Raw genomic sequence first — 72,089 nt, forward strand, 5'->3', positions numbered from 1 at the left:
GATTACAGTGAGACATTGATAGGATACAAAACTGGGACTGAGAAGTGGTAGATGGGCAGAGGTGGCAGGTGTTCAACTCAGATGTGTGAAGTTGTTCATGTTGGTAGGTCAAATCTGAAGACAGAATATAATATTGATGGTAAGACTCTCAGCAGTGTGGAGGATCAGCGAGATTTTGGGGTCCATGTCCATAGGACACTCAAAGCTGCTGCGCAGGTTGACAAAGTCGTTAAGGAGGCATATGGTGTGTTGGCCTTCATCAGCTGCGGGATTGAGTTCAAGAGCCATGAGGTAATGTTACAGCTATATAGACCTTGGTCAGACCCCACTTGGAGAACTGTGTTCAGTTCTGGTCACCTCACCACAGGAAGGACGTGGTTGCTGTAGAGAGAGTGCAGAGGAGAATTACAAGCATGTTGCCTGGATTGGAGAACATGCCTTCTGAGAATAGGTTGAGTAAACTTGGCCTTTTCTCCTTGGAGCAACGGAGGATGAGAGGTGACCAGATTGAGGAGTATAAGATGATGAGAGGCATTGATTGTGTGGATAGTCAGAGGTTTTTTTCCAGGGCTGAAATAGCTAACATGACAGGCCATAGTTTTAAGGTGCTTGGAAGTCAGTACAGAGGAGATGTCAGGGGTAAGTTTTTCACACAGAGTGGTGGGTGCCTGGAATGCACTGCCGGCGACGGTGGTAGATGTGGATACAATAGGGTTTTTTGAAGAGACTCTTAGATAGGTACATGGAGCTTAGAAAAATAGAGGTTATGTGGTAGGGTAATTCTAGACAGTTCTAGAGTAGGTTATATGGTCGGCACAATATTGTGGGCCAAGGGGCCTGTAATGTGCTGTAGATTTCTATGTTCTATGTTCCTGAGGCAGTGTTACACAGTTTGTGACCAGTGGGCAACTAGGGAGAGCACTGAATTTATGGAATGAGGTGAGACCTCCCAAATGCTGCGCACAAGCATTTAATAAATATGTTTTTGTTTAGTATTTAACATGTCTCACTTATAATAAAATATTTATTTATTTATTTATGGAGATACAGCTTGGAATAGGCCCCTCTGGCCTTTCCAGCCCTTCAAGCTGTGACGCCCAGCAATCCCTGCATTTAATCCTAATGATGGGACAATTTACCTACCAACCAATATGTCTTTGGACTCTGGGAGAAAACTGAAGCATCTGGAGAAACACACATCAAAGTTGCTGGTGAACGCAGCAGGCCAGGCAGCATCTCTAGGAAGAGGTGCAGTCGACGTTTCAGGCCGAGACCCTTCGTCAGGACTAACTGAAGGAAGAGTGAGTAAGGGATTTGAAAGTTGGAGGTGGAGGGGGAGATCCAAAATGATAGGAGAAGACAGGAGGGGGAAGGATAGAGCCAAGAGCTGGACAGGTGATAGACAAAAGAGGATACGAGAGGATCATGGGACAGGAGGTCCGGGAAGAAAGACAAGGAGGGGGGGGACCCAGAGGATGGGCAAGAGGTATATTCAAAGGGACAGAGGGAGAAAAAGGAGAGTGAGAGAAAGAATGTGTGCATAAAAATAAGTAACAGATGGGGTACGAGGGGGAGGTGGGGCCTTACCGGAAGTTAGAGAAATCGATGTTCATGCCATCAGGTTGGAGGCTACCCAGACGGAATATAAGGTGTTGTTCCTCCAACCTGAGTGTGGCTTCATCTTTACAGTAGAGGAGGCCGTGGATAGACATGTCAGAATGGGAATGGGATGTGGAATTAAAATGTGTGGCCACTGGGAGATCCTGCTTTCTCTGGCGGACAGAGCGTAGATGTTCAGCAAAGCGGTCTCCCAGTCTGCCAATATATAAAAGGCCACATCGGGAGCACTGGACGCAGTATATCACCCCGGTCGACTCACAGGTGAAGTGTTGCCTCACCTGGAAGGACTGTTTGGGGCCCTGAATGGTGGTAAGGGAGGAAGTGTAAGGGCATGTGTAGCACTTGTTCTGCTTACACGGATAAGTGCCAGGAGGGAGATCAGTGGGGAGGGATGGGGGGGACGAATGGACAAGGGAGTAGTGTAGGGAGCGATCCCTGCGGAATGCAGAGAGGGGGGGGGAGGGAAAGATGTGCTTAGTGGTGGGATCCCGTTGGAGGTGGCGGAAGTTACGGAGAATAATATGTTGGACCCGGAGGCTGGTGGGGTGGTAGGTGAGGACCAGGGGAACCCTATTCCTAGTGGGGTGGTGGGAGGATGGAGTGAGAGCAGATGTACGTGAAATGGGGGAGATGCGTTTAAGAGCAGAGTTTACAGTGGAGGAAGGGAAGCCCCTTTCTTTAAAAAAGGAAGACATCTCCCTCGTCCTAGAATGAAAAGCCTCATCCTGAGAGCAGATGCGGCGGAGATGAAGGAATTGCGAGAAGGGGATGGCGTTTTTGCAAGAGACAGGGTGAGAAGAGGAATAGTCCAGATAGCTGTGAGAGTCAGTAGGCTTATAGTAGACATCAGTGGATAAGCTGTCTCCAGAGACAGAGACAGAAAGATCTAGAAAGGGGAGGGAGGTGTCGGAAATGGACCAGGTAAACTTGAGGGCAGGGTGAAAGTTGGAGGCAAAGTTAATAAAGTCAACGAGTTCTGCATGTGTGCAGGAAGCAGCGCCAATGCAGTCGTCGATGTAGCGAAGGAAAAGTGGGGGCCAGATACCAGAATAGGCACGGAACATAGATTGTTCCACAAAGCCAACAAAAAGGCAGGCATAGCTAGGACCCATACGGGTGCCCATAGCTACACCTTTAGTTTGGAGGAAGTGGGAAGAGCCAAAGGAGAAATTATTAAGAGTAAGGACTAATTCCGCTAGACGGAGCAGAGTGGTGGTAGAGGGGAACTGATTAGGTCTGGAATCCAAAAAGAAGCGTAGAGCTTTGAGACCTTCCTGATGGGGGATGGAAGTATAAGGACTGGACATCCATGGTGAAAATAAAGCGGTGTGGGCCAGGGAACTTAAAATCATCAAAAAGTTTAAGAGCGTGAGAAGTGTCACGAACATAGGTCGGAAGAGATTGGCATGAGAAGTGTCACGAACATAGGTCGGAAGGGATTGGCGTGAGAAGTGTCACGAACATAGGTATTCCTCTTCTCACCCTGTCCACAGCTATCTGGACTACTCCTCTTCTCACCCTGTCTCTTGCAAAAACGCCATCCCCTCCTCGCAATTCCTCCGTCTCCGCCGCATCTGCTCTCAGGATGAGGCTTTTCATTCTAGGACGAGGGAGATGTCTTCCCTTTTAAAGAAAGGGGCTTCCCTTCCTCCACTATCAACTCTGCTCTTAAACGCATCTCCCCCATTTCACGTACATCTGCTCTCACTCCATCCTCTCGCCACCCCACTAGGAATAGGGTTCCCCTGGTCTCACCTACCACCCCACCAGCCTCCAGGTCCAACATATTATTCTCCGTAACTTCCGCCACCTCCAATGGGATCCCACCACTAAGCACATCTTTCCCTCCCCCCCCCCTCTGCATTCCACAGGGATCACTCCCTACGCAACTCCCTTGTCCATTCGTCCCCCCCATCCCTCCCCACTGATCTCCCTCCTGGCACTTATCCGTGTAAGCAGAACAAGTGCTACACATGCCCTTACACTTCCTCCCTTACCACCATTCAGGGCCCCAAACAGTCCTTCCAGGTGAGGCAACACTTCACCTGTGAGTCGGCTGGGGTGATATACTGCGTCCAGTGCTCCCGATGTGGCCTTTTATATATTGGCGAGACCCGACGCAGACTGGGGACCGCTTTGCTGAACACCTACGCTCTGTCCGCCAGAGAAAGCAGGATCTCCCAGTGGCCACACATTTTAATTCCACATCCCATTCCCATTCTGACATGTCTATCCATGGCCTCCTCTACTGTAAAGATGAAGCCACACTCAGGTTGGAGGAACAATACCTTATATTCCGTCTGAGTAGCCTCCAACCTGATGGCATGAACATCGACTTCTCTAACTTCCGGTAAGGCCCCACCTCCCCCTCGTACCCCATCCGTTACTTATTTTTATGCACACATTCTTTCTCTCACTCTCCTTTTTCTCCCTCTGTCCCTCTGAATATACCTCTTGCCCATCCTCTGGGTCTCCCCCCCCCTTGTCTTTCTTCCCGGACCTCCTGTCCCATGATCCTCTCGTATCCCCTTTTGCCAATCACCTGTCCAGCTCTTGGCTCCATCCCTCCCCCTCCTGTCTTCTCCTATCATTTTGGATCTCCCCCTCCCCCTCCAACTTTCAAATCCTTTACTCACTCTTCCTTCAGTTAGTCCTGACGAAGGGTCTCGGCCTGAAACGTCGACTGCACCTCTTCCTAGAGATGCTGCCTGGCCTGCTGCGTTCACCAGCAACTTTGACGTGTGTTGCTTGAATTTCCAGCATCTGCAGAATTCCTGTTGTTAGCATCTGGAGAAAACCCACATGATCACAGTGAGAATGTACAAACGGCAGCAACCGGAATTGAACCCTGGTCACTGGTACTGTAAAGCATTATGTTTACCACTACAGTATTGTGCTACCCAAATACGTTTTCTTAAGCTATAATTATAACAAAATTTTACAATTGGATTATGCCATATTTTGTCAAAGGCAAGCCTAATGTTTAAGGAATACTAATAAATTGAAGATATACTGATCAATAGAATCAAACATGTGAAAGCACGAATAACTGGCAGACGATATTCACACACATGGTCAGCATTTGTAGATAAATTATTCCCTCTTTTTTCATGGTTGTAATGTTTCTTAAGTATAGTAGACTTCATACTGAGGGGATGCCAGTCAAGCCAGTGTTATGGTGAAATCACCTGATGATCACAGACTACATGGGTCTTGATTGCTACATAGCCGTCTGGCAGACAGATCTCTACCTTGCATAGACCAGATGTTAGCGCTTGAACAAATCCTCGTACCTACTCCTGCACCTGGACACCACCAACAGTTATCAGACCACTACCTTCAGAACCATCACAGAGCTCATCACTTCTGGAGATCTCCCCTCCACAACCTCCAACCCAATTGTTCCCTGATCCCATACTGCCTGTTTCTATCTTCTAACAAAGATTCAAAAACAAGACTGGTTCAAAAGGCCCATTGTTTCTACCATCTACTGCCCAGTGAACTCAGTTCCTCATATCTCAAGACCATTGTGTTGCTTCAGCCCAGTCTCTTCCCAACCTGCTACATCCAGAAAACCTTGAATGTTCTCCACCACTTCAACAGCATTCAATTCCCTTTCCCCTCCATCTCATTTCCACCATGGAATCCTGTCCCAGTACACTTCTATCACCTCAGGATTCTCCATGCCTTTCTAGAACACAGACCAAGGCAATTCCCCTTTACCGACACCCCTCTCTGCCTGGTAAAACTTGTACTTTCCCTCTGCATCTTCTGTTTTGACTCACCCCACTTTCTCGGAACCAATGGTACTCATATGGGCCCGAGTTACACCTGTCTTTTTGCTGGCCACATAGAGCAATGCATGTTCCAAGTCAACCCAGACACCATTCCCAACTCTTCCTCTGCTACATTGATAACTGCATTGGTGCTGCTTCCTGCACCCATGCTGAGCTCATCAAATTCATCAGCTTTGCTATCAACTTCCACCTGGCCCTCAGATTCACTTGGACCAACTCTGACACCTCTCTCTCCTTTCTTGGTCTCTCTGTCTCATTGATATTTACTACAAACCCACTGACACCCACACCAACCTAAACAAAACCTCCTCCCACCCTGCCACTTGCAAGGATATCATTCTTTATTTTTTCAGTTTCTCCATCTCCACCTCACCTGTTACTGAGATGAGGCCTTCCACTCCAGGATATCGGAGACTTACTCCTTCTTCAGAAAATTGAGTTCTCCCACTGTTATTGATGGAATCCTCATCTGCATCTCATCTACATATTTCCTGCACCTCTGCTCTTACCCCAACCTCCACATATTGAATAGTGATACAGTTCCCCTTGTCTTCAGCTATTACTTCTCCAGCCTCTGGATCCACACTTTGGAGCTTCCCCCAACTACAGTATGATCCCACTATCAGCCACACCTTCCCTTCCTTACCCCTTTCTGCTTTCCACAGAGATCATTCTATCCATGACTGTGTGGTCCACTTATCCCTCACCCTCCCTTGTCACTCTCTCCTGTTACTGAAATAGGTGTAACACCTACCCATATATCTCTTCTTCCACCACCATCCAGGGCCCTAAACAGCCCTTTCAGTTGAGGCAGGCCTCCACACGTAAATCCTCCAGCCTTAGTTATTGTATCTGGTGCTCCCAATGTAGCTTCCTCAACATCTAGTCCCTTTGCGTAACACCTACATTATATCTACCATGAAGTTTTTGGGTGCTAGCTGTTTTAATTCTTGCCATTCCTACACCAGCATGTTTGAACTTGGCTTCCTTTACTGCCAGGGTGAGCTAAGTGCAACCTCAAGGAATGGCACCTCATATTACACATGGGTAGTTTTTAACCCAAACAGCATGAATATTGAGTTTCAGGTAAATTGCTCTCCCTTTGTCCCTTTTCTTTCTTCTCCTGATCTACCCAGTTCAACCTACAACCAGCAGCAATGTTGGAGAAAAGGCAGGAATAAGTTATGTTTGACCCAGAAGTAGAAAACATCATGATACTACTACTACGTCGACTCAGGCCTAAGGGGCCGGCATCGGGCACGATGACGGATTCTCCACTTCTCCCTCTCCCTCATCAGTGTGTTCAGTTCATCTACATTAGCCACACCGCTGTCTTCTAGGAGTGTGTTGACCGTAGTCTTGGGAGGGCGCCCAGGGTTCATCCTCCTGTGCTTGGGCTCCCATATGATGACTTGGCTGGCAGGTAGTTTGGGGTGGCATAGACAGTGCCCCGCTAGTTGCAGTCTTCTCACCTGAATTTTAGTGGAGAGCATCGGTAGGTTGTTATAGAGTTCAACGTTTGTCATGTGCTGTTGCCAATTCACATCAAGAGCTATCCGGAGCATTCATGTATAGCAACCATCTAGAGACTTTCGCATTGCCTTGGTGAGTGTCCACATCTCGCATCTGTACGTGAGCATGGTCTCTATGACTGCTATGAAAATCCTCTTTTTAAGCCCTTTGGTCAGATTCAACTTCCAGATTTCCTTCATGTTGTTTGTAGCCCTCCACGCCAGCGCCTTCCATATCTTTATGTCCTTCTCCGAACTCATCATTCTTGATCCGAGGTACTTGTAGTCAAAGCCTTTCTTAATGGTATCATTCTCTACTGTCTTGAGAGTACCTTTGTCGCAGTTAAACGCCATAATACAGAGAATTTTAGACTGAGGTCCGGGTCATATAGGGACCAACAAAATGACCCCATGCATTTATGCCATCATATTAACCACCTGACAAAGGCAAAAGTACAATTTGTGAATTCAGGTCAATAATGGGACAATTTTCTGGAAAATTCTTCTCTGAGATAAGATCACAGAAATACTGATGTTTTTCAGGGCTGATGTGAGTTTCTGGATTCCATGTCAACAGGAAACAGGTCATGCTGTCACTTTGCAGCTACTGTCTGTAAAAATCTGCCGCACACCTAATGTCCAGCAGATGTGACCATTGAATATATCATGCAATTCAATTGCCTGTAACCAGAAGACTTTCATTCTGTGGCACACTGCTGGGCCAACTGCATTGCATTTAAGGAATAACAGCAAATCACCAAGATGGCTTTGAAGGCATCAAGAGCTCTCTGCTGCCTAATGAGTTCAGTTTGCAAACCTCATGAAGAGCACTTAGTATCCAACAGGATTGCATATAATGTCTTATGGAGCAGAACACTGGTGTGAAGAAAAGAAATATTTCTGCTGCCCAGGCTGTGTTGGGGGAATCCTCCAGTACTCAGAACAGCATGTATCAAGATTGTTGTTCATCATGGAAACGTTACAGCAGGGTGGCCGTTAGCTGTTGAGTCCATACTCCCTCCTAAAACAATCCACTCAGTTCCATTCCCCGATTGCGCCCCCTTTGTCTTGCAAGTTTATTTCCCTTGTGTGCCTATCCAACATCCTTTTAAAATCATTGATTAACTCTGCTTTCACTTATTAAGGGCAGCTGGTTTCAGATAGTTGTGTTTGTTTGTTGTTCCAGATTCAATTATCTGTGCAACACACACAAAATGCTGGTGGAACGCAGCAAGCGAGGCAGCATCTATAGGAAGAGGTACAGTCGACGTTTCGAGCTGAGACCCTTCGTCAGGACTAACTGAAAGATGAGATAGTAAGAGATTTGAAAGTGGGAGGGGAAGGGGGAGATCCCAAATAATAGGAGAAGACAGGAGGGGGAAGGGATGGAGCTAAGGGCTGGGAAGTTGATTGGCAAAAGGGATACAGAGCTGGAGAAGGGGGAGGATCATGGGACGGGAGGCCTAGGGAGAAAGAAAAGGGGAGGGGAGCACCAGAGGAAGTTGGAGAGCAGGCAAGGAGTTATTGTGAGAGGGACAGAGAGAGGTGGGGGGGAGAGAGAGAGAGAAAAAAGGGAAAAATAAATAAATACATACAGGATGGGGTAAGAAGGGGAGGAGGGGAATTAACAGAAGTTAGAGAAGTCAGTGTTCAATCCAACAGGTTGGGGGCTCCCAGACGGAATATAAGGTGTTTTTCCTCCAACCTAAGTGTGGCTTCATCTTGACAGCAGAGGAGGCCACACTCAATTTTCAATTATCTGTAGTCTCTTCTGTCTCCAGAATATTAAAACCTGCTTTGTTAAAAAAATCTCTCCCTCACATCCAATTCGTATGTCATGCCCAAAAGCATAAATACTATTGTAAATACCATTAGCTAATGAGAATAGCTTTTTATTATTGCTTTTCTCAACCTTGTACATTGCTGTCACATTTCCCTTCAATGTTGCAAGAAGAACAGGTCCAGTGTCTTCTACCTAACCTTGGAGTCAGTCATCTCTGAAGCAACTCAACGGCTCTTCTCTGCAGCCTCCAAAGACTTTTACACATTTCCTTCAACACTTCCACCATGCCTATGACCCATACTATCCATTGAATTGATTCCAACATTATACCTTCTGACTTGCTTGAATTGAGGGGGAGCTTTGAAGGTGATACTGTCTCACAGTGACAGTGTCTCACAACATTTCTGTCCTAATTTTCAGTTGTTGGTGTTGCAGAGCCAAATAAAAACCTTATTGAACTCCTGCTGGTTAAGGATACCAGTCAGAGTTCTGTTATCAACTACAGAGTGTTGAGTTCCCAAATTCTCCTTCAGCTGTATCCTCCCAGATTCAGCAGTAGCCTCCCAGATCCTATGGTACATAACCTTGGGAAATTTTGTTTAAAGGCAAAGAAGCTGAAGGGACCATATATAAAGAAATAGTCAAGAAGTTAAGTACCTTGCTGTGTATTTCCAGCTTCTGCTGGTTATTTTCTGTATTTTCTTATGATACTATGAATGTCACCACCAAGATTGGTGCAAAAGCATAACTGAAGCTGATGAAAACTATTTTGAGATCAAGCTGTCAAGTGGAAATGAATTATTAAGTTTATAACTTGACACATCTGACTATTACAGAGATGAACTATTACTGAATAAAATAAAGAGATACAAAGAGGGGGTAGAAGGACCACATTTTTTGCACCAGTTTGGCTCAGTTTGTGATATTGTTATGTCCAAGGCAACACTACAATATGGATACATCATGTAATATCAAGAGAAGCCCACATAGTTGAAACATTTTAATGTCAATTTGACATTAAAGGTATAGGACTACTCAATGAATTGCAAGTTCGCCCTGCAATATTTATTTAAGTTGACGTTTCAGGTACTTACCTGTCAGCAGTTTATTGCTTTTCATAGGAAATGTAAGGTTGATAAGGGTGGAAGCCAAGTCATTGGGTATATTTAAGGCAGAGTTTGATAGATTCTTGATTAGTCAGGGCATGAACGGATACGGGGAGAAGGCAGGAGATTGGGGCTGCAAGGGAAAGTGGATCAGCCATGATGAAATGGTGGAGCAGACTCGATGGGCCAAATGGCCTAATTCTGCTCCTGTATCTTATGATCTTATGGATGTAAAATTGTCCCAAAATAGTTTTCTGCTTTTCCTGCATAAAAACAAATGATGCTGGAAATAGTCAACAGGTCAAGCAGTATCTGTGGGGGCAGAAACAAATTTAACATTCCAGGTCAGTGAGCATTCATCAAAAATGGGACTATTCCTTCTCCTGAAATCTGAACAGAAAAAGGGATAGGAAACTGCAACTAAGTTATCTTGGCAATCATCTGATGGTCTTAGCCCATGGTCTGTAAAAACTAAATCTTGAACTTGCCTATAGTAGAGCAATATTCATTTGGTAGTAACATGCTTTGAAAGACTTTGCGAATGCAAGGGTTTCAGAAAAACAAAGCTGATCTCTCCCCTCAGAGACAGTATGTTTTTTATTATGGTCTTACTTAAATTTGATCATTAAGATCTTAAAGGTAGGACCTTTAGATGTTTCAGTCAAGATCTGCAGATAATTACTTGAAGAGCAGCAAAAAGGATTAGCTTCTGTCAGCTGTCAACAGTAACTTATACCCAATTTCCTAATCACTGGTCCTAGCCATTGAGTACATTTGCAAACATACTTTATACTTTCTTGTCACCAAACAATTGGTACTAGATCGTACAATCATCACAGCGATATTTGATTCTGTGCTTCACACTCCCTGGATTACAAATGTTAAATATTAAAAAAAATTAAAAATATTTAAAATTAGTAAATATTAAAAACTTAAATTATAACTCATAAATAGAAAATAGAAAAATGGGAAGTAAGGTAGTTCAAAAAAACCGAGAGGCAGGTCTGGATATTTGGAGGGTACGGCCCAGATCCGGGTCAGGATCCGTTCAGTAGTCTTATCACAGTTGGAAAGAAGCTGTTCCCAAATCTGGCCGTATGAGTCTTCAAGCTCCTGAACCTTCTCCCGGAGGGAAGAGGGACGAAAAGTGTGTTGGCTGGGTGGGTTGTGTCCTTGATTATCCTGGCAGCACTGCTCCGACAACATGCGGTGTAAGGTGAGTCCACGGACGGAAGATTGGTTTGTGTGATGTGCTGCGCCGTGTTCACGATCTTCTTCAGCTTCTTTCGGTCTTGGACAGGACAACTTCCATACCAGGTTGTGATGCACCCTAGAAGAATGCTTTCTACGGTGCATCTATAAAAATTAGTGAGGGTTTTAGGGGACAGGCCAAATTTCTTTAGTTTTCTCAGGAAGTAAAGGCGCTGGTGGGCCTTCTTGGCAGTGAACTCTGCTTGGTTGGACCAAGTCAGGTCACTTGTGATATTGACCCCGAGGAACTTAAAGCTTTTGACCTATTCCACTTGTGCACCACCGATGTAAATGGGGTCCGCAACTCCTTCTGAAGTCAACAACTAACTCCTTCGTCTTGCTGACGTTGAGAGATAGGTTATTATCTTCACACCATGCCACCAGGTTCTTAATTTCCTCTCTGTTCTCAAACTCATCATTACCTGAGATACGGCCTCCAATTGTTGTGTCATCAGCAAACTTATATATTGAGTTTGATGGAAACTTGGCTACACAATCATGGGTGTACAGTGAGTACAGCAGGGGGCTGAGTACACAGCCTTGTACTGGAAGTACACAGCCTTGTACAGTTGCACAACTGGAAGCGCAACTGTGTAGCTAAATTCAGCAAATTTGACTTCTCATCTCCAAACAAAAATCAGCCCTTAGTATTGAGAAGATACAGGCTTCACTTACAGCAGCTTTTAAAAATATATCGTCAGAACTGATTTTGTCTGGTGCTGGTGGGAGCCTGACATCACTATTTCACTGACATTACATTTCTCTTGGTTTAGTTTGATGAAAAGCTATAACTTTTAAAGCTATAATTTCCCTATGAATTGATTTTTTAGTAAAAAATTTGACAGTACTGTAGAACATCATAAATCAAAACCACACAAGGGAGATGCTTTGGTTCAGGTTTAATGGACTTCACATTCTCTGTCCGCTGCAACTTTCTATTAAGAAATATACACTCAGTGGTCTTCGGCTGCTGTAGCCCATCCTCTTTTAGGTTCCATGTGTTGTGCGTTCAGAGATGCTATTCCACACACCACTGTTGTAACCCATGGTTATTTGAGTTACTGTTGCCTTCCTCTCAGCTTGGACCAGTATGGCCATTCTCCTTTGACCGCTCTCATTAACAAGATTAATAAAGTGACCACTGAGTGTATAGAGACAGTTTCTTGAGAGTCAGAATCTGGTTTAATATCACTGGGATATGTCATTTTGTGCAGCAGTACATTATAATACATAATAAAAGCTATAGATTAACAATAATAAAGGGGTGTGTGTGTGTGTGTGTGTGTGTGTGTGTGTATTTAAATAAGGAGTTAAAATTCTTTTAGGAATTTCAATTTATTTAAAAATGATAGTTGACCCATTTGCAAATATCAATATGCTCATTTATTACACCTCATCCCCCAAAAAGGACTTAATATAATGTGTACTTTGTGCCTTATGTACAGTAAATGTTGTGTTTAGTTTTGTGTCAATAAGATCCTATTTTGATTTGCATTTACTGTATTTTACTGGCCATTTTCATACCAAAGATAAATTTTAATTTTATTTATTTAATTGGTCATTGGAGGGAAATTTTCTTCTGGTCATATTATAACAGTGATGTATATAATAGTGCTGAAAACTTTTTTCTTGAATAAAAGTAAAGATAGGGAAAGTTGTAAAGCAAGCCACAGTTACCCATTTTACAAAATCCTCAGGGAGGTGTCTGGAGGGATATGGTCCGTGTGCAGGTCAGTGGGACTAGGCAGAAAATGGTTCGGCACAGCCAAGAAGGGCCAAAAGGCCTGTTTCTGTGCTGTAGTTTCTATGGTTTCTATGGACATTTCCACTCTGGTTTTAATATTATCAGCACAGTGATCTGACAATTACTTCATGGGTTAATTGCATTTGCCTAGAATTCCTTTACTTACTACTTTAGCTGATGATTTAACTGATTTTATTTTTCAAGATTAGCACCTGCATTAAAATAGTGCATGTTTTTTATACAACCTTGTTAATTATTTGTGCAAGAGCATTTTGCATTGTAATTGAAAGATATTTTCTTCAATAAAGAAATTACTGTAAACAATATCTAAAGGTGCTGACTAAACGTTTAAAAGTTTTGAAGGAAGTTTCCTCAAAAAATCCCCTTTTCTAATTATTATAAACAGGCCAGTGGTGTAGTGGCATCCGTACTGGACTTTGAGGTGAGTGATCTAGGGTTCAAATTTGACTGGTTTCAAATCCAGCTGGCTGGTTCCTTGCACACTTTCCGTATGTGCCGGGCTGAGCACCGAGCTAGCATCTTGGCCTCATAAAAATCAGACAAAAATACTAAAGAAACACAAGGTTGTCACCCAATGTGTCACAAGGAGTGGAGGAGAAGAATTATTAATTAATTATTATTATAAATTGCTGTGGTTATTTGTTTATGGCACATTTTGCTGCAAACCATAAATTTGCATGTTCTGTAGCTTATCATAACTGTAAAAAAATCAATGCACCAGTTTAAAAACAAAGTTGATAATATTACTATTTCAGATATGAATAATATGATATAGATTTGTTATTAATTCAGAAGAAACGTTTATTTATTTTTTATTTAGAGATGCAGCAGGGTAATGGCCCAATGAGCTGGAATGGTCACTAGCCTCCATAGTATCCAGAACAACTTCAAGAAGTGATGCCTCAAAATGGCGACGTCCATCATTAAAGACCTCCATCACCCATTCATGCCTTGGTCTCAATGCTACCATCAGGAAAGAGCTATGGAAGTCTGAAGGCAAATACTCAAAGATTCAAGAATAGTCTTCCCCTTTTCCAACCAATTACTGAATAGGCATTGAATCCATCAACATTACCTCACTAGTTTTTATTTCTATTTTTGCATTACTTACAGTATTTAATTTAACTATTTAATATATACGCACAGACTTACTGTAATTCATGTTTTTTCTCTATTATTATGTATTGCATTGTACCGCTACTGCAAAGGCAACAAATTTCATGCCATATGCCGGTGATACTAAACCTGATTCTGATTACACCCACGTGACCAATTAACCTACTAATTGGTACATCTTTGGACTGTGGGAGGAAACCGGAGCACATGGTCACGGGGAAAACGTCCAAACTTCTCACAGACAGTGGCAGGAATTGAACCTGGTTTGTTGGCACTATAATAGTGTAATGCTAAGCACTACATGATCGAGCCACCCCTCTTAATGAATCAGACCAATCATGAATGTAAGTTTAAAGACAGAGTAGATTGGATTGACAAAGTAACTGTCTTAAAAAAGCTCAAAACAGTAGGCTTGGTCACATCTGTGGAAAGAGAGACAATTACATTTTCAGATCGAAGAACTACACCCTGTTCTGCTTTATCACGACATATTATAAAGCAAGGAATGTAACTACTGTATGATGTCCCATGCACATAGCCATGATAATATCCCTAATTGGACCTTGCCTTTCCAAATGCAGATAGATCCACTCTCAGAATCTCCTCTAGCAGCTGTTATGCTCATTGGCCTGTGGTTCCTTGGCTAGTCCTTGCAGTCCTTTCAAAAGGAAAGCACATTGGTCATACTCCAATCTTCCAGCAGCTCAGCGCTGATTAATGATAAGACCATAAGACTACAAGATATAGGAGCAGAATTAGGTCACTCAGCCCATCAAGTCTGCTCTGCTATTCCATCATGGCTGATCCTGGATCCCACTCAATCCCATTCACCTGCCTTCTTGCCATATCATTTGATGCCTGACCAATCAGGAAACTATCAACTTTTGCTTTTCATATACCCATGGTCTTTTCCTCCACAGCTGTCTGTAGTAGAGCATTCCACAGGTTCGCTGCTCTATGGCTAAAATGATTCCTGCTTACCTCTGTTCTAAAAGGTCACCCCTCAATTTTGAGGCTGTGCTCTCTAATTCTGGACACCCCCACCACAGGAAACATACTCTCCATGTCCACTCTATCTAGTCCTTTCAACATTCTGTAGATTTCAATGAGATCCCCATGCATTCTTCTAAATTCCAGTGAGTACAGGCCCAAAGTTACCAAACGCACCTCATATGTTAACCCCTTCATTCCTAGAATATCCTCATGAACTTCCCCTGGACTCTCTCCATCTTTTCTGAGATATGGGGTCCAAAATTGTTGACAATGCTCCGTGCGGTCTGACTAAAGTCTCAGCATTACCTCCTTGTTTTTATATTCTCTTCCCCTTTAAATAAATGGCAACATTGCATTTGCCTCCTTTATCCCAGACTCAACTTGTGAATTAATCTTCTAGGAGTCTTGCATATGACTGAGAAGATGGCGGCGCGACGGCAGTGCGCGCGGCCTCTCCGGTGATGAATATCTGTTATCTGTCAAGTAGGGGACCGTGCACATTTCTGATTTGATGGAGAAAGACCAGAGTGCATAGCGGAACATCTGGAAAACTTCTGAAATGTCTGCTTTGCTACCACTGTTACTGTGTGGTAACCGGAATCTCCGGAGCTGTAGGCCTCAAAATCCTCGGCTTTGCGTGTTTCAGCAGCTGGGGAGGGGTCGAAGGCACTCGGCAGAGGATGGCGCTCGGGAGGCTGTATTGGAGAGGCTGCTTGGAAGCTCGGAGTTTTCGAACGGATGGACTCAGGGTCGGCTGGGGTCGGCTGCTTCCAAGGTATCGGCAAGTTGACGGTGCCTGGAGGTTTAGGCAGGGAGTTTCTCCCTTTTGCCGCCGCTGTCGGGGCTTGGGAGTCGATCGACTTGGGGACTTTGAGACAATTTTTTTTACTGTGCCTATGGACTGTTCTTCATCAAATTATGGTATTGCTTTGCACTGCTGTAACTATATGTTATAAATATGTGGTGTTGTCAGTGTTAGTCTTTGGTCTGTCTTGTTTTCTGTGATATCACGCTGGAGAAACATTGTATCATTTCTTAATGCATGTATGCATTTCTAAATGACAATAAAAGAGGACTGAGTGTTCTCATAATCTATATGTTGCTTTGAGAACTCCTAAGTCCCCTTGCACCTCTGACATTTGTATTTTCTCCCTGTTTAGATAATAGTCTCTGCACTTCTGTTCCTTTTACCAAAATGCATTCTCATACATTTCCCAACACTGTATTCCATATACCACCTTTTTGCCCATCTTCCGATTTATCTAAGTCCTTCTGCAATCACATTGCCTCCTCAGCACTACCTACTCCTCCACCTATCTTCGTATCTTCTGCAAACTTTGCCACAATCCCATTAATTCCATTACCTTAATCATTGACAAACACTGTGAAAAGTAGCAGTCCCAATACTGATTCCTGAGGAACACCATTAGTCACTGACGACCAACCAGAAAAGGCCCCCTTTATTCCCACTTGCTGACTCCTGTTTTTCAGCCATTCCTCTATCTTTCCTGTAATATCACGGAATTTTATCTTGTTAGAAAGCTTCATCTGTGGCACCTTATCAAATGCCTTCTGAAAAACCCAAGGAAATGACAGCCACTGCCTCTCCTTTGTCCACCCTGCTTGTTACTTCCTTGACGAACTCTAACAGATTTGACAGGCAAGCTTTCCCTTTACAGAAACCCTGCTGAATTTGACTTACTTTATCAATACCGTCCAAATACTCTGAAACCTCATCATTAATAATGGACTCCAACACCTTCCCAACCACTGAGGTTAGGCTAAATGGCCTATAATTTCCTTTCTTTCTCCTCCTCCCTTCTTAAAGAATGGAGTGACATTTGCAATTTTCCAGTCCTCCAGAACTATGCTGAGTCAAGTGATTCTTGAAAGATCATAACCAATGCATCTGTTATCACTTCAGCAACCTCCTGCAGAACTCTGGAATGTAGTTCATCTGGTCCGGTGACTTAGCCACCTTAAGACCTTTCAGTTTGCCGAGCACTTTATCCTTGTAATAGCAATGGCACTCACTCCTGCTCCCTGACAACACTCACGAGCCTCTGGCACACTGCTAGTGTCTTCCACAGTGAAGGGTGATGCAAAGTACTTATTTAGTTCAATTATCATTTCTTTGTACCCCATTCCTACCTCACCAGCATCATTTTCCTGTAGTCTACTATCAACTCTCAACTCCCCTTTACTTTTTATATAACTGAAAAAACTTTTAGTATCCAGCTTTATATTATTGGCTAGTTTACCCTCATGTTGCATCTTCTCCCTTCTTATGGTTTTTTAGTTTCCTTCTGTTGGATTTAAAAAACTTCCTAATTATCCAACTTCCCACTCACTCTTGCTACCTTATATGCTCGTTCCTCACCTTTTATGCAGTCCTTAACTTCCCTTGCCAGCCACGGTTGCCTCTCCCTGCCATTTGAGCACTTCTTCTTCTGTGGGTCACATCTATTCCACATCTTGTGGACTATTCCCAGAAACTTCAGCCACCTCAGCTCTGCTGTCATTCCTGCCAGTATCTCTCTCCAATCCACCTGGGAAATTTCCTCTCTTATCCCTCTGTAATTCCCTTTATTCTGTTGTGATAGTGATACATGTGGCTTATGCTTGTCCCTCTCAAATTGCAGTATGAATTCAATCATATTATAGAAACATAGAAACATAGAAAATAGGTGCAGGAGTAGGCCATTCAGCCCTTCGAGCCTGCACCGCCATTTATTATGATCATGGCTGATCATCCAACTCAGAACCCTGCCCCAGCCTTCCCTCCATACCCCCTGATCCCTTTAGCCACAAGGGCCATATCTAACTCCCTCTTAAATATAGCCAATTAACTGGCCTCAAATGTTTCCTGTGACAGAGAATTCCACAGATTCACCACTCTCTGTGTGAAGAAGTTTTTCCTAATCTCAGTCCTAAAAGGCTTCCCCTTTATCCTCAAACTGTGACCCCTCGTTCTGGACTTCCCCAACATCGGGAACAATCTTCCTGCATCTAGCCTGTCCAATCCCTTCAGGATTTTATACGTTTCAATCAGATCCTCCCTCAATCTTCTAAATTCCAACGAGTACAAGCCTAGTTCATCCACTCTTTCTTCATATGAAAGTCCTGCCATCCCAGGAATCAATCTGGTGAACCTTCTTTGTACTCTCTCTATGGCAAGGATGTCTTTCCTCAGATTAGGGGACCAAAACTGCACACAATACTCCAGGTGCGGTCTCACCAAGGCCTTGTACAACTGCAGTAGTACCTCCCTGCTCCTGTACTCAAATCCTCTCGCTATAAATGCCAGCATACCATTCGCCTTTTTCACCGCCTGCTGTACCTGCATGCCCACTTTCAATGACTGGTGTATAATGACTCCCAGGTCTCGTTGCACCTCCCCTTTTCCTAATTGGCCACCATTCAGATAATAATCTGTTTTCCTATTTTTGCTACCAAAGTGGATAACTTCACATTTATCCACATTAAATTGCATCTGCCATGAATTTGTCCACTCACCCAACCTATCCAAGTCACTCTGCATCCTCTTAGCATCCTCCTCACAGCTAACACTGCCACCCAGCTTCGTGTCATCCGCAAACTTAGAGATGCTGCATTTAATTCCCTCATCCAAGTCATTAATATATATTGTAAACAACTGGGGTCCCAGCACTGAGCCTTGCCGTACCCCACTAGTCACCGCCTGCCATTCTGAAAAGGTCCCGTTTATTCCCACTCTTTGCTTCCTGTCTCCTAACCAATTCTCCATCCACATCAATACCTTACCCCCAATACCGTGTGCTTTAAGTTTGCACATTAATCTCCTGTGTGGGACCTTGTCAAAAGCCTTTTGAAAATCCAAATATACCACATCCACTGGTTCTCCCCTATCCACTCTACTAGTTACATCCTCAAAAAATTCTATGAGATTCGTCAGACATGATTTTCCTTTCACAAATCCATGGTGACTTTGTCCGATGATTTCACCGCTTTCCAAATGTGCTATTATCACATCTTTGATAACTGACTCCAGCAGTTTCCCCACCACTGACGTTAGGCTAACCGGTCTATAATTCCCCAGTTTCTCTCTCCCTCCTTTTTTAAAAAGTGGGGTTACATTAGCCACCCTCCAATCCTCAGGCACTAGTCCAGAATCTAACGAGTTTTGAAAAATTATCACTAATGCATCCACTATTTCTTGGGCTACTTCCTTAAGCACTCTAGGATGCAGACCATCTGGCCCTGGGGATTTATCTGCCTTCAATTCCTTCAATTTACCTAACACCACTTCCCTACTAACATGTATTTCGCTCAGTTCCTCCACCTCACTGGACCCTCTGTCTCCTACTATTTCTGGAAGATTATTTATATCCTCCTTAGTGAAGACAGAACCAAAGTAATTATTCAATTGGTCTGTCATGTCGTTGCTCCCCATAATCAATTCACCTGTTTCTGTCTGTAGGGGACCTACATTTGTCTTTACCAGTCTTTTCCTTTTTACATATCTATAAAAGCTTTTACAGTCAGTTTTTATGTTCCCTGCCAGTTTTCTCTCATAATCTTTTTTCCCCTTCCTAATTAAGCTCTTTGTCCTCCTCTGCTGACCTCTGAATTTCTCCCAGTCCTCAGGTGAGCCACTTTCTCTGGCTAATTTGTATGCTTCTTCTTTGGAATTGATACTATCCCTAATTTCTCTTGTCAGCCATGGGTGCACTACCTTCCTTGATTTATTCTTTTGCCAAACTGGGATGAACAATTGTTGTAGTTCATCCATGCAACCTTTAAATGTTTGCCATTGCATATCCACCGTCAATCCTTTAAATGTCATTTGCCAGTCTATCTTAGCTAATTCACGTCTCATACCTTCAAAATTACCCCTCTTTAAGTTCAGAACCTTTGTTTCTGAATTAACTATGTCACTCTCCATCTTAGTGAAGAATTCCACCATATTATGGTCATTCTTACGCAAGGGGCCTCTCACGACAAGATTGCTAATTAACCCTTCCTCATTGCTCAAAACCCAGTCCAGAATAGCCTGCTCTCTAGTTGGTTCCTCGACATGTTGGTTCAAAAAACCATCCCGCATGCATTCCAAGAAATCCTCTTCCTCAGCACCTTTACCAATTTGGTTCACCCAATCTACATGTAGATTGAAGTCACCCATTATAACTGCTGTTCCTTTATTGCACACATTTCTAATTTCCTGTTTAATACCATCTCCGACCTCATTACTACTGTTAGGTGGCCTGTACACAACTCCCACCAGCGTCTTCTGCCCTTTAGTGTTACGCAGCTCTACCCATATCGATTCCACATCTTCCCGGCTTATGTCCTTCCTTTCTATTGCGTTAATCTCTTCTTTAACCAGCAACGCCACCCCACCTCCCCTTCCTTCATGTCTATCCCTCCTGAATATTGAATATCCCTGAACGTTGAGCTCCCATCCTTGGTCACCCTGGAGCCATGTCTCTGTGATCCCAACTATATCATAATCATTAATAACAATCTGCACTTTCAATTCATCCACCTTATTACGAATGCTCCTTGCATTGACACACAAAGCCTTCAGGTGCTCTTTTACAACTCTCTTAGCCCTTATACAATTATGTTGGAAAGTGGCCCTTTTTAATGCTTGCCCTGGATTTGTCGGCCTGCCACTTTTACTTTTCTCCTTAGTACATTTTTTCTTCTACCCTCACTTTACACCCCTCTGTCTCTCTGCACTGGTTCCCATCCCCCTGTTGTGAACTAACCTCCTCTCGCCTAGCCTCTTTAATTTGATTCCCACCCCCCAACCATTCTAGTTTAAAGTCACCTCAGTAGCCCTCGCTAATCTCCCTGCCAGGATATTTGTCCCCCTAGGATTCAAGTGTAACCCGTCCTTTTTGTACAGGTCACGCCTGCGCCAAAAGAGGTCCCAATGATCCAAAAACTTGAATCCCTGCCCCCTGCTCCAATCCCTCAGCCACGCATTTATCCTCCACCTCATCACATTCCTACTCTCACTGTTGCGTGGCACAGGCAGTAATCCCGAGATTACTACCTTTGCGGTCTTTTTTCTCAACTCCCTTCCTAGCTCCCTATATTCTCCTTTCAGGACCTCATCCCTTTTCCTACCTATGTCATTGGTACCTATATGTACCACAACCTCTGGCTCCTCACCCTCCCACTTCAGGATATCTTGGACACTATCAGAAATATCCCGGACCCTGGCACCAGGGAGGCAAACTACCATCCGGGTCTCTGGACTGCGTCCACAGAGTCGCCTATCTGGCCCCCTTACTATCGAGTCCCCTATCACAACTGCCCTCCTCTTCCTTGCCTTACCCTTCTGAGCTACAGGGCCGGACTCTGTGCCGGAGGCACGGCCACTGTCGCTTCCCCCGGGTAAGATATGATCACTGCCTCCTAAGGGTTCCTTTACCTTAAGCTCCCAAATAAAATCTGGATTTTTCACAATACTCAATGTACGATAGTCTTTCCCTGAGTAGGCTTAAGCACAAGCTGCTCTAAAAAGCCATATCATAGGCATTAAATAAATTCCCTCTCTTGCGATCAGACACCAACCTGATTTTCCCAATCCCATTGCATGTTGAAGTCCTCCATTACAATTGTGGCATTACCCTTATAATATAAACTTTCCAGCTTGCATTGCATTCTCAACCCCACATCTTGGCTATTACTTGAAGGTCTATATATGATTCCCATAATTTTCTTTTACCCTTACAGTTTCTTAACTCCACCCACAAAGATTTGACATTCTCTGACCCTATGACACCTTTTTGTAAACATGTAATTCCATCTCTTACCAACAGAACCACTTATGCCTTCTTGTCTGTCCGTTTGATAAAAAGTATATCCTTTGACGTTCAGCTCCCAACTGTGATCTTCTTTCAGCCACGACTCAGTGATGCCCATAACGTCATACCGACCAATCTCTAATTGAGCCATGAGTTCATCCACGTTATTCCGGATACTCCGAATACTCCACCTTCAGTCCTGCATTCTCTGCATTCTGTGGTACAATTTAACTCCTTACACTGTCTGCATTTGTACCCAATCACTGGATTGTCCTTCTTTACATTCATGTTACACCCATTGTTTGCTGCCTCATCCTCAGTTCTATCATCTCAGGTTCCCATCCTCCTACCATATTAGTTTAAAGCACTCCAAACAGCTCTAACAAACCTGCCCAAAGGATACTGACAGTACAAACATCTCTGCCATGGCTCCAGCAATTTCTTCCGTGGCTTCCCACAGTGTCCGAAAGTACACTTGGTCAGCCTCCAGGGATTTATAACTCCCTACCTCCATAGTGAGAGGTACAGAAAGGGGTTTCTGTGGCAACAGTCAAGATGTAAGGATGGCGTGTTGCCTCCCTGGTGCCAGGATCCAGGATGTCATGGACCACTTGCAGGGAATCCTCAAGAGTGAAGGTGAACATCCGGAAGTGGTGGTGTATGTTGGCACAAATGACGTGGGGAAGAAGAGGAAAGACATTCTACAACGTGACTTCAGAGAACCCGGAAGAAGGCTGAAAAGCGGGATTTCGAGGGTGGTTATCTCTGGTTTGCTTCCAGTTCCCCGTGCTGGAGTGGTCAAGAACAGGGAGATAATGGATCTGAATGTGTGGCTGAGGAACTGGTGCAGGAAGCAAGGATTTACATTCTTGGACCACTGGGGTATGTTTCGGGGTAAGGATGAATTGTACAAAAGGGACGGGTTGCACCTTAATAAGCGGGGCACCAGCATTCTGGCAGGCAGGTTTGCCTCTGCAACACGGGTTTGTTTAAACTAAGTAGTGTGGGGGAGGGAACGAACTGGAAACATAAGGATGGAGATAAAGGGAAAATGAGAATAAGAAAAGTTAAGAAAGACAGCAGAATCAACAGAGCAGAAAGTCAAGAAGGGATCGTATGGTATGGCCAAGTGAAATAGGAATTGATATGGGAGGTGAGGGGAGTAATGAATTAAAAGTATTGTATATGAATGCACGGAGTATAAGAAATAAAGTGGATCAGCTTGAGGCACAGTTGGAAATTGGTAAGTATGATGTTGTGGGAATAACAGAGACATGGCTTCAAGCGGACAGGGCCTGGGAAATGAATATTCAAGGGTACACGTCCTGTCGAAAGGACAGACTGATGGGCAGAGGGGGTGGGGTCTCTGTTGGTGGGGAATGATATTCAGTCCCTTGCGAGGGGGGACATAGAATCAGGAGATGTAGAGTCAGTGTGGATAGAACTGAGAAATTCTAAGGGTAGAAAGACCCTAATGGGAGTTATCTACAGGCCCCCAAACAGTAGTCTGGATGTAGGGTGTAAGTTGAATCAAGAGTTAAAATTGGCATGTCGCAAAGGTAATGCTACAGTTGTTATGGGGGACTTCAACATGCAGGTAGACTGGAGGAATCAGGTTGGTACTGGACCCCAAGAAAGGGAGTTTGTGGAGTCCCTCCGAGATGGATTCTTAGAACAGCTTGTACTGGAGCCTACCAGAGAGAACGCAATTCTAGATTTAGTGTTGTGGAGTGAACCGGATTTGATCAGGGACCTCGAGGTAAAGGAGCCATTAGGAAGTAGTGACCATAATATGATAAGTTTTAATCTACAATTTGAGAGGGAGAAGGGAAACTCGGAACTGTCAGTATTACAGTTGAACAAAGGGAACTATGGTGCTATGAGGGAGGAGCTGGTCAAAGTTCAATGGAACAATGCCCTAGTAGGGATGACAGTGGAACAGCAATGGCAAGTGTTTCTGGGAATAATGCGGAAGGTGCAGGATCGGTTCATTCCAAAGAGGAAGAAAGATCCTAAGGGGAGTAAGGGGAGGCCATGGCTGACAAGGGAAGTAATGGACAGTATAAAAATAAAAGAGAAGAAGTATAACATAGCAAAGATGAGTGGGAAGCTGGAGGATTAGGAAACTTTTAAAGAGAAACAGAAGGTAACTAAAAAGGCAATACGCAGAGAAAAAATGAGGTACGAAGGTAAACTAGCCAAGAATATAAAGGAGGATAGTAAAAGCTTCTTTAGGTATGTGAAAAGGAAAAAAATAGTTAACACCAAAATTGGGCCCTTGAAGACAGAAACGGGTGAATTTATTATGGGGAACAAGGAAATGGCAGACGAGTTGAACAAGTACTTTGGTTCTGTCTTCACTAGGGAAGACACAAACAATCTCCCAGATGTAATAGTGTCCAAAGGACCTAGGGTAATGGATGAACTGAAGGAAATTTATATTAGGCAGGAAATGGTGTTGGATAGGCTGTTGGGTCTGAAGGCTGATAAGTCCCCGGGACCTGATGGTCTGCATCCCAGGGTATTTAAGGAGGTGGCTTTAGAAATCGTGGACGCATTGGTTATCATTTTCCAATGTTCTATAGATTCAGGATCAGTTCCTGTGGATTGGAGGGTGGCTAATATTGTCCCTCTCTTCAAGAAGGGAGGAAGAGAGAAAACAGGGAATTATAGACCGGTTAGCCTGACGTCAGTGGTGGGAAAGATGCTGGAGACAATTATAAAAGATGAAATTACAACACATCTGGATAGCAGTAACAAGATCGGTCCGAGTCAGCATGGATTTACGAAGGGGAAATCGTGCTTGGCTAATCTTCTGGAATTTTTTGAGGATGTAACTATGAAAGTGGACAAGGGAGAGCCAATGGATGTAGTGTACCTGGACTTTCAGAAAGCCTTTGATGAAGTCCCACATAGGAGATTAGTGGGCAAAATTCGGACACATGGTATTGGGGGCAGAGCACTGACATGGATTGAAAATTGGCTGGCTGACAGAAAACAAAAAGTAGCGATTAACGGGTCCCTTTCAGAATGGCAGGCGGTGACCAGTGGGGTACCACAGGGTTCAGTGCTGGGACCGCAGCTGTTTACAATATATATTAATGATTTAGATGAGGGAATTAAAAGTAACATTAGCAAATCTGCCGATGACACAAAGCTGGGTGGCAGTGTGAAATATGAGGAGGATGTTATGAGAATGCAGGGTGGCTTGGACAGGCTGGGTGAGTGGGCAGATGCATGACAGGTGCAGTTTAATGTGGATAAATGTGAGGTTATCCACTTTGGTGGTAAGAACAGGAAGGCAGATTATATCTAAATGGAGTCAAGTTAGGAAAAGGGGAAGCAGAATGAGATCTAGGTGTTCTTGTACATCAGTCAGTGAAAGCAAGCATGCAAGTACAGTAGGCAGTGAAGAAAGCTAATGGCATGCTGGACTTCATAACAAGGGGAATTGATTATAAGAGCAAAGAGGTCCTTCTGCAGCTGTACAGGGCCCTGGTGAGACCACACCTAGAGTACTGTGTGCAGTTTTGACCTCCAAATTTGAGGAAGGACATTCTTGCTATTGAGGGAGTGCAGCGTAGGTTCACAAGGTTAATTCCCGGGATGGCAGGACTGTCATATGTCAAAAGATTGGAGTGACTGGACTTGTATACGCTGGAATTTAGAAGGCTGAGAAAAGATATTATTGAAACATATAAGATTATTAAGGGATTGGACACGCTGGAGGCAGGAAGCATGTTCCCGCTGATGGGTGAGTCCAGAACCAGAGGCCACAGTTTAAGAATAAGGGGTAGGCCATTTAGAACGGAGTTGAGGAAAAACTTTTTCACCCAGAGAGTGGTAGATATATGGAACGCTCTGCCCCAGAAGGCTGTGGAGGCCAAGTCTCTGGATGCTTTCAAGAAAGAGATGGATAGAGCTCTTAAAGATAGCAGAATCAAAGGTTCTGGGGATAAGGCAGGAACTGGATACTGATTGTGGATGATCAGCCATGATCACAGTGAATGGCGGTGCTGGCTCGAAGGGCCGAATGGCCTACTCCTGCACCTATTGTCTTTTGTCTATTGAATTCCCACCGAGGATGTTTTTCATGATACTCACAAATGAGAAATATTAATTTAAGATCGCATCCGTCTCCATTGACTCCATACATTAAACATAGAACCCAGAACAGTACAGGTACAGGCCCATTGCTGTGCCAAACTTTGATCTTACTCTAAGATCAATCTAACCCTTTGCTCCCACCTAGTCCTCCATTTTTCTTTCATGTATGTGTCTATTGAAGAGTCTCTCAAATCTCCCTAATGCAGCCTTTTTCAACTTTTTACACAGGAGGAAGCCTTGAAAAGACTTTCAGGTCTCAGGAAACCCCTGTGTAAAAATGATTACATCTATAGCTCATGGAACATTAACGTGATCAGTAAGTTGTAGATATAATAATCCAAAAATAATTGTCAATACTCTTTTGAGTAGAGAATGAATTTTAGCCAACTTTTCTTGAAAAAAAACAAATAGTTAAGCTTAGCTTACCTTTCTTGAAATTAATCTCTTTCTTTCCCTTTCATAAATTTTAAAAACTCATAAGGAAAACATAATAAATGTTGTTAAATAACTGGCTTAAACCAAATGGGATTTAATTCTTCCAGAGGTAGGCTTGGTAGGTTTAATTTAAATAAGGGTTGTAAACTGATTTTAATTAATGCTATTTACAACATGAAAATTTATTGGCAATGTTGAATAGTAAAGTTACTAAAAAACTTAAGCCAAAGCAATATGAGTAAAAATATAGCCTAAGACACAATTTTATACAAGACTTTGAAAAACCATTTTTTTTACTAAGTGGCATGACCAGGCTCAAATATAGGCCTAACATGTGAAACCTGTGCTTGTTTTTTGCTGCACAAATACTCAAGTCTGGATCAAACGAGATAAGCACACATGGATTTTAGCTTCAACTGAAATATGACAATTTCCATCCTTGCTCTTGATTCCTGTTAAACAAGAAAAAGCTTGCTCACACATGTAAGAAGTTGAAAACTGCAGCAAAATGTTTATTGCTTTCCTATGAATGACAGGATACTCTTCTTTCACAGAAATCCAGAACTTGTCCAGGGGGCAGGTCAATAAATTTCACCCTGAGTACACAACCAGACGGCAGCTCACAAAGTTCTTCTTCTTCTCTCAAAGTCAAGTTCTCAGGCTGAGCAGAAGATTCAGAGAAAGGGCCCCTCATCCAGTCATACACATGCTAAAAGGGAGGAAAAATAATGTAACCAAACAACAGGAATTCTGCAGATGCTGGAAATTCAAGCAACACACATCAAATTGCTGGTAAACGCAGCAGGCCAGGCAGCACCTCTAGGAAGAGGTACAGTCGATGTTTCATGCCGAGACCCTTCGTCAGGAATCCTACAGTCTATAGTCTTCCCCTCTGTGCAAAACTGTGCTCATCAATTATCAACAGCCTCCCCTATCTCATGTCAAAAACTGAGAATGGACTCAACCAAATAAATATAGTCCAATTGTGCACTACCATAGCGGGTTGAGAGACCTTCAGTGAGGTTGCTAACAGGCTGCTTGGTCAGTGCCCACCAGTGGAAGCACTAGCATCGTGCATTGAGCAAAGTTCAAAAAAACAATGTTTATTTTTAAAATCGCGATCTCTCGTGGAACCCCAGTTGAGAAACCCTGGCCTAATGTATCTGCCTCTACACCACCCCGGCAGCATGTTCCACACAGCCACCACCCTCAGTGAAACAACTTACTTCTGACATCCCCCTATATTTTCCTTCAATCATTTTAAATTATGTCCTTTCATATTGGCCATTTCTGCCCTGGGAAAAAGTCACTAGCTGTCCACTCCATCTATGCCACTTATCATCATGTACACCTCTATCAATACACTTTTCATCCTCCTTTGCTCCAAAGAGAAAAACCACATTCATTCAGACTTTCCTTGGATATGCTCTCTAAACCAGTCAGCATTCTAGCTGACCTGCACCCTCTCGAAAGCTTTTACATCCTTCCTATAATGAGGCAACAATAACCGAACACAACGCTCTAAGTGTGGCTATAGAGCTGAAACATATCCCATGGTTCTTACACTGAGTCCTCTGATTAGTGAAGCCAAGCACACCATATGCCTTCTTAACTACCTTATCAATGGTGGCAATTTTGAGGGTTCTATGGATGTGGACTCCTCCACGCTACTAAAAGTCCTACCATTAATCCTCTACTCGGTCTTCAGATTCAACCTTCAAGTGAATCACTTCACACTTTTTCAGATTGAACTCTATATGCCACTTCTCAGCCCAGCTCTGCATCCTATTAATGTCTGATTGTAACTTATGGGAATCTACTACACTACTCACAACACCACCAACATTTGTGTCATCTATAAACTTTCCACCTTTCCACCTCTTCATCCAGGTCATTTATAAAAATGACAAAGAGCTGGGCTCCCAGAACAAAATAGATCCCTGGGATCACCAGGCAGAATACGCTCCCTCTACTACCACCCTCCTCCTTCTGAGGGGAAGCCAATTCTGAATCCATAGAGGCATGTTTCCTTTGATCCCATGCCTCCTGACTTTCTCAATGACCCTACAATGGGGAATGCCTTTCTAAAATCCAAATAAACCACTTCCACTACTATATCTGTCTCAATTCGTTTTGTCACTTCTTCAAATAATTCAGTCAGGCTGGTGAGGCATGTCCTGACAAAGCCCTGCTGACTATCCCTAATCCGACTATGGTTCTTCAAACTTTTGTAAATCCTGTCTCTAAGAGTCCTCTCCAGTAGTTTGCCCATCACTGACATAAGACTCTCCTGTCTATAATTCCCAGGATTATTTGTATTGTCTTTCTTGAACAAATGAATAACAATTCTCACCATCTGATCTTCTGGTATTACTCCTGTGGCCAGTGAGGACATAAAAATCATTGCCAAAGGCACAGCAATCTCCTCCCTCACTTTCCATTGTAAGCTACAATATGTCCCATCTGGCTCTGGGGACCGATGTTTCTCATGTTTTTCAAAATTTCCAGCACATCCTCTTTCTTAACGAAGAACATTTCCAGAATATCAACCAGTTTATGCTGTCTCTGCATTTGTCACTGGTGAATACTGAAGCTAAGTATTTATTAAGGACTCACGTACTCCTCCAATCCCAGGTAGATATTTCCTCTTTTATCCCTGATCGGTGCTCACCCACTTTATTCATCCTCCTGTTCTTCACATATGTGTGGTACTCCTTGGGGTTTCCCTTAAAATTACAAGCTTTGACCTTCTTGTGTTCTTTTCTAGCTTTAAAAAATCCCTTCTTAAGCACTTCTTGGCTAACTTATAACTCTCAAGAACCACGTTTGATCTTTGCTTCCTAAAGTATACTTCTTTCTTTTCTTGACTAGATTTTCCACATCCCTTGTCAACTATGGCTCCTTAACCCTACCATCCTTTCCCTGCCTCATCAGGGCAAACCTACCTAAAACCCCATGCAAGTGCTCCCTAAACAACCTCCACATTTCTGTTGTGCATTTTCCTGAGAATATCTGCAATTGGCTTTCCTACCTAATAGTATCATAATTTACCTTCAGTGATTTAAATACTTTCCCAGACCATCTGCTCCTATCCCTGTCTAAGGCTATATTTTTGTGTACATTCAGACTTTTGGACAAAATCAGCTGATAGATGCCTACAAAACCAGAACCCACTCATTACCCTGAGATGGCCTGACTATTTCAGTAATCTGATCTCCTAATCAACATACAACCATGAACTATGCACAGACCTAGAGCAAGAAGACTTGGTCTGGTGTAGAAATAGATATTGATAGCTGTAGGTATCAGATAAAAGCAAAAATATTCTTTGAAATTTCTTTTACAACCCTTATCAGTTCTGGAGACCTGTTGTTATCTCCAGGACAGGTAAGTGTTGTAAAATACCTTCAAAGAAAGTTATGCTGTCAAATGCATAAAATATGTCATAATTGCATGCATTTTAAATATGGAAATCATTTTGACTTGTTGTTCAAAAGAAATCTGGATAGAGAGAAGGCTGTTAATAGACTAATATTCCTATCTTCATATACCTGACTAAAAATATCAGTCTGGTTAATTAAGTGTAGATAATTCAAAACATGTTTCACACAAGTGGTTCTCTGGAATGCTTTGAATTGTCAGATTAGCCCATGCCACAATAACAGTGGGCACAGCTGTATTACATGGTAGTCTTCAAGATATTACATGGTAGTCTTCAAGACTTAGCTGAGGCAAGACCAACAAACATGCCTGTCAAGAAATGGCAATGGTCAGTGGAGTATGGGTCCACATAAAGCATCTGCATATTCTTTAATTGGATGGGATGTATTCATTCTGACACAATGCTCTTATTACCAGATGACTTGATTAGTAACAGTCTGTCATATCTGGGATCACACCCTGGGACAGCTCTGTCTATGGTGCAGCTCAGCAACACGAAAAGATAGATTAGATATCATCCTACCCCTGGAAATCTACTGTATCCAAACAATGGATTTACTGATGCTAAACACAGAAAGGTAGGTCTCAGCAATTCATAATTGAGCCTTTAAAGTTTCATTTATCACTGCTGTGTGCATAGCCAAGGCAGCATCCACAACCACTTCTGAAGCTATAGAAGGGTGCTGTGAGAGTCCATCCCCTTTGCATTTCATTCAGACAGGAAATGCTCCAGATTTATTCATTTATTGAGATACAGCACAGAATAGGCCCTTTCGGCCTTTGGAGACGTGCCAACCAACAATCCCCTGATTTACCCCTGGGACAACTTACAATGACCAATTAACCTACCAACTGGGAGGAAACCAGAGCATCTGGAGGAAAGCCACTTGGGCATGGAGAGAATGTAAAAACTCCTTACAGGCAGCAGTGGGACTTGGACCCAGGTCGCTGGTACTGTGAAGTGTTGTGCTAATCACTATGCCACCATACTGACATTCAGTTTTGTATTGCTAACACTTGCACACAGCCTCCCCCATGATGTTCCTCAAACTCTGAACATTACTGATCATAGTTCATCTTCATTGAAGCTCTAATGAGGATTGTTACCTTCAAAAGCTAAATCGCGTTCTTTCTCTAGAGATGCTGTCTTACCTGCAGAGTATCTCCAGCAATTTATGTTTTTTTACTCCCACCTTTAGTCCATGACTGCATAATCTATGTGAATCTTACCAGTTAATTTTTATTGACTGTCTAGGTCTTAATGAGCTTCTTCAAAGGAGAACTAATATATTTTCTTCAAAAAGGGCCAAGCAAATGAATCATTGCTAGTAACTCCACTGAAAGCATAACACAAAGTCTTCTTGCAATTTGAAAACAACTTCTACCTGCTCACATTATCCCTTCCGTGCTCCACTATGGATGCAGACAAGCATGTGAAAGGCTATTTCCATTTAATAGTTGGGACAGTAGCTGACTGCAATGGAGTCGCGTTGTAAGCAGCATTGGACCTTCAAATGTCTCACTGGCAGCTCTTCAATGAGCTACTGAGCAGTTGCCTGGGTTAACTGGCTGTGGAGGAAGGAACAATGCAGACATCCGAAGGAGGACAGCATTTTCTAGCAGAGGAACATCACCTTTATTATCCTGGCACTTATTTAAAGCAGATGGTAAACTTGTATCACTGTCTGCAGAACCACAGCTGTAGAAAATTTATGCTCCAAAGGTAGTAATTTCAAAGGTTAAAGTACAAAAGTCAAAGATTTAGCCCATCAAAAAAATCCAAGAATTATTCAGTCTCCTTCCACCATCCCTGCAAAGTCTATACTCTGCAGGTCACGCTTCCAAATACAAGTTAAACTAGAGCTGTAGGGGGTTGGGAACCAGCTTGCCAGAACAGTTAAAGGAGAGGATGTGCAAGCAGTTGTTGGTAAGACATCAGACAAAATTAGGAATTGAAAGGTTGAGCATGGTGTAACTAGAGTTCAGAGCTGCATATTTTTCAATGCAAGAAGTATCATTGGAAAGGCGGGTAATAGTGCTAAAGATGAGGTAGCTGGTTTACAAACAGAGGCAATGTGTAGTGAAGAGAGGCTGTTGATAGGGCAAAATTGCAGTCAGTGGGATGAGTTGCAATGTAAAAGGTGGACAAAATGAAAAGAGTAAATATAGGACTAAAGGTGTTATATTTGAATGCACGCAGTACATGGAATAAGGTAGATAGATTTGTAGCTCAGTTTCAGACTGGCAGGAATGACGTTGTAGGCATTGCTGAATCATTGAATCATGGCTGAAAGAAGATTATAGCTGGGAGCTTAATGTCCAAGGATAAACATCGTATCGAAAGGCCAAGCAGGAAGGCAGAGCAGGTGGTGTTGCTCTGTTGGTAAAAAATGAAACCAAATCACTAGAAAGAGGTGACATAGGGTCAGAAGGTGTTGAATCATTGTGAATAGAGCAAGGGTAAAAAGACCCTGATAGGAGTTTTATACAGACCGTCAAACAGTAGGAAGGATCTGGCCCACAAATTACAATGGGAGATAGAAAATGCATGCTAAAAAGGCATTGTTACAATAGTCATTGGAGACTTCAATATACAGGTAGATTGGGAAAATCAGGTTGGTGTTGGATTCCAGGAGGGGGAATTTCTAGAGTGCCTATGAAATGGCTTTTTAGAGCAGATCATGGTTGAGCCCGCTAGAGGGTCAGCTATTCTGGATTGGCTGCTGTGCAATGAACCAGAATTGATTAGAGACCTTAAGGTAAAAGAACCCTTAGGGACAAGTGATCATAATATGATTGAATTCACCCTGAAATCTGAGAAGGAGAAGCTGAAGTCATATGTATCAGTACTACAGTGGAGTAAAGGAGGGTCCTCCTTTGCTGGGTGAGTGAATACCCATGCTGAAATGCTGCCAGGCAGATTTCACATCATACCACTGTTACTATTTGCTGTGGTTTAGCTGGTGTCACAGTGTGCTGTGGTGGTCGTGCTCATGGTGTAGAGCGGCGGTCCCCAACCACCGGGCCGCAAAGCATGTGCTACCGGGCCGCGAGGAAACGATAGGAGTCAGCTGCACCGTTCCTCATTCCCTGTCACGCCCACTGTTGAGCTTGATCGCATGCAAGGTCATTACCCACGCGTCATCCATGGCAGCGCGGGAAGGAGATCAACTCCTCGAGCTTGCAAATGACGGCGGGCTGAAAAGTATGTTTCACATAACATCGCTGCCGGAATTCTGGATCAAAGTCAAGGCTAAATATCCTGAGATAGCCATGAAAGCACTGAAAACGTTGCTTCCATTTCCAACATACCTCTGCAATGAATGCAACGAAAACCAAACTGCGGAACAGACTGACATAAGGAACCCCCTTCGAGTATCGCTGCCTCCCATCACCCCTCGATGGGACCGTCTTGTTGTAGGAAACAAGTATTCAGCCCAGGGCTCCCACTGATTCAGCGATATTGGTGTGTTGCCATGATTTTATATGTTCATACGGGGAAAATATGTGTTGTGTGTTTAATATCCAAACATTACTTAAAATGTTATGATGCTATTGACTTATATAACCATATAACAATTACAGCACGGAAACAGGCCACCTCTGCCCTTCTAGTCCGTGCCGAACGCTACTCTCACCTAGTCCCACTGACCTGCACTCAGCCCATAACCCTTATTCCTTTCCTGTCCATATACCCATCCAATTTTTCTTTAAATTATGACATCGAACCTGCCTCTATCACTTCTACTGGAAGTTCGTTCATTTCAAGCTCCCCTGTCCTCCCCTGATAATTGACTTATCGCTATATTCATGTGAGGAAAATATGCGCTGTGTGTTTAATATTAAATTCATTAGATAAACCCTTTTAGAAATGAAATTGAGTGTATTAGCCACTTATTACCTATATTCCGGTCGTGATTAACAGCCCGCTCCCCCTGTACAGTATCACCAAAAACTATTTGTAGAATAAAATCGGCGCGCACACGCATGCGCACTGGTGCCCGCGCAAGGCTTCATGGTCATTGTAGTCTATCGGGGTAAACAACATATTTGACTGCTACTCTTGTCCATTGGCAACCCTACCCCCGCCCCGCCCCTACCCCCCCCCGCCCCCGCCCCCACCCCCCGGTCGGCCGGTCCGCAAGAATATTGTCAATATGAAACCGGTCCGCAGTGCAAAAAGGGTTGGGGACCCCTGGTGTAGAGAGGCTTTTAAGATGAAATTTCCATGTAGCCAAGTTCCCCGAAGTTCATCACAGACATTTCATGCTGTATTGTGGTTTACTGATCAGGTACTACTTCATGACTAGAGCTCTGACATTAAAAGATGGAAGAACGGGTTAAAAATTATGAGGTAAAGAAGTTCTAGTCAAAACTAACAATATAGCCAAAGAATTACTTGCATAAAACGCACATAAGCACTTTTATGTAAAATATAAATCCAAATCAGGTTTATTATCACTGACTTAAATGATGTGAAATTTCTTGTGCAGTGCAGACATTTAAGAAATAACTACAAATTACAAATACAAGTAGAGCAAAAAAAAAGGGAATAATGAGGTGGTATTCATTGGTTCATGGACCGCTCAGAAATCTGAAGCCGGATGGGAAGAAGCTGTTCCTGAATCTTTGAGTGTGGGTCTTCAAGTTCATATTCTGGTTTATTGCCATTCAACCATCACATGCAAACGGCTAAACGAAACATTGTTCCTCTGGGGCTAAGGTGCAAAACACAGAGCCAACAGTCCCACACAGCACGTATAGGCTCCTGTACCTCCTTTTGATGATTGCAATGAGGAGAAGGTACTCTATGTGATGGCTGAGAACTCCGTGAAGCAGTGACGCCTGAAGATATTCTCGATGGTGGGGAGGGTTGCGCCTGTGAAGGAGCTGGCTGAGCCTACCACCCTCTAGAGTCTCGTTTGGTTCCATGCAGTGGAGCCTCCCTACCAGACCATATACAAAGCCTGACCTATAGAACACAGGAATGGGAAAATATGATATTGAATTAAACTAAATCTCTGCAGCCTGTACGTGATCTATATCCATCCAACCCTTGCAAATTCATATGTCTATCTTACTTACTTACTGCCAACAACGCATCTGGCAATGAAGGTCCTTGATCTCTGTCTGACCTTGGCCATCTTCTCTATTATGCCACAGGTGTGGTTCAGGACCCTCATTTGCACGCAAATATAGAAGGATTCTTCATTGCTGTTTCTGTAGCAATTTATTTTGGACCTGTCAAGATTATTAGTCCTGAGCTGAACCCCTGAACCCAGAGGACCAGTGGACCACTCTTAGTCTGGCCTCTAGCCTTTGATCTGTTTGGCATGGGTGAGCCTACCAAGAACCAAAGCACAAGGCCCTGATTCCAGCCAACATAGCTCTCCAAGTTATTGAGGCACGCAAGCCTCCAAACCCTGTGACAAGGTTGCGGTCCCATTGGAGGATTTGTCTAGCTAATACACCACTATCGTATCTGCTTCTACTACTACCCAACGCAACTATTCCAGGCGCCTACATACCTTTTTAAAAAACAATTGCCCCACATGTATCCTTTAAACTTTCCCCTGCTCACCTTACATGTATGTCTGCTAATACTTGGCATTTCTATACAGGGAAAAGGGATTCTGACTGTCTACCCTATCTATGTTTCTCATAATTCTATAAGTCTCTTGCGGGTCTGAGCCGAAGGCCCCTGAGAAAACAATCCATGAAAGCTGATACTGTCTACATCAGGCAGTATTCAGGAAAACAACCCATGAAAGCTCATACTGTGTAAACCAGGCTGTATTCTGGTAGACCTTGTACGTGCCTTTACCAAAGCCTCCACATCCTTCCCAGAATGGCGCAACCAGAATTATTATTTTTTAATTTATTTAGCGATACACCATGGTCACAGGGCATTCTGGCCCAACGAGCCCATGCCAGCCTATTACACCCATGTGACCAATTAACCTCCTAATCCGTACATCTTTGGAATTAGGCAGGAAACCGAAGCATGCAAAGGAGAACATACAAATTCCTTATAGACAGAGGCAGGAATTGAGCCCAGGTCGCTGGTGCTGTAATAGCATTGCACTAATGGCTACTCCGTGCGCCACCTCGCTCAAGGACCTCCACATCCAGCGTAACTGAAGTTTTATATTGCTGCAACATGATTTCTTTACTCTTATACTCAGCGTCACGTCCAATGAAAACAAACATGCTGTATACCGCCTTTATCACCCAATTGGCTTACATGGACACTTTCCGAGAGCTATGGACTTGGACTCCAAAATTCCCTCTGTACATCAATGCTGTTATGGATCCTGCTATTAACTGCATGCTTTCAAATTTTGTTTGACCTCATTCAATGGGATCACAATTGAATATTACATCCCAAAAGCACCAACATGAATCAATGGTTCCCAACAAATTGATAACTTAGAGCAATTTACATATTGGTGAATATGTAAAGTCCTTTAAAATTTTTACTTATTTATTTAGAATTGGCCCTTCTGGCCCAAGGAGCTGCTCTACTCAGCAAACCACATATTTAACCCTAGCCTAATCACAGGACAATTTACAATGACCAATTATCCCACTGACTGGTGTGTCTTTGGTCTGTGGGAGGAAACCAGAACACCCAGAGGAAAGACATGCTCTCAAGGGAAGGATGTACAAATTTCATACAGGTGGTGTCGGAATTGAACTCTGAACTCTGAAGCCTCGAGATGCAATAGCATTGTGCTAACCACTACGCTACTGTGGCACATACTTTATGGGTCATTTCATACTTAATTCTTCTCCATCCTCAGTGATTCTATGCTTACAAAGCACTGATACAGAAGCTCGGAGTGGCCTGAAACCTGTGCTGTAGATAACTGTTGCTTTTCAGTGGAATTATCATCTCTCTGACAGTGCCAGCATGCCCATAGGTTACTGCCATTGTTCATATTAGCACTTTGCAAAAAATGTATTAGTAAGCATGAAGTGAATATCACATGACCATCTCCAACAAGAGGTAAATATCTTCTGAATAACTTGAATGAAGAACAATACGCTGGAATAAAATTTGATTTATTTTTGTGGTGCCCATAATTGTTATATTGTAGAGAGTTTGTTAACTATGTGCTTTGGAGAAAACTATGAAGATCAGCATCCAACTGGTGAGACAAAGGTTTAAAGGTTCATTTATTATCAAAGCATGTACCCATAAACAATTGGCCACTGAGTGGATGTTCGTGGTCTTCTGCTGCTGTAGCCCATCTACTTCAAGCTTTGACACGTTGTGAAGTCAGAGATTCTCTTCTGCACACCACTGTTGTAATGCATGACTGGCACCTTCTTAACAGTTTAAACAAGACTGGCCATTCTCCTCTAACCTCTAGCATTAATAAGGCATTTTTGCCCTCAGAACTTCTGCTCTTTAGATGGATTTTGTTTTTTGCACTATTCTCTGTAAATTGTAGAGGCTGTTGTGCATGAAAATCCCAGGAGATCAGCTGTTTCAGAGATACTCAAACCAATCCATGTGGCATCAACAGTCATTCCATGATCAAAGTCACTCAGATCACATTTCTTCCTCATTCTGAGCAACACATGAACCTCTTGACCATGTCTGCATGCTTTTATGCACTGAGTTGCTGCCATAGGATTGGCTGATTACACCTGCATTAACAAGCAAGTGTATAGATTCTACCTAATAAAGTGGCCACTGAGTGTATGCACACGCACGCACACACACACACACACACACACACACACACACATATAATGTGTGTGTGTGTAATATATGTGTATTATATATATAGTATAAAATATGAATAAATAAGACAGTTAATAGTTCAGAGGAAGAATTCGATTCCAATGGAATTGATTAGTTGGATGGTATCTTTCTATCTATAAATTTATATGATTGTATGATTGTACAAAAGTATATTTAAATGTGTTCTGGAAACCTCCTGGAAATGCAGAGGGGTGATGGCTTATTTTACAAAGCTAGTTGTCATGATATGGAATGTATTGCCTGTAAATATTGTCGAGTAATGACTTGAATAATGGAAGATGACTTTATGTTTGTGAAAGAAGTGAAATACAGGGCCATGAGGAAAGTTAAAGCAGTTGAAAGAACATTGTTCTTTCAAAGAGGCATATCAGGAAGCATAATCTGAATGACTACCTTTGTGTGATAGAACTTAGTGATCCTGGTCTCTCTAAATGCCCTTTGACAAAGATTGGGTGCTGGGATATTTCTCCATGACATTTACCAATGAATACTATTATCTGCCACATAGGCAGGGTGAACTAACCTTTTAGAAGTCATATTGATATACTGTAGAGGATTTTGTGCTTGGTCTCGCTGATATAGAGGAGACGTGGGCTCCCCTACATCAGTGAAACCAAGTGCAGAGTAGGCAACTGCTTTGCCAAGCACCTACATTCTGTTCACAATGACCATTGGGAACTTCCAGCTAAAAGCCATTTTAATTCCCATTTCCAATTCCATATTGAAATGTCTATCATTAGCCTCTTTCACTGCAGGGTGAGGGTAAACACTATTAGTGTTACAACCACGGACTCTGCTGTGGGGCCTATGCGACTTTGCAGGTGGGCTGTGGAATAAGTTCAGCAATTGGGCTCCTGAGTAAGCATGTTCCAGCTAATTACTGTTTCATTGTGGTGATATTTAACTCCCTTCCTTTCATTCTAGTCTTGTCAAGACTCGATCAAAAGCACAGCAACGTTTACACTCCTGGTTTACTCTCATCCTTGTCTAGGAAAGAGGACTACTGTTTCAACTGATGCTGGAAAGGAGTGGTATTTATTTAGCAAGTAGTTATGGTTTCCAGCTGTAGAGTTGACGTTAACTTTCAGTTTGAGAGTTTTAGTTAATGGCTCTGTTGGCGTAGTGTTTATTGTTTTTCTTTCCCTTTAAATTTTGCAACAGTTCCAGTGAAATTTTGACTTGCTTCAGTTTCTCTCTGTTTCCCCACACTTGGGCCATATCCAAACGTTCTGATAATTGGAAGAACAGCACTTCATATTCCACCTGGATAGTCTACAACCTGAGACACAAACATTGAAATTCTGCAATTTGAGGTAACTAGCTCCATTCCTGTCCATTTCTCTCTCATTCTGATCTACCCAACTCCTCTCCCATTCAGAAACACAAGAGATTCTGCAGATGCTGGAAATCTTGAGCAAGACACAAAATGCTGGAGGATCTCACCAAGACAGTCAGCATCTATGAAGCAAATGCTTCAGGCACATACACCCTGCTTTCCAAACCCAATCCCAACCAGCCTCTTATCTCCTAGTTCCTTTCTCCCACCTCAGACAAACTCTTCTCTTATGGGCTTCCCTCCCACCACTGTTCCCATCTGCCTACTATTCCTCTCCTATTTGGTTCTTCTTCACTTTCCTTTCTTATCAGATTCTATAATATTTTATATCTTTGGCATCTCCTTCTATTATGTCACAGACTCTGTCCCTATCTCTACCCTGTTTCCCTCACCTCAGTCTACCAACCAAACCCTCCTCACTTGGATCCAGGTATCACTGCTAGCACTTGCCCCTCCCCATCACCTCTACTGCTTTGCCCAGAGAAAAGGTCTCATCCCCAAATGTTAACTGTCCCTTTCCCTTCCCAGATGCTGCCTTGCCCAACAAGTTCCTCGAGCAGCTCTTTTTATTTTGCTCAATACTGAATTCCCCAATTTCAGATAACTTGTTCTTCAGACCATGTCTAAATGTCCCTCTTTTTTTCTGTATCAGGACTGGCCATTTGTATGTGTCTTTCTGTTCGATTTTTAATTGAATATTCTGGTTTGCTCAGCACATCCCAGTCGATGTGTCACCCAGCTTTCACAATATTAGTGAAGGTATCACACAGATAGATGTTCATCCAATGTCTGTCCATTACTTCACTCATTTACTGGTGTTCCCTTCATTCTACCCATTACCCTCCCCCACTTCCTCTGTTAGTGAGAATAACTTACTTTCACTTTCTCTCTGATCTGATCTTCATGAAACATTGATTGCTTTCATTTCTCACAGATGCGAATTGATGGACTGAGTGCTTCCAACATTTCTGTTTTTGTTTCATATTCCAGCATCTGCAGTTCTGTTTGGGAAACCTTACATTCTGCCACTTTCTCCAAGTAGTAAATAACAGAGAGCTAGGACTTATCCCTGCACTACAGAATCAGTGACATGCCTCCAGCCTGAAAAGACATATTTATTCCATCCCTTCTATGGCACTGCTGAAGGCAAGCAACAACTCACCAAATAAGAAATACAACTAAATACTTCATTAATAACACTTTTTCTGTGGAAAAAAATTATGGTAAACAATCACTCCAAACAATGAAGAGATGAGCAAAGGTGAGGCTGACTCGAGGGTCAAAGTGAGCAGGTATGAAGCGAAGTTGGGGCATGTTCAGGGAGAACTCGAGGTGAAGTCGAATGAGCAGAGCGGAGGAGTTTCAGACCCCGGCCGTGTAAACCGAGAGTGAAGTTTGATCGATCGAAGCACCAGGCCGATTTGGAAAGGTCAGGTATAGTTTGGCAATGGAGTCAAGGCACATAGCATATCGATGTGATGGGGTCCAGTTCTTAGAGCAAGGAACGACCCTATGTTTTGATGATTTAAACGCTAGGCCAGATGGATTGAAAAGACCGGGTGTTGGGACCAGAGGTGAAGGTCAGGCCAGCTCTGCTCACTGCTCCACAGCGTTTACTCTGCACTGAGGCTGAGGTTGTAGCTTGTCTCGGCTGCTCTAGCTTTGTGTCTGTGGGCTATGTGGTGCTTCGTGTCTGTGGGCTATGTGGTGCTTCATGTCTGAGGGCTATGTGGTACTTTGTGTCTGTGGGCTATGTGGTGCTTTGTATCTATGGGCTACGTGGTGCTTCATGTCTGAGGGCTACGTGGTGCTTACTCCGCTATGTACTGAAATGAGTCTGACGCTATGGCCTGCTCCAGCTGCTCCGGGCTTCGTGTTTGGGGACTCACTTTCATTCTCAGTGCTATTTGCTTACTTCTATTGTTTGCACAATTTGTTTTTTTTTCTCTTTCTCTGCACATTGGGTGTTTGTCGTTCTTTTATTAATGGGTTCTTTGAGGTTTCTTGTTTTGTGGCTGCCTGTAAGGAGACAAAACTCAGGGTTGTATGACGTTTACATACTTTGATAATAAATGTACTTTGAACTTTGATAACAGCCTATAATCTATGTTAGCACCATTCTCCCTGTACCATGAGCTCTTACAAGCAGAAACAGTCTCTTTGTATCCACACTATCTCAATCTTCCATAATATCAAAACTTTCTGTTTGGTCGTCTTCAGAGCCTTCCTTGTTCAAGTTAAAAGATATGCAGTGCATTCATCCTTCGCTGATATATTTGCTCACCAAGTCTCTTGGCATTTGTACTTCAATTTACCATGCTATTGAGTACTTTCTCTTGTCTTTAACCTCCTACACTGTTCCAAAAAGCAGCTCAAATGTACTTATCTTTCGGAGATACAGTGTGGAACAGGCCTTTCTAGTCCAATGAGCCGAGCCGCCCAGCAGCCCACCCACTTAACCCTAGCCTAATCATGAGACAACTTTCAATGACCAATTAACCTGCTAACTGGTATGTCTTTGGACTGTGGGAGGAAATTGGAGAACCCGGAGGAAACCTATGCAGATACCAGTAGGGATGTATAAACTTGCTTACAGAGGCCACTGGAAATTAAGTCCGAATTCTGATCCACTGAGCTGTAACAGCATCATGCTAACCACTATGTTGCTGTGGTGCCCCAGATGTACCTTCCTTTCTCACTGGGCATATTACATATTATTCATTACTTGTACTTTAGCCTCTAAATCTATTTTATTTCATTTTTTTTCTTTATGATTGTTGAATGTTTTTTGTGTAATGTGCAACAAAACCCTGACTAACACAACATAGCAAATTCCTAATGTACGTCAATAGCAAATAAAGTTGATCCTTACAGTCTTCAACTATCAAGAGTCTGCAGATGCCACTGACATCCACTTGCATTTAAAAAAGCTTTGGAAAATTAAACATAAAAGTTTTTATTACAAATGAAAATGATTGCAGAAGTATCAGAAGACACATAAAAAGTATTTGCATAAGTATACAGTACTGTGCAGAAAGTCTTAGGTATATATATATAGCTAGAGAGCATAATTTTATGAATTGCACTCTACTGCCGGTGCAAAAAAATACAATTTTTAAGATGTCTGTGAGAGATGATAAATTTGATTCTGACTTGGGTCTCTATTGTGGACTGAGAGTGGGAAGGGGTCAGGGAGAGGGGAATCATGGTTGAGGAAAGGGGAAAGGAGAAAGCAGGAAGCATCGGAGAGACATTCTGTAATGATCAATTAACCAATTGTTTGGAATCAAATGACTTTGCCTTGTTCCTGAGGGCTGGGTATGTCGGCACCTGGGCCAACCCCCCCGCCCCTGGCACTCCCTGTCTGCTACCTCTTCTGCAACCCTCTCACGGCATTCCATCCTCACTATTCCCAATACTGTATCCTTTACTCTAGCCAGATTTACAAACTCAATCTCTGCTCCACATTGACAAATACAGTACTGTGTTTTCACTAGTCTTAGTCTACATATATAAGCCTAAGATCTTTGCATAGAACTATATGGATAGGAATGGCTTAGAACAAGGGCTCCCATCCTGGGATTCACAGACCCCTTGCTTAATGATATTGGTCCATGGTATAGAAAAGGTTAGGAACCCCTGGTTTAGAAGGCTATGGGCCAAACATGGGCAAATGACTAGCCTAGGTGGGCAGGTTGGTTAAGATGGATGTGATGGGTCAAAGGACCTATTTCCATGGTGTATTACTCCAGGAAATGTGGAAACATCAATCTCAACAGATTCAGATCACCAGCCTTTATAATTTCTGCCACTGGCCTGTTCTGATGGAAACTCTTTACCTGCAACATTATTTGATTGTTTTTCCTCCCATATGTATTGCCTGACCAGTTGGTTATTTCTTTTATTTCAGATTTCCAGCAGCTGTTATGTTTCACTACATGTTATGTGTTGGCGTGTGGCCAAGTGGTTAAGACGTCAGTCGAGTGATCTGAAGGTCACTAGTTCGAGCCTCAGCTGAGGCAGCGTGTTGTGTCCTTGAGCAAGGCACTTAACCACACATTGCTCTGCGATGACACTGGTGCCAAGCTGTATCGGCCCTCGTGCCCTTCCCTTGGACAACATTGGTGGCGTGGAGAGGGGCAACTGCCAGTCTTCCATACAACCTTGCCCAGGCCTGCACCCTGGAAGCCTTCCAAGGTGAAAATCCATGGTCTCATGAGACCAACGGATGCCTATACGTTTCATATCCAACAGACCCAGAATTGTCTTCATTAATTTGATATTTACATCTCCTGCACTGCATTCACCACTCTCTGTGAGCTAACACTATCACCGCCTGTGTCACTGGAATTATTTTTATTTATTTATTTATGGAGATACAGCATGGAATGTGCCCTTCCAGCCCTTTGAGCTGCGCCACCCAGCAATTCCCTGGTTTAACACTAGCATAATTACAGGACAATTCGCAATGATCTGTGGCAGTGAATGATTAACAGTTAAGTATCAAGGTAGCCAGGGGTTATGAGAGAGATAAAAACAGGAAAGTGGTGTTCAGGATAAGATTAAATCACTCCTAATCTACTAAATGCCAAAATAGGCTGAAGAGGATGAATGCTAATCATGGGAAAATTTACAATGACACATTAACCTACCAACTGGTATGTCTTTGGACTGTGGGAGGAAACCGGAGCACCCAGAAGAAACCTATGTAGTCACAGGGAGAGTGTACAAAGTTCTTACAGACAATGTTGGGAAGTGAACCTGGGTTGCTGGTACTGTAAAGCGTTGTGCTAACCACTATGCTACTGTGCCGCACCAAAGTTCAATACCAGCTTATCATAAGTTCCCACTTACAATTCTGAATTAGAGTTAATTTCCATGGTTCTCTTTGCTTTCATTATGTTTTCACTAACCCATGGATAAACCTTCAATAATTATTGTTCTACTCCAAGATCTCTTTGTTCCTCTATTCTACCTTAGATTTGTCTCTTCCATATAAAGTAATCCGCCTGTTTCCCTTGCCCAGACTACTTTGCATTTGTTCCCACTGAACCATTTTGTGTCCTTTCTGTAATTTGTTACAGACCTGCTAAGCCGCTGTTATCTGCTCATTAAAAATAAACTGTGTTTAAGTAGTTGACCCTACAGTGATCCTTTTGCAAATCACCACCATGCATCTTCTTTCACTGTCAATAGAAGTCAGCTAACAATCCATTTTAGGACTTGTCCCCTGACTTTTTATCCTTTGACTTTATTTGAAGGCCTTTTGAAAACTTAGATATTTTTACCATTATCTAGACCCTCTTCTGCATTGTCAAAAACTTGATAAGATTGGTCAAATACAACCTTCCCTTTTGAAACGTACTACCCATTCTACCTTTGCTGCTAAACGTCTTGTCCTGATTCCTTAACACAATTGTTAAGCTGAAGAGTCTGAAATTCCTCCTTTCTTAAATGTAGGTATTATGTACATCCTTTGGCAGTGTATCCTTTCAGATAAATTATTAAATATGAATGGCAATGTCTTTGCTATCATGTCTCTAGATTCCTTAAAAAAATTGGAAGCAATTCATCTAGTCCAGATGTTTAAACCATAAATTAATATTTGAGCAATGAGGTAGGGTTAATTAGCAATCTTGTCGTGAGAGGCCCCTTGGGTAAGAGTGACCATAATATGGTGGAATTCTTCATTAAGATGGAGAGTGACATAGTTAATTCAGAAACAAAGGTTCTGAACTTAAAGAGGGGTAACTTTGAAGGTATGAGACGTGAATTAGCTAAGATAGACTGGCAAATGACACTTAAAGGATTGACGGTGGATATGCAATGGCAAGCATTTAAAGGTTGCATGGATGAACTACAACAATTGTTCATCCCAGTTTGGCAAAAGAATAAATCAAGGAAGGTAGTGCACCCGTGGCTGACAAGAGAAATTAGGGATAGTATCAATTCCAAAGAAGAAGCATACAAATTAGCCAGAAAAAGTGGCTCATCTGAGGACTGGGAGAAATTCAGAGTTCAGCAGAGGAGGACAAAGGGCTTAATTAGGAAGGGGAAAAAAGATTATGAGAGAAAACTGGCAGGGAACATAAAAACTGACTGTAAAAGCTTTTATAGATATGTAAAAAGGAAAAGACTGGTAAAGACAAATGTAGGTCCCCTACAGACAGAAACAGGTGAATTGATTATGGGGAGCAAGGACATGGCAGACCAACTGAATAATTACTTTGGTTCTGTCTTCACTAAGGAGGACATAAATAATCTTCCAGAAATAGTAGGGGACAGAGGGTCCAGTGAGATGGAGGAACTGAGCAAAATACATGTTAGTAGGGAAGTGGTGTTAGGTAAATTGAAGGGATTAAATGCAGATAAATCCCCAGGGCCAGATGGTCTGCATCCCAGAATGCTTAAGGAAGTAGCCCAAGAAATAGTGGATGCATTAGTGATAATTTTTCAAAACTCGTTAGATTCTGGACTAGTTCCTGAGGATTGGAGGGTGGCTAATGTAACCCCTCTTTTTAAAAAAGGAGGGAGAGAGAAACCGGGGAATTATAGACCGGTTAGCCTAACGTTGGTGGTGGGGAAACTGCTGGAGTCAGTTATCAAAGATGTGATAATAGCACATTTGGAAAGCGGTGAAATCATCGGACAAAGTCAACATGGATTTGTGAAAGGAAAATCATGTCTGACGAATCTCATAGAATTTTTTGAGGATGTAACCAGTAGAGTGGATAGGGGAGAACCAGTGGATGTGGTATATTTGGATTTTCAAAAGGCTTTTGACAAGGTCTCACACAGGATATTAGTGTGCAAACTTAAAGCACACGTTATTGGGGGTAAGGTATTGATGTAGATAGAGAATTGGTTAGCAGACAGGAAGCAAAGAGTGGGAATAAATGGGACCTTTTTAGAATGGCAGGCAGTGACTAGTGGGGTACCGCAAGGCTCAGTGCTGGGACCCCAGTTGTTTACAATATATATTAATGACTTGGATGAGGGAATTAAATGCAGCATCTCTAAGTTTGTGGATGACACGAAGCTGGGCGGCAGTGTTAGCTGTGAGGAGGATGCTAAGAGGATGCAGGGTGACTTGGATAGGTTGGGTGAGTGGGCAAATTCATGGCAGATGCAATTTAATGTGGATAAATGTGAAGTTATCCACTTTGGTGGCAAAAATAGGAAAACAGATTATTATCTGAATGGTGGCCGATTAGGAAAAGGGGAGGTGCAACGAGACCTGGGAGTAATTATACACCAGTCATTGAAAGTGGGCATGCAGGTACAGCAGGCGGTGAAAAAGGCAAATGGTATGCTGGCATTTATAGCGAGAGGATTCGAGTACAGGAGCAGGGAAGTACTACTGCAGTTGTACAAGGCCTTGGTGAGACCACACCTGGAGTATTGTGTGCAGTTTTGGTCCCCTAATCTGAGGAAAGACATCCTTGTCATAGAGGGAGTACAAAGAAGGTTCACCAGATTGATTCCTGGGATGGCAGGACTTTCATATGAAGAAAGAGTGGATGAACTAGGCTTGTACTCGTTGGAATTTAGAAGATTGAGGGGGGATCTGATTGAAACGTATAAAATTCTAAAGGGATTGGACAGGCTAGATGCAGGAAGATTGTTCCCGATGTTGGGGAAGTCCAGAACGAGGGGTCACAGTTTGAGGATAAGGGGGAAGCCTTTTAGGAATGAGATTAGGAAAAACTTCTTCACACAGAGAGTGGTGAATCTGTGGAATTCTCTGCCACGGGAAACAGTTGAGGCCAGTTCATTGGCTATATTTAAGAGGGAGTTAGATATGGCCCTTGTGGCTACAGGGATCAGGGGGTATGCAGGGAAGGCTGGTGCAGGGTTCTGAGTTGGATGATCAGCCATGATCATAATAAATGGCGGTGCAGGCTCGATGGGCCGAATGGCCTACTCCTGCACCTATTTTCTATGTTTCTATGTTTCTATATCCCCTTGTTTAATTTTAAGTGTACATCTCACTCCTCATCTCATCACCAAATATAATGCCCATGTACTCCGTGGTAAATATTCAGTAGAAGTCATCTGATACAGTATTTCTTCCATCTCCCTGTCATTATTTCTGGCATTGTCCTGTGTATCCCTTTATTTTTATCTATTTATTTCTTGGATGTGGATATAGCATTGTGCTCGAATGGCAGTATTCCTTCAAGTGACGGTACTCCTACAACACTGCTGAACACCAAGACTATGTCTTCAACCCTGAGTGTCAAAGTATCTCCAGTCTGCACTTTAATGCAATGACTGAGAGACATCTGAGTCAGAGAAGTCTCCTGTAGATATAATTGGTCTGAAGCTTCAGCTCCCAGAAACTCCAACATTTCACAGTACGTTTCTAAGACTAACCCGAATCAAATCGCGTAAAGCCTCTTACATTCAGTAACTATCATAGTTAAGTAATTTAATTAGTTACATTATAAACAATCACAATGTATTATGTAGGAGGAAACTGGAGCACCTGGATCAAACCCATGCGGGTCATGGAGAAAGTGTGCGAAGTCCTTTCAGAGGGGGGTGGAATTGAGCCTGTGTCATTGACTCTGTAATAGTATTATGTTAACCGTGACGTAACTGCCTTCCCCAAAAATAACTGAAAGAAATTGCAGAAGTTGATCTTGGTGATAGATGGGGAAGGATGCACCAACAATAATGAGGTGGCCTACAGGGAAGAAGTCATCTCTCTGACACAGTGTGTCAAGAAAACAACCTCTCCCTCACTGTCACAAAAACAAAGGAGCTGGTTGTGGATTACAGGAGGAATGGAGACGGGCTAACCCCTATTGACATCAATGGATCTGGGGCAGGGTGGGTGAACAGCTTTAAGTTCCTCGGCATACATATCACCGAAGATCTCATGTGGTCTGTACATACCAGCTGTGTGATGAAAAACACAACAGCGTCTCTTTCACCTCAGACGGTTGAGGAAATTTGGGATGGGCCCCCAGATCCTAAGAACTTACTACAGGGGCACAGTTGAGAGCATCCTGACTGGCTGCATCACTGCCTGATATGGGAACTGTACCTCCCTTAATCTGCAGAGAGTGGTGCGGACAACCCAACGCATCTGTAGTTGTGAACTTCCCACTATTCAGGATATTTACAAAGACAGGTGTGTAAAAAGGGCCTGAAGGACCACTGGAGACCCGAGTGTCCCCAACCATAAACTGTTCCAGCTGCTACCATCCAGAAAATGGTACCGCAGCATAAAAGCCGGGACCAACAAACTCCAGGACAACTTCTTCCACCAGGCCATCAGACTGATTAACTCACGCTGATTTGAGTGTATTTCTATGTTACATTGACTGTTCTATTTATTATAAATTACTATGATTGCACAATACACATTTAGATGGCAGCATAACGTAGAGTTTTACTCCTCATGTATGTGAAGGATGTAAGTAATATAGTCAATTCAATTAATTACTAGTTAATTTGTCCTCATTATTCCATGACCTAGTTGAACTCTATCACTTCTCCTATCCCACAGCTAAACCAACTCCCGATTTACCCTTCCAAACCCAAGTATAATGCAGTCCTGCAAAAAGGCACTCATACTTTGCTCTAGTCCAATTGCTATTTATGCTCCATTACTACTAATGTTTATTTTATTCATCTAAAGCTATCGGCACAATTTTTTAATTCCCTTATTCCTGATATGTATGCCCTTTATCTTCATCTTTTCTATTTGTATCACCCACTATCAATGGAAGCAATGTCCATATTCTCAATATTTTTTGGGCAAACAAGTCACTTCTGAATTCTCTGATAGATTTCTTATATTGGTGGTTTTAGGTGTTCATTCAATACATTTGAATTATTTTTATAGATCTCAGTCTTCTTTTCTCAAGATTTTATGCATTCCTTCCTAATATGCATACCCTTGCAATTGTGATATAATTCTCATAATCTTCACTCTGGTGCCTTTATGTTCTTTTTGTAACTTGTCGACTCAAACCATTGGTCTGAATGATCCAAAATCAAGTTTCAATTTAACATTACTTTCCAAATATTTAAATTATATCCATAGTAGTGTAGCAGTTAGCACAATGCTTGGGTGTTCTGGAGTTTGGAGTTCATTTCCAGGGCAACCTTCTCCCCGTGAACCATGTGGGTTTCCTCCAACAGTCCAAAGACCTACTGGTTAGTAGGTTAATTATACTGTGATTGGGCTAGTGTTAAAAATGTACTACCTCACATGAAGTATAAGAATTACATCAACTATTCACCAGTCCTCTAGCACTGCAACTAGTCTATATCATATAACCATAATGTAGACAGTCTCTCCAGATAACTAACATTTCCTAGACGTGGCAAAACTCTGTGTAAATCTGCACCCTGTCTTTTGTCATCGTATTCTTCCCATGTTTTATATATTCCTAACATGCCATTTCTAACATAACAGATGGCTGTATATTGGATATACTTAAAGGGGATTTTGATAGGTTCTTGACTAGTAAAGGCACCAAAGGTTACAGAGAGAAAGCAAAAGAATGGGGTTGAGAGGGATAATAAGTCAGCTATGATGAAATGGCAGAGCAGACCTGATGGACCGAATGGTTTAATTCTGCTCCTATATCTTATGGTCTCGTGGTCTTTGGGCCTCCCTACTTCTATGTTGCAGGTGACAAAGGAAGCTGTCATGTCCATTCAAGCACTTGTAAATATAAAGCTTAAGATACTTCTTTGCATTGACATCTGATAGGATCTGTGATACCTGAATGCAAGTAGAATACAGAATGAGGTAGATAATCAAGGAGCACAGTTAGAGAGTGGCAGTATGGGCATCACAGAGTCATGGCTAGAAGCTTAACATCCAAGGATACACATTGTTTTCGAGCCTTGGCTGAGGCAGCGTGTGTGTCCTTGAGCAAGGCACTTAACCACATATTGCTCTGCGACGACATCGGTGCCAAGCTGTATGGGTCCTAATGCCTTTCCCTTGGACAACATTGGTGCCGTGGAGAGGGGAGACTTGCAGCATGGGCAACTGCTGGTCTTCCATACGACCTTGCCCAGGCCTGTGACCTGGAAACCTTCCAAGGGCAAATCCATAGTCTCATGAGACTAACAGATGCCTATAAAGAGAAAGGTAAGAGTGGGTAGTGCACCACTGGAAATTGACAGTGGAGAGGTAGTAATTGAGGACAAGGAAATGATAGATGAACTAAATAGGTATTTTGCGTCAGACTTCATTGTGGAGGACACCAGCAGTATGTCAGAAATTGGAGTGTGTCAGGGGGCAGAAATGAGTGTAGTTGTTGTTACTAAGGAGAAGATGCTTGGGAAGCTGAAAGGTAAATAAGTCACCTGGAACATGGACTACACCCTAGGGTTCTGAAAGAGGTAGATGAAAAGATTGTGGAGACAATAGTAGTGATCATCCAAGAATCACTAGATTCTGGAATGGTTCTGGAGGACTAAAAAATTGTAGATGTTGCTCCACTCTTTAAGAAAAGTGAGAGGTAAAGTAAAGGAAATTATAGTCCAGTTAGTTTGATATTTGTAGTTGGGAAGATTTTGGGGTCAATTATTATGGACAAGGTTTTAGACTACTTGGGGGCACATGATAAAATAGGCAAAATCAGCATTTTGGAGATAGTGATCATAATTCTGTCTCCTTTACAATAGCGTCGGAGAGAGATAGGAACAGACAAGTTAGAAAAGCATTTAATTAGAGTAAGGGGAATTATGAGGCTATCAGGCAGGAAATTGGAGGCTTAAATTGGAAACAGATTTTCTCAGGGAAAAGTACGGAAGAAATGTGGCAAATATTCAGGGGATATCTGTGTGGAGTTCTGCATAGGTACGTTCCAATGAGACAAGGAAGTTATGGTAGAGTACAGGAACCGTGGTGTACAAAGGATGTAATAAATCTAGTCAAGAAGAAAAGAAAAGCTTACAAAAGGTTCAGAGAGCTAGGTAATGTTAGAGATCTAGAAGATTATAAGGCTAATAGGAAGGAGCTTAAGAAGGAAATTAGGAAAGCCAGAAGGGGCCATGAGAAGGCCTTGGCGGGCAGGATTAAGGAAAACCCCAAGGCATTCTACAAGTATGTGAAGAGCAAGAGGATAAGCGGCCAGTGCGTGAGTGGGCCAGTGAAGGAGTGGAGCTTTGAGGCTTTGACTTGAGAGGCTTCGACGAGAAGAGGCGGAGGACAAGCTAGCTCGCAGTTAGTTTTTAAAATGTCTGCTGAGATGGTGATGTGCCTCTCATGTGAGATGTGGCAGTCTTGGGGGCACTCCCGTCTCCCGCAGAGTCACATCTGCCAGAAGTGCATATGGCTGGGCGATCTGGAAGACTGTGTAAGGAATCTGGATCAGCAGCTGGATGACTTTCGACTCATAAGGGAGAATGAGGCAGTCACAGATGAGAGCTACAGGGAGGTAGTCACACCTAGGCTGTCGGGTGACAGTCAGAAGGGGGAAAGCGAAGGTGAGCAGACAGGTAGTGCAGAGCACTCCTGTAGCCATTCCACTGAATAATAAGTTTACCGTCCTGGATACTGTTGGCGGGGACGGCCGACCAGGTGTGAGCCACGGTGGCAGGGCCTCCGACACTGAGTCTGACCCTGTGGTGCAGAAGGGTGGGACGGAGAAGAGGAGAGCTGTCGTCATTGGAGACTCTGTAGTCAGGGGAGCAGACAGGAGATTTTGTGGACGTGAGAAGGACACCCGCATGGTTTGTTGCCTCCCGGGTGCCAGGGTCCGGGATGTCTCTGACCGGGTGCACGACATCCTGGTACGAGAGGGAGAGCAACCAGAAGTCGTGATACATATTGGGACCAACGACATAGGCGGGAAGAGGGATGAGGTCCTGAAGTGTGAGTTTCGGGAACTAGGCAGAAGGCTGAAGAACAGGACCTCAAGGGTGGCGTTCTCAAGATTGCTGCCAGTGCTATGTGACAGTGATGGTAAGAATTGGAGGAGATGACAGTTGAATGCGTGGCTGAGGAGTTGGTGCAGGGAGCAGAGTTTTAGATTTTTAGATGATTGGGATCTCTTCTGAGGAAGGTGGGACCTGTACAGATTGGATGGGTTGCACCTGAACTTGAGGGGGAGCAATATCCTTGCAGGTAGATCTGCTAGCATGGTTCGGGTGGGTTTAAACTAATTTGCGAGGGGGATGGGACCCAGAGCGATAGAGCAGTGAAAGAAGTGCATGGAGTAAAGCCAGATCTAACATAGAGAGAGGCTTTGAGGAAAGAGAAGCAGAATAAACGGTGTAAAGACAGTAAGGTAGAAGGGCTGAAATGTGTGTACCTCAATGCAAGAAGCATCAAGAACAAAGGTGATGAACTGAGAGCTTGGATACATAAATGGAATTATGATGTAGTGGCCATTACAGAGACTTGGCTGGCACCAGGGCAGGAATGGATTCTCAATATTCCTGGATTTCAGTGCTTTAAAAGGGATAGAGAGGGCGGAAAAAGGGGAGGAGGGGTGGAATTACTGGTCAGGGATACTATTACAGCTACAGAGAGGGTGGGTAATGTAGCAAGATCCTCCTTTGGGTCAATATGGGTGGAAGTCAGGAACAGGAAGGGAGCAGTTACTCTATTGGGGGTATTCTATAGGCCCCCTGGTAGCAGCAGAGATACAGAGGAGCAGATTGGGAGGCAGATTTTGGAAAGGTGCAAAAATAACAGGGTTGTTATCATGGGTGACTTTAACTTCCCTAATACTGATTGGCACTTGATTATTTTCAAGGGTTTAGATGGGGCAGAGTTTGTTAAGTGTGTCCAGGATGGATTCTTGTCACAGCATGTGGACAGGCCAACCAGGGGGAATGCCATACTAGATCTAGTACTAGGTAATGAACCCGGTCAGGTCACAGATCTCTCAGTGGGTGAGCATCTGGGGGACAGTGACAACGCTCCCTGGCCTTTGGCATTATCATGGAAAAGGATAGAATCAGAGAGGACAGGAAAATTTTTAATTGGGGAAAGGCAAATTATGAGGCTATAAGGCTAGAACTTGCGGGTGTGAATTGGGATGATGTTTTTGCAGGGAGATGCACTATGGACATGTGGTCGATGTTTAGAGATCTCTTGCTTAGGGATAAATTTGTCCCGATGAGGAAGATAAAGAATAGTAGGGTGAAGGAACCATGGGTGACAAGTGAGATGGAAAATCTAGTCAGGTGGAAGAAGGCAGCATACATGAGGTTTAGGAAGCAAGGATCAGATGCGTCTATTGAGGAATATAGGGAAGCAAGAAAGGAGCTTAAGAAGGGACTGAGAAGAGCAAGAAGCGGGTATGAGAAGGCCTTGGCAAGTAGGGTAAAGGAAAACCCCAAGGCATTCTTCAACTATGTGAAGAAAAAAAGGATGACAGGAGTGAAGGTAGGACCAATTAGAGATAAAGGTGGGAAGATGTGCCTGGAGGCTGTGGAAGTGAGCGAGGTCCTCAATGAATACTTCTCTTTGGTATTCACCAATGAGAGGGAACTTGATGATGGTGAGGACAATATGGGTGAGGTTGATGTTCTGGAACATGTTGATATTAAGGGAGAGGAGGTGTTGGAGTTGTTAAAATACATTAGAACAGATAAGTCCCCGGGGCCTGACGGAATATTCCACAGGCTGCTCCATGAGGTGAGAGAAGAGATTGCTGAGCCTCTGGCTAGGATCTTTATGTCCTCGTTGTCCACGGGAATGGTACTGGAGGATTGGAGGGAGGCGAATATTGTCCCCTTGTTCAAAAAAGGTAGTAGGGATAGCCTGGATAATTATAGACCAGTGAGTCTTACGTCTGTGGTGGGAAAGCTGTTGGAAAAAATTCTTAGAGATAGGATCTATAGGCATTTAGAGAATCAAGGTCTGATGAGGGACAGTCAGTATAGCTTTATGAAGGGCAGATCGTGTCTAATAAGCCTGATAGAGTTATTTGAGGAGGTGACCAGGCATATAGATGAGGATAGCGCAGTGGATGTGATCTATATGGATTTTAGTAAGGCATTTGACAAGGTTCCACATGGGAGGCTTATTCAGAAAGTCAGAAGGTATGGGATCCAAGGAAGTTTGGCCTGGTGGATTCAGAATTGGTTTGCCTGCAGAAGGCAGAGGGTCGTGGTGGAGGGAGTACATTCAGATTGGAGGATTGTGACTAGTGGTGTCCCACAAGGTTCTGTTCTGGGACCTCTACTTTCGTGATTTTTATTAACGACCTGGATGTGGGGGTAGAAGGGTGGGTTGGCAAGTTTGCAGATGACACAAAGGTTGGTGGTGTTGTAGATAGTGTAGAGGATTGTCAAAGATTGCAGAGAGACATTGAAAGGATGCAGAAGTGGGCTGAGAAGTGGCAGCTGGAGTTCAACCCGGAGAAGTGTGAGGTGGTACACTTTGGAAGGACAAACTCCAAGGCAGAGTACAAAGTAAATGGCAGGATTCTTGGTAGTGTGGAGGAGCAGAGGGATCTCGGGGTACATGTCCACAGGTCCCTGAAAGTTGCCTCACAGGTGGATAGGGTAGTTAAGAAAGCTTATGGGGTGTTAGCTTTCGTAAGTCGAGGGATAGAGTTTAAGAGTCGCGATGTAATGATGCAGCTCTGTAAAACTCTGGTTAGGCCACACTTGGAGTACTGTGTCCAGTTCTGGTCACCTCACTATAGGAAGGATGTGGAAGCATTGGAAAGGGTACAGAGGAGTTTACCAGGATGCTGCCTGGTTTAGAAAGTATGCATTATGATCAGAGATTAAGGGAGGTAGGGCTTTACTCTTTGGAGAGAAGGAGGATGAGAGGAGACATGATAGAGGTGTACAAGATATTAAGAGGAATAGATAGAGTGGATAGCCAGCGCCTCTTCCCCAGGGCACCACTGCTCAATAGAAGAGGACATGGCTTTAAGTTAAGGGGTGGGAAGTTCAAGGGGCATATTAGAGGAAGGTTTTTTACTCAGAGAGTGGTTGGTGCATGGAATGCACTGCCTGAGTCAGTGGTGGAGGCAGATATACTAGTGAAGTTTAAGAGACTACTAGACAGGTAGATGGAGGAATTTAAGGTGGGGGCTTATATGGGAGGCCGAGTTTGAGGGTTGGTACAACATTGTGGGCCGAAGGGCCTGTACTGTGCTATACTATTCTATGTTCTATGTTCTATAAGGCGTGAAAGAATAGGACATATCAAGTGTGACAGTGGGAAAGTGTGTATGGAACTGGAGGAAATAGCAGAGGTACTTAATGAATATTTTACTTCAGCATTCACTATGGAAAAGGATCTTGGTGATTGTAGTGATGACGCAGCAGACTGAAAAGTTTGAGCATGTAGATATTAAGAAAGAGGATATGCTGAAGCTTTTGGAAAGCATCAAGATGGATAAGTCGCTGGGACCGGATGAGCCTCTGGCGATGATCTTTGCATCATCAATGGGGACGGGAGAGGTTCCGGATGATTGGAGGGTTGTGAATGTTGTTCCTTTATTCAAGAAAGGGAGTAGAGATAGCCCAGGAAATTATAGACCAGTGAGTCTTACCTCAGTGGTTGGTAAGCAACCATATAACAACTACAGCACAGAAACAGGCCATCTCGGCCCTTTTAGTCCGTGCTGAACTCTTACTCTCACCTGGTCCCACCGAAGTAGATGGAGAAGATCCTGAGAGGCAGGATTTATGAACATTTGGAGAGGCATAATATGATTAGGAGTAGTCAGCATGGCTTTGTCAAGAGCAGGTCGTGCCTTACGAGCATGATTGAATTTTCTGAGGATGTGACTAAACACATCGACGAAGGAAGAGCAGTAGATGTCGTGTAAATGGATTTCAGCAAGGCATTTGACAGGGTACTCTATGCAAGGCTTATTGAGAAAGTAAAGAGGCATGGGATCCAAGGGGACATTGCTTTGTGGATCCAGAACTGGCGTGCCCACAGAAGGCAAAGAGTGGTTGTAGACGGGTCATATTCTGCATGGAGGTCGGCACCAGTGGAGTGCCTCAGGGATCTGTTCTGGGACCCTTACTGTTCGTGATTTTTATAAATGACCTGGATGAGAAAGTGGGTTAGTATGTTTGCTGATGACACAATGGTTGGAGGTGTTGTGGATAACGTGGAGGGCTGTCAGAGGCTACAGCGGGACATTGATAGGATGCAAAACTGGGCTGAGGAAGTGGCAGATGGAGTTCAACCCAGATAAGTGTGAAGTGGTTCATTTTGGTAGGTCAAATATGATGGCAGAATATAGTATTAATGGTAAGACTTTTGGCAGTGTGGAGGATCAGATGGATCTTGAGTTCCAAGTCCATAAGATGCTCAAAGCAGCTGCGCAGGTTGACTCTGTTGTTAAGAAGCCATATGGTGTATTGGCCTTCATCAATCATGGAATTGAATTTAGGAACTGGGAGGTAATGTTGCAGCTATATAGGACCCTGGTCAGACCACACTTGGAATCCTGTGTTCAGTTCTGGTCGCCTCACTATGGGAAGGATGTGGAAGCCATAGTAAGGGTGCAGAGGAGATCTACATGGATATTGCCTGGATTGGGGAGCATGCCTTATGAGAATAGGTTGAGTGAACTCGGCCTTTTCTCCTTGGAGCGAAGGAGGATGAGAGGTGACCTGATAGAGGTTTATAAGATGATGAGAGACATTGATTGTGTGGATAGTCAAAGGCTTTTTCCCAGGGCTGAAATAGTTGCCACAAGAGGACACAGGTTTAAGGTGCTGGGGAGTAGGTACAGAGGAAATGTCAGGGGTTAAGTTTTTTACTCAAAGAGTGGTGAGCGCATAGAATGGGTCTCTTTTAAGAGACTTTTAGAAAGATACGTGGAGCTTACTAAAATAGAGGGCTATAGGTAAACCTAGTAATTTCTATGATAGGGACGTGTTCGGCACAACTTTGGGGCCAAAGGGCCTGTATTGTGCTGTTATTTTTTTTTAAAGAAAAAAAAATGATTTTCTAAAGGGGAAATCTTGTCTGACAAATCTGTTGGAATTCTTTGAGGAAATAACAGGAAATCACAAGGGAGAGTCAGTGGATGTTGGATTTTCAGAAGCCCTTTGATAAGGTATCACACTTGAGGCTGCTAAACAAGGTAAGAGCCTATGGCATTACAGGGAAGAAACTGGTGTGGATAGTAAAATCGGCTGACTGGCAGGAAGCAAAAAAATGGGAATAAATAGGTCCTTTTCTGGTTGTCTGTCTGTGACAGTCAACTGCAGAGGTGTAATTCAAAAGTTTCTGAAAGCTTGGGAATCCAGCAATCCTGGTTCCACGATTCCTGCTGTTCTCTACACAAGGAAGCCATGAAGTAGCCACTCCTATTTAATGGGGCACCCCTGACTTCCTACAAGCAACTAAGAGATTCTTTCTGGAACAATCTGGATGCTAGGACACACATTCTCTGCGGGAGCAATAGTGTTAAGCCAGGTGCATTGCTTGAACTTTCTGCAGAAAATATCAGATCTCTGTCAGTGCTGACTGAAGTCTTGCTTTGAGAAGTAAAGGTAGGGCACTGTTCAGAAGTCTCCTGGGGTGTATATCTTTGTCAGAGCCCTTCTTCACCAAATGCATGAACAGAAGCCTCTTTCTGCTTTTTGTGAGTTTTAAAGTTGTGATCTTGTTTTGCAATCAGTTCCACATTATTATCTATTGCATACAAAGTATGCACTGTGTTACTGAATTCCTAGACAAAATATCTTCATAGTGAATACCTACCTTTCATTTTAGCACAATCAATGAGGATTTGCAATTGTCTTTCAATCTTTTCATTTCTGATTTGCTTTACAATAAGAATATTTTATTAATATTTTAATGACTTGAATATAAACATTAAAAATATTAGATTGTGTTAATTTCTGTTAAGAACCAGACTACTGAATTACCCCAAGAATGGTCATGTTAAACTTGAGTAAGGTTTCAGAAATGCCACAATGTAAAACTGATTGACGTCTTTGATGATAGTTTTGGATTTTATACTTTGGCTCTCACTTGACCTTACCTTCTCCCTTATTTAAACACAGAGACAGAAAATCATTAGGAGATGAATGTAGAGATGAAAATCTTAGAATTCATCTGCAATCATAATGCAAATATGACAATTAGGTCTGAAACACAATCCAACAAGAAACTTTACATTATATTTTATATATAGTATATAAAAGACTATCAAATGATTAAAAATTATCACGATTAATTGCAAGAATAAAAAAATTAATTATGAGATAACTGTAGTTTTATTCATGCCGTCAGACAATACCAGAATACCAATATTGTAGAATGATTCAAAGGAAAACTCTTTGTGCTTTAATCTTTGAGAGAGAGTGGGAGAAAGAAAGAGATTGATGATGGATAAAGAGAGGTAATGAGGAAGGAGGAATACAAAGTGAGTGAGGAGAAAGAGAAGAGGAGAAAGGGAGTGAGATATTGTGAAAGAGGAAGAAAGAGGAAGATAAAGAGTGTGTGTAATGGAATGGGCAGGAGGGAATAGAAGTGGGATGAAAAAGAAATGAAGAAAGGGAAAAGATAGAAGTAGAGGACAAGGCATGAAGGATTTGAGAAGAAATGGAAGTGAGGATGAACTCTCCTCTCATTGTAAATGATGTCTTGGTGAATCTCTTCTGCACTCTTCACATTGCTACCATGTTCTTCACATGACCTAAACTGTTAATTATATTCCACGTGCCATCTAAATAATGTTGTGTGACATACCAACTACTATACTGTTTACTTTGACTGGTGAAGGCAAGCACATCAATGTATTTTTCACTACCCTAACCAACTTTGTCCCTACATTTAGTGAGCTAAGGAATTATACTCCCAAAATCCCTCAATATTTCAATGCTGCCATTTGCTCTATATTTTCCTGCCAGAATTTGACTTCCTAATGTGTATTACCTCACCCTTGTCTGGATTAAATTTAAGGTTATTATTACTGATCATCCAAAATTCAGTACCCTGTGCCTGCTTTCTCCCCATATCTCTTGAACTTATACCCTAAGAACTATATCTGTCTTGAATATAATTAGTGAATTGGCTTCTACTATCTTCTGTGGTAGAGAACTCTGCAGCCTCTTCACTCCCTGGATGAAGAAATTTCTCCTCATCTCAGACCTACATGGCTTACCCCTTATATTTAGACAATGACTCCCCTGGCATCAGGAACAGCTTTCCTGAACCTAGGCAGCCCAGTGATGTCAGAGCACTGCTTTTGTAAACCAGGATCTGTGAGTGGGGTGGCATGGTAGTGTAATGGTTAGCACAACGCTTTACAGTACAGGCAACTCAGGTTCAGTTCCCACCGTGGCCTGTAAGTAGTTTGTACGTTCTCCCCGTGACCGTGTGGACTTCATCTGAGTGCTCTGGTTTTCTTCCAGAGGCCAAAGATGTGCTGGTTTTTGGGTTAATTGGTCAATGTGATTGTCCCATGATTAGGTTGGGATTACGTTGGAGGATTGCTGGGCAGTGTGCCTCAAAGAGCTGGAAGGGCCTGTTCCATGCTGTATCTCAGTAAATAAATAATGTATATTTTGCTCACACATAACTGGTGAATGCAGCAGGCCAGGCAGCATCTATAGGAAGAGGTACAGTCAACGTTACGGGCAGAGACCGTTCGTCAGGACTAACTGAAAGAAGAGATAGTAAGAGATTTGAAAGTGGGAGTGGGAGGGGGAGATCCGAAATGATAGGAATCGACAGGAGGGGGAAGGATGGAGCTAAGAGCTGGAAAGTTGATTGGCAAAAGAGATAGGAGGCTGGAGAAGGGAGGGGATCATGGGACGAGAGACCTAGGGAGAAAGAAAGGGGGAGAGGGGAAGCCCAGAGGATGGGCAAGGAGTATAGTGAGAGGGACAGAGGGAGAAAAAGGAGAGAGAAAAAAAATTAGTGATAGAAAAACTGCAGCACAGAATCAGGCCTTTTGGCCCTTCTTGGCTGTGCTGAACCATTTTCTGCCTAGTCCCACTGACCTGCACACAGACCATATCCCTCCATACACCTCCCATCCATGTATCTGCCCAATTTATTCTTAAATGTTAGAAAAGAACCCGCATTTACCACCTCATCTGGCAGCTCATTCCATACTCCCACCACTCTCTGTGTGAAGAAGCCCCCCCTAATGTTCCCTTTAAACTTTTCCCCTCTCACCCTTAACCCATGTCCTCTGGTTTGTTTCTCCCCTTGCCACAGTGGAAAAAGCCTGCTTGCATTCACTCTATCTATACCCATCATAATTTTATATACCTCTATCAAATCTCCCCTCATTCTTCTACGCTCCAGGGAATAAAGTCCTAACCTATTCAACCTTTCTCTGTAACTGAGTTTCTCAAGTCCCAGCAACATCCTTGTAAACCTTCTCTGTACTCTTTCAACCTTATTAATATCCTTCCTGTAAGTTGGTGACCAAAACTGAACACAATACTCGAGATTCGGCCTCACCAATTCCTTATACAACCTCATCATAACATTTCAACTCTTATACTCAGTACTTTGATTAATAAAAGCTAATGTACCAAAAGCTTTCTTTACGACCCTATGTACCTGTGATGCCACTTTTAGGGAATTTTGTATCTGTATTCCCAGATCCCTTTGTTCCACAGCACTCCTCAGTGCCTTACCATTAACCCTGTATGTTCTACCTTGGTTTGTCCTTCCAAAGTGCAATACCTCACGCTTGTCTGTATTAAACTCCATTTACCATTTTTCAGCCCATTTTTCCAGCGGTCCAAGTCCCTCTGCAAGCTTTGGAAACCTTCCTCACTGTCCACTACACCTCCAATCTTTGTATCATCAGCAAATTTGCTGATCCAATTTACCACATTATCATCCAGATCATTGATATAGATGACAAATAACAATGGACCCAGCACTGATCCCTGTGACACACCACTAGTCACAGGCCTCCACCCAGAGAAGCAATTCTCTACTACCACTCTTTGGCTTCTTCCATTGAGCCAATGTCTAATCCAATTTACCACCTCTCCATGTATACCTAGCGACTGAATTTTCGTAACTAAGCTCCCATGCGTAACCTTGTCAAAGGCCTTACTGAAGTCCATGTAGACAACATCCACTGCCTTCCCTTCATCCACTTTCCTGGTAACCTCCTTGAAAAACTCCAATAGATTGGTCAAACATGACCTACCACGCACAAAACCATGTTGACTCTCCCTAATAAGTCCCTGTCTATCCAAATGCTTGTAGATTCTGTCTCTTAGTACTCCCTCCAATAACTTACCCACTACCGACGTCAAATTTACCGGCCTATAATTTCCCAGATTACTTTTCGATCCTTTTTTAAACAACGGAACAACATGAGCCACTCTCCAATCCTCCGGCACCTCACCCGTAGACAGCGACATTTTAAATATTTCTGCCAGGGCCCCTGCAACTTCAACACTAGTCTCCTTCAAGGTCCGAAGGAATACCCTGTCAGGTCCTGGGGATTTCTCCACTTTAATTTGCCTCAAGACAGCAAGGACCTCCTCCTTTTCAATCTGTACAGTTTCCATGATCTCACTACTTGTTTCCCTTAACTCCATAGACTTCACGCCAATTTCCCTAGTAAATACAGACGCAAAAAACCCATTTAAGATCTCCCCCATTTCTTTTGGTACCGCAGATAGCCGACCACTCTGATCTTCAAGAGGACCAGTTTTATCCCTTACAATCCTTTTACTCTTAATATACCTGTAAAAGCTCTTTGAATTATCCTTCACTTTGACTGCCAAGGCAACCCCATGTCTTCTTTTAGTCCTCCCGATTTCCTTCTTAAGTATTTTCTTGCACTTTTTATACTCCTCAAGCACCTTATTTACTCCCTGTTTCCTATACATGTCATACAACTCTCTCTTCTTCTTTATCAGAGTTGCAATATCCCTTGAGAACCAAGGTTCCTTATTCCTATTCACTTTGCCTTTTATCCTGACAGGAACATACAAGCTCTGCACTCTCAAAATTTCTTCTTTGAAGGTTTCCCACCTATCGATCACATCCTTGCCAGAGAACAACTTGTCCCAATCCACGCTTTTTAGGTCCTTTCTCATTTCTTCAAATTTGGCCTTCTTCCAGTTCAGAACCTCAACCCTAGGATCAGATCTATCCTTGTCCATGATCAAGTTGAAACTAATGGTGTTATGATCACTGGAACCAAAGTGCTCCCTTACACACACTTCTGTCACTTGTCCTAACTCGTTTCCTAACAGGAGAATAATAATAATAAATAAATAAATAACAGATGGGGTACAAAGGGGAGGTGGGGCATTAATGGAAGTTAGAGAAGTCAATGTTCATGCCATCAGGTTGGAGGCTACCCAGACGGAATATAAGGTGTTGTTCCTCCAACCTGAGTGTGGCTTCATCTTGACAGTAGAGGAGGCCGTGGATAGACATATCAGAATGGGAATAGGACGTGGGATTAAAATGTGTGGCCACTGGGAGATCTTGCTTTCTCTGGTGGACAGAGTGTAGGTGTTCAGTGAAACAGTCTCCTAGCCTGCATCAGGTCTCGCCAATATATAGTGCATTGGGAGCACTGGATGCAGTATATCACCCCAGCCGACTCACAGGTGAAGTGTCAGGGCCCTGAATGGTGGTGAGGGAGGATGTGTAAGGGCATGTGTAGCACTTGTTCTGCTTACAAGGATAAGTGCCGAGAGGGAGATTGGTGGGAAGGGATGGGGGGGACTAATGGACAAGGGCGTTGCGTGGGGAGCGATCCCTGTGGAAAGCAGGAGGAGAGGGAAAGATGTGTTTGGTGGTGGGATCCCGTTGGAGGTGGCAGAAGTTACGGAGAATTATATGTTAGACCCGGAGGCTGGTGGGGTAGTAGATAAGGACAAGAGGAGCCCTACTCCTAGTGGGGTGGCAGGAGGATGGGGTGAGAGCAGATGTGCGTGAAATGGGAGAGATGTGCTTGAGAGCAGAGTTGATGGTGGAGGAAGGGAAGACCCTTCCTTTAAAAAAGGAGCCATCTCCTTCGTCTGTACCTCTTCCTATAGATGCTGCTTGGCCTGCTGCGTTCACCAGCAATTTTTATGTGTGTTGCTTGAAATTCCAGCATCTGCAGATTTCCTCATGTTTGCATGTATATTTTGCTGATGTTTTGTGTAAGACCCATCCTCTTGCATGCATTAGTGAATTAGAGGGTGATTTGAAGATTGGATTCTGACCGGGCAATGCAGAGTAAACAGTGCCCCATTCATTTTTCATTTCGCTGCACTCCATCAGGAAGCTTGTTGGACTGAAGTGTAATATTACTGCAGAAATGATTTAGGAAGGTGCTGGGGAAAAGACGCAGCCTGTCTGACATCAGTCTGAACAGAGACTGGGTCTGCTATGGACCCATGGGTTCGGGTATGGTTTATACGTTGTTGTGTAGCTGACATTCTGGTTCCATGATAAGATAAACCAAAGGGTCATGAGGCACAGAGCGTGTATGTCTGCTGCACCTCACGGGGTAGTCACTGCAAAGCCATATTACATGATTCTTGGTGACAAAGCCCATTCCATGAAGGTAGTGTTCCTCTTACAGTTTACCCTTCTAGAAGATGGTGAAGTCACTACCTTGGTCTTTGAAACGGTCATCTCCTGCTGGTTGTGTCACATTCAGAGCACTTGTTCTGCCCTTCAGATGATCAATTTATATTTTTACTATGTGATAAGCACATTCAGTTTTTATTTTGAAAGGAGCAGCTTCAGATCTGCATTAGGTCATTTCCCGTGCATGTTTGTGGAAATATTAAGCACATTGGCTGCTAGAAGGGCAGAGGTTTATGTCAGGAGCAAAAGAAGTTTCTATCTAAAGCATTCCAGTTGTTCCCCCAGCAGAAGCATTGCTTGTAAGTTGATGTTATATTGTTTAGAAGTTAATCTAAAGGTATCAAAGAGATTTTGTTGATATAGAATGCTATTTTTGAGTTTATTAGACACTAACCTAGGTGCTAATAGTTTACACGTACTATTTACCTGTAGTAGCCGAAACGTTGACCGATCTTTTCCACGGATGCTGCCCGACCTGTTGGGTTCCTCCAGCGTGTTGTGAGTGTTGCTTTGACCCCAGCATCTGCAGATTATTTTATGCTTACCTGTAGTATTTACTTGTCGGAATCTTATAGTATTTACCTGCACGAAGGTTAACTAAGTTCTTACCTACCTATGTAGATTTACTTGTGTGAATGGAATGATGTGGTAATTGCATTATACTTTGTTGTTTTCAGTTTCACTCCTTACTCACTGTGTTGTGCCATCGAGTCTGCAATAAACCCAAGGAGCTCGGAGCCTACACCCTGACTCTCATGTCATTCTTGAATAGAGTTTGGCTCACTGTATAGTTGACGTTACAACACCTCAGCAAGGGCAGTATAACACTGATAGCACTGTAGAAACTTTTCAGTTCCCCAGTATGACAGCAGAGCAATGCTTAAGTCTGTCATTGCTGAGACTGTTCATGAATGTCCTGATATTTGATATCTGAACTTTACATCGAGTAATAGAAGTTCCCTTTCTGTGGCCTCTTTTCATGTAGGGTACCCATTGTACACCAGTGTGACAGACCAGACACACAGCTTTTATATTGAAATGAGCAGTTTCACATCTGTATTAGGTCATTTCTTGGGCAGTCGGGAAATATTAAGTAGGAAAGTACATTGGCTGGTAGAAGGCCAGAGGTTTATGTCAGGCACAAAAGAAGGCAAAAGAAGACAAACACGCACACGCACAAAACACACACACACACACACACACACACACACACACACACACACACACACACACACACACACACACACACACACACACAAATACATACATACATGCAAGTAATTTTTGGGCACAAATACCTTTGCCTTCTCCCTTCTCATCCATTCTCCTGGCCATCCATGTGCCTTTGGTCCCTAATTTTGATCTCTTTTGTTTTTCTGAATCTGTTCTCTTTCAATGTAACTTCAGCCCTAACTTTCTTCTCCCCTTCTTTAGATCTAATTCTTACTCTTCATGCACAGACACACACATACACACACACACATGCTGGGGTAGATACAAAAAACACGTGATCTTGTCTATACCCGTTTTCTTGCCCCTTATCTTTCACATCTCCTCTCATTGGGATCCTCTCCCTCCTCAATCCCACTTCCCAACAGTTTCTTCTCCCTCGCCCTTTCCTCAGGACCCCTTGCTCTCAGCTCCCTCCTCCTACCCTTTCTCTCTAGCCCCTTCTACCTTTTGATTCTCCTCCATCTTCCCACTTGCACCTCAGCTTCCCCTCACTGTGTAGTGCTGGCTGTTCACCTTTGCCAGAGTGAGTCCTGGTGCTCTATGGAGAGGTTGGTGGGTTCTTCTGGCCCATGATTTCCAGGTAGATGGAAATGGATTCATCCTACAGGAGCAGGACTAATTCATTCAGTCACCAACAAGGACCTTCTATACAGATTTCACACAACAGTGGTTGGTGAGACTGGTCTGTTAGCAATGTGGCTCACAGGACAGTTATGAGTAGTGTTTATTAAATAGATACAAATAGATGACCAATCTATGACTGATTTAATTTGTGATGTGGCCTGTACTGAACAACATCCAACTCAGTATTCTCACTTAGATAACGATGATCCTTTAGAGCCCAGTGGTGTGTAAATACAGTGGCACACAAAAGTTTGGGCACCCCTGGTCAAAATTTCTGTTACTGTGAATAGTTAAGTGAGTAGAAGATGAACTAATCTCTAAAAGTCATAAAATTAAAGATGAAACATCCTTTTCAACATTTTAAGCATTTTATCTTTGTTTTGTACAATTTTAGAGTGAAAAAAAGGAAAGGAGCACCATGCAAAAGTTTGGGCACCCCAAAAGATTTGAGCTCTCAGATAACTTTTACCAAGGTCTCAGAACTTAATTAGTTTGTTCGGGCTATTGCTTGTTCACAGTCATTGTTAGGAAAGGCCAAGTGATGCAAATTTCAAAGCTTTATAAATACCCTGACTCCTCAAACGTTGTCCCAACAATCAGCAGCCATGGGCTCCTCTACGCAGCTGCCTAGCACTCTGAAAATTAAAATAAATGATGCCCACAAAGCAGGAGAAGGCTATAAGAAGATAGCAAAGTATTTTCAGGTAGCCGTTTCCTCAGTTCATAATGTAATTAAGAAATAGCAGTTAACAGGAATGGTGGAGAAGAAGTTGAGGTCTGGAAGACCAAGAAAACTTTCCAAGAGAACTGCTCATAGGATTGCTAGAAAGGCAAATCAAAACCCACGTTTGACTGCCAAAGACCTTCAGGAAGATTTAGCAGACTTTGGAGTGGTGGTGCACTGTTCTACTGTGCAACAACACCTGCACAAATATGACCTTCATGGAAGAGTCATCAGAAGAAAACCTTTCCTGCATCCTCACCACAAAATTCTGCATCAGAATTTTGCAAAGGAACATCTAAACAAGCCTGCTGCATTTTGGAAACAAGTCCTGTGGACTGATGAAGTTAAAATAGAACTTTTTGGCTGCAATGAGCAAAGGTATATTTGGAGAAAAAAAGGTGCAGAATTTCATGAAAAGAACCCCTCTTCAACTGTTAAGCACGGGGGTGGATTGATCATGCTTTGGGCTTGTGTTGCAGCCAGTGGCTCGGGGAACATTTACTGGTAGAGGGAAGAATGAATTCAATTAAGTACCAGCAAATTCTGGAAGCAAACATCACACCATCTGTAAAAAAGCCAAAGATGAAAAGTGGATGGCTTTTACAACAGGATAATGATCCTAAACACACCTCAAAATCCACAGTGGACTACCTCAAGAGGCGCAAGCTGAAGGTTTTGCCATGGCCCTCACAGTCTCCTGACCTAAACATCACCAAAAATCTGTGGATAGACCTCAAAGGGGCAGTGCATGCAAGACAGCCCAAGAATCTCACAGAACTAGAAGCCTTTTGCAAGGAACAATGGGCAAAAATCCCCCAAACAAGAATTGAAAGACACTTAGCTGGCTACAGAAAGCATTTACAAGCTGTGATACTTGCCAAAGGGGTATTACTAAGTACTGATCATGCAGGGTGCCCAAACTTTTGCTTCGGGCCCTTTTCCTTTTTTGTTATTTTGAAACTGTAAAAGATGGAAATAAGAAAGTAATCTTCCTTAAAATATTAAAGAAATGTGTCGTCTTTAACTTCATGCCTTTTGGAAATCAGGTCATCTTAACTCGCTTAACACAGTAACAGAAATTTTAACCAGGCGTGCCCAAACTTTTGCATGCCACTGTATAACAATAGGTAATGGTTTCTGCGCACATGGTAATATACTAACCTGGCATCACTGAAGAGAATATACATCCGTTTTCATGCTTGAAATAGTGCATGGTTTAATTACCAAATGCATGGTGAAGTCAACTTGGTCAACGTGTCTGAATTTTTAACAGCAAAACACAAAGGGGATTCATAGTAAAAGCAAACAAGTTCAGCAAGTAAATTATGTCTGTGACAGACAGTGACATTTGAAAAGTTGCATCTTGCTTCCAATGGGAATTTAATTTAAATATACTCTATGATTTAAAATTACTTTCTTAGTAATGCCTGTGAATGCATTCCAGGAGGCATCAGTATTAGCCATATTAAGGATAATCAGCCATTTATGTACTGACTGACATAACAACTATTTGGATTTCTACATTGTCATTCCTGGGCTAAAGGCAGTGTCATCCAGAATCTCCGCATGGACCAGAAATGTCCTCATCGTTGATTGGAAAGCTGCAATGTGGCAATGGTTGCAGGATATAAACAGAAGATATTCTGCAGGTGCTGGAAACCCACAGCACAAACACAAAATGCTGGAGGAACCAAGCAGGTTAAAATAAACAGTTGATGTTTCAGGCCAAGAACCTTCATCAGGATTGGAAAGGAAAGGGGAAGAAGCCAGAATAAGGAAGTTAGGGGGAGGGGAAGAAGTACAAGATAGAAAGTGATAGGTAAAGCCAGGTGAGAGGGAAGGTAAATGAAGTGAGAAGCTGCGAGGCGATAGGATGAATAGGCAAAGAGCTGAAAAAGAAGTAATCTGTTAGGAGAGGAGAGGGAGCCATGGGGGGAAGGGAAAGGAGGAGGGGCACCAGAGGAAAGTGATAGGTTGCAGATTGCAATCCTTACTTGAAAATTCATTTTGTTGGGGTCAATTGACTGAAAGGCACCTCTTTTCAACTCATAATTTTCTCTGATCTAAATAGGAAAAGGTCTGAAAATGTACAGTTCTAGAAGTTGACCTTCACAAACCTAGGCTGGCATTGCAGGAACGAATTCTCTCAGTAATTTCCTGTATTCATAAACATTTTCACATTTTAAATGAATTTAGATCACGCAGTATAGCACTCTTTGATTTAAAATTGATTTAACCACTACTAAAATATGCTGAGCCATTTCCTGATCTAAAAATGCCAATCACGAAATTCAGCTGCATCTTTCTGATTGGCATCCTTGTTTGTACTTTAGTGTTTTCCCAGGGCCAGACACGTATACAACAAAGTCTATTGTCATGCAATACAATTTGTCAGTGTGCTGGCCTAAATTGCAGCTTGCAGGTTGACACAATGACAGCTGTCTGTCCATCACAAAAATCTGCAAACAACAGGAATTCTGCAGATGCTGGAAATTCAAGCAACACACATCAAAGTTGCTGGTGAACGCAGCAGGCCAGGCAGCATCTCTAGGAAGAGGTGCAGTCGACGTTTCAGGCCAAGACCCTTTGTCAGGACTAACTGAAGGAAGAGTTAGTAAGAGATTTGAATGTTGGACGGGGAGGAGGAGATCCAAAATGATAGGAGAAGACAGGAGGGGGAGGGATGGAGCCAAGAGCTGGACAGGTGATAGGCAAAAGGGGTGCGAGAGGATCATGGGACAAGAGGTCCGGGGAGAAAGACAAGGAGGGGGGGGACCCAGAGGATGGGCAAGAGGTATATTCAGAGGGACAGAGGGAGAAAAAGGAGAGTGAGAGAAAGAATGTGTGTATAAAAATAAGTAACAGATGGGGTACGAGGGGGAGGTGGGGCATTAGCAGAAGTTAGAGAAGTCGATATTCATGCCATCAGGTTGGAGGCTACCCAGACGGAATATAAGGTGTTGTTCCTCCAACCTGAGTGTGGCCTCATCTTTACAGTAGAGGAGGCCGTGGATAGACATGTCAGAATGGGAATGGGATGTGGAATTAAAATGTGTGGCCACTGGGAGATCCTGCTTTCTCTGGCGGACAGAGCGTAGGTGTTCAGTGAAACGGTCAGCAAAAATCTGCAAGTCTGTTTTCTGAAGAACCTCCTTTAAGATGCTATTGAAAGGGCCACTCAGCTAACAACAGGAGATGTACGAAAGCAGCTCTGATCATTGCACTCATGATTTCCAAGGTGCTCGCTGTTTGTTAGAAGCTAACACATTATGCTTAATGGCCAAATAACTTTCCTTAACTAATTATACAGGTGCCTCAGTGGCCATTCCAGTGGCAATAAAAAACAAAGTATTTTGAGTGTGAATTTTCAGGCACAGTTAGGCAGGGATCTGAAGGATCTCAGGGTGGGGAAGGATGAGAGAGAGGGTGAAGGGGAGAGATATGAAAGTACGTGAGTGAAGACACTTTCTCCAGAGAGTACGCAGACGCACAAGATCTTAAATCAATCTCAGAACAGCAACATCTCTTTGAATTCAGGTTTTTTTCAATCATGGAATCAAAGAAGATTTGGGAGACTGAAGGAGATTAGGCTCACTGTTCCACTATTGATTGCTGAAGAATTACCCTAGGTTAACCTTTCATCCAGAACTTGGAACTCACCCTCTTCAGGGCACAAAACAAACTCATGTACTATACAGAGCAGATGTATCGTGGAGAGTAATGTGACAGGCTGCATCACTGTCTGATGATGGGGGGTGCTACTGCCCAGGATCAAAATAAACTCCATCATGGGTACTTTCCTCCATAGCATCCAAGACATCTTCAATGCCTCAGAAAGGTGTTGTCTATTATTAAGGGACCATCACCCAGGACATGCCCTCTTCTCATTGTTACCATTAGGAAGGAGGTGCAGAAGCCTGAAGCCTGAACAATTCAAGAACAGCTACGTCTCCTCTACCATTCAATTCCTAAATGGACATTGAACACTACCTCACTTCTATTATTATTTCTGTTTTTGCACTATGTTTAATTTAACTATTTTATATAATTAGTTAAATATATATATATATACTGTAATTGATTTTTGTCCATATTTATCATGTACTGCATTGTACTGCTGCCTCTAAGTTAGCAAATTTCATGACATATGCTGGTGATATTAAACCTTATTCTGAAGGGCTTCTGTCTTTACCGTCCATTCAGCTGGTGGGTTCCTTCCATCCTCTGAGTGAAAATGATTTTCCTCATCTACTCTCTAATACTTCCACCAATTACTGTAGATCTCTTTTGACTCTCCTGCCAATAGGTCCTTTCTATTTACTCTATATAGCCCCCTCGTAATTTTATACCCATCAAACAGGTTCCGCCTAGGTCTCTTCTGTTCCTAAAGAGGCGACCTTAGGCTACCTGGTCATTCCTTAGAGCTGCCATTTTCTGGTCCTGGGAACATCTTCTGTTCCAAAGGAAATGACCTTAGGCTATCCAGTGATTCCTTAGAGCTGCAGTTTTCTGGTGCTGGGAACATCTTCATGCATTTCTTCTGCATATCTTCCAGCACAATCTCTTATTCCATTAGAGATTAGGGACCAGAAATGCATTATTTACTAGCTAGGGCGCAGCCTCCCAGTTCTTACATTGTATGCTGTAACAAACAAAGAGAAGCATCACATATATCTTTGAAATGTGCATACCAACGGCTACAATGATTGGCAATGACCACTAATTCTGTGGTGGCTTTTCCAGTAATGGGCACCATTTTCTCCTTCAAGCAGCTAAGCTGATTAATATAACTTTGTCAGTACATATCACTCTCTCTTGGAATTGAGAAAGGAATTTTGTTAGGTTATGTGTTGCAATGAACTCCAGTAGTATGTTTCCATTGCTGATTGTGTGTTTATGTGTGTGTAAGCTGAGTGATATTAGGGTGAGGCTTAGAATAATGCAAGCTGTGTAAGGTTGTGATATAATTTAGGGATTTTAGGAGAGTGGAGAGTGGTGCTGACGTTGGTAGGTAGAATTTGTGGATGCCTGTGCATATGTGATAATTTGTTTTTCTACATTTTATCCATCTCATTGGTGCTTTATTCTTGCTGATTTCATGAACCATCTCCTTCCAGAACAGTTTCTCTACCTGAAATCTATTGGATAATAGAGAGATTGGACGTGGAGAGGATGTTTCCCATATGGACGAGCTAGGACCAGAGGGCACAGCCTCAGAATATGAAGACATCCCTTTCAAACACAGATGAAGAAGAATTTCTTCATTCAGAGGGTAATGAATCTGTAGAATTCATTGCCACCACCGGCTGTGGAGGACAAGTCACATAGTATATTTAAAGTGGAGGTTGATAGATGCTTAACGAGTAAAAGATTACAGGGAGAAGGCAGAAGAATGGGGTTGAGAGGGATAATAAATCAACCATGATGGAATGGAATAGCCTAATTCTGCTCCTATGACCTATGGTCTTACAGTCTACCTTGAATGGTTTCCTGGTGTCTACTACGATATACAAACTTGCCTTGGGAAATCTGACTAACCTTCAAAGTCATGATAAAACCATTGAATAGTTCTATACTCATTATAACCGTATAACCATATAACAATTACAGCACAGAAACAGGCCATCTTGGCCCTTCTAGTGCGTGCCGAACTCTTACTTTCATCTAGTCCCACCGACCTGCACTCAGCCCATAACCTTCCATTCCTTTCCTGTCCATGTAGCTGTACAATTTAACTTTAAACGACAACATCGAACCTGCCTCAACCACTTCTGCTGGAAGCTCATTCCACACAGCTACCACTCTCTGAGTAAAGAAGTTCCCCCTCGTGTTACCTCTAAATTTTTGCTCTTTAACTCTCAACTCATGTCCTCTTGTTTGAATCTCCCCAACTCTCAATGGAAAAAGCCTATCCATGTCAACTCTATCTATCCCCCTCATAATTTTAAATAGCTCTATCAAGTCCCCCCTCAATCTTCTATATTCCAAAGAATAAAGACCCAACTTGTTCAACCTTTCTCTGTAACTTAGGAGATGAAACCCAGGTAACATTCTAGTAAATCTTCTCTGTACTCTCTTTATTTTGTTGACATCTTTCCTATAATTCGGTGACCAAAACTGTACACGATACTCCAAATTTTGTCTCACCAATGCCTTGTACAATTTCAACATTACATCCCA

The sequence above is a fragment of the Mobula birostris genome, chromosome 1 (genome assembly GCF_030028105.1).
Source record: "Mobula birostris isolate sMobBir1 chromosome 1, sMobBir1.hap1, whole genome shotgun sequence".
Lineage (NCBI taxonomy): Eukaryota > Metazoa > Chordata > Chondrichthyes > Myliobatiformes > Myliobatidae > Mobula > Mobula birostris.